The 72,089-nt window shown below is 33.2% G+C and overlaps 1 protein-coding gene across 3 annotated transcripts; it reads right to left on the minus strand.

Annotated features, from left to right (window-relative positions):
- Window positions 1-25,248: 25,248 nt before the first annotated feature.
- Window positions 25,249-48,503, minus strand: LOC110113295 (nuclear transcription factor Y subunit A-10). 3 transcript variants are annotated; one of them, XM_020845809.2, is made up of 6 exons: window positions 48,267-48,503; window positions 47,234-47,555; window positions 36,141-36,238; window positions 35,929-35,997; window positions 26,228-26,368; window positions 25,249-26,099 (listed from the first exon to the last, which is right to left on the minus strand). In XM_020845809.2, exons 2-6 carry the CDS (start codon window positions 47,520-47,522, stop codon window positions 25,695-25,697), a joined length of 1,002 nt encoding a protein of 333 aa, XP_020701468.1. In that variant the 5' UTR covers window positions 47,523-47,555; window positions 48,267-48,503; the 3' UTR covers window positions 25,249-25,694. The 3 variants fall into 3 exon arrangements, with proteins under 3 accessions (XP_020701468.1, XP_020701467.1, XP_020701469.1); XM_020845808.2 differs by having other exon boundaries at window positions 48,257-48,503; XM_020845810.2 differs by lacking the exon at window positions 48,267-48,503 and having other exon boundaries at window positions 36,141-36,245; window positions 47,234-47,414.
- Window positions 48,504-72,089: the final 23,586 nt, after the last annotated feature.

Raw genomic sequence — 72,089 nt, forward strand, 5'->3', positions numbered from 1 at the left:
TTATTGAATTGCTTGAGACAAGGTTGCTCTCTTTATCCATTTTTTTCATGTTGTTAGTCTATGTGGAATATGATTGTATCGATCAATTAGGTTGTAGTGTTGCCTCGGGCATCACTTCAATTTCTCGTGCTCGTTGGAGGGGTGCGAGGTGTCCTCCCCTTGCTTTAGTTCTAATGCCCACAAAAATTATTTTTTCGGACGCTATGTACTCAAGCGCCTCAGAGCTGCAAAGTATACTAGGAGAAAAAACTCTGACACATGTCATGAGCTGAATTGAATATAATAAGAATTTATAAATTTATTTAATGTTTGTTTAATTTATGTGAGATTTTAGAATTTATTTTTCAGATTGAATTTCTACCAAAAAGGGGTCTGTGGTTTTGAATTAGAAAAGTGCATCATAAATAGAAAATTTTTTGGGAGCATTGTGACACTCTGCTATATATGCTTCCTTCTCTATATGTTGGGAAGTGCTTGGGATTTTGTGATGCTAAGGCGCTAGGGAGTGGCATTGTGATGTTGGAAAATTGCGTTGCAATTCCATACTCTCTATTTTGATTGTGGCGCTACGGCTTTGGGTCAATAAATATCAAGATTAAAGTTCATATTCTTGAAATTAATTTCCTTATTTCCATCTATTGAGATCTCTATCTAGAGAGAGAGGAGAGGATTTTTATAGAAAAAAATTAGAGTTTGAAGGCCATAGAATTGATTTCATTCATCAAGCTAATTGAGAAAATTATTCATCTCGGGGTAGGTTACAAATACCCTGTGTTAGATTTCAATTTTGACATTTGTGTGGGTACTTTTGGAGTTTTATAAGAATTGGGTTGATACAAATGCAAATTTATGAATTATCATATAACTTTTAGTATGTTGAAAAATGGAGCATTTTGGTCACGTTCATAAAAAAAATATATGAATTTTTATTAAGGGGTTTGGTTCAAACACTATTTAATTATTTTTTATATTTCATCATGTGTTTAGTAATCATATCATGTTCATGTTCAAGAAATCTTGATGGTATTTCCTTTAACATGTTCATACTATTGACATGTGACTACTGTTGATATTAGTCGTACTGTTTAATCATGTTAATGATAGAACATTGTCCAAACACTATATTGATTTAATTGAAATCGTATAGCTTTTTATTTAGATAATATTTAGCTCATGCATAATTTATTTTGAAATATTGAATATGAGATTCCTTAATAGATTTTGTGTAGCCTAATGAGCAAGTGTTTACTCGTCCTATATTATTTACATGTCGTTTCAAGAAAGGGTAAGGCCCTGGTTGATTAGAAAGAGTTGAAAAAATTAAATTCAAGCTTGTATGTATACATCTGTTTATAGATGTATTTTCATTAATCTAGTTATTGATGTTTTTTGGGATATTATAAGAGAATATTTATTCTCGATTTTTTGTATATGATTCTTTTAATAATATGAATGAATGAATAAATGATGATTGATGCATTTATATTCATTATTGTTTAATGTATTTAGATGGCTCTAAATGTCATTATTACTGATGAGTTAAATTAGAAATAAGAATAGTTTTTATTGAAAGATTGTCAGGGATTTTAAGCCCGTATAAACTAGTCCCGAGGCTAACCAAGAGGGTGGATGAATTGAATATTTAAAACTTCTTTAACTAAAATAAATATCTTTTTATATCTTGCAGCGGTAATAAAATAAATCAATAATAAAAAAATTAATAAAAAATTTCACCCAAACAATTAATCGTAATAAAAATAAAGTGCAGAAATAATAAAGGAAAGAACTCACCAGATTTATAGTGGTTCGGTCCAATTTGACCTACGTCCACTCCTCGGAGGCACCCTCCGAGTATTGCACTAAATATTTAGAGACTCTCCTTTAGCCCCTACAACTAGGCGAAGAAGCCCTTACAAAATCACTTCCACCTTCCCCGGTGCGGCGGAGTAGCTGCTAACATATACATATGTGGCATTGTTAATGCGAGAAAATGAGACGCTAATCGATATTGATAACTAAGATATCAGTCAAAATGGAGATCGGAGTGTCTCGATTATAATGAAATGATTCAAAACTTTATCTGATTACAAAATGGATCACATCAATGCATTCAGGACATTTAATATATCAAATAGAAATTATTCGTATGCGACCCGATCGAGCGACAATGTGTTAGTGGATGCGACGCTAACAAAAAAAAAACTATCCAAATGGCCTCCACTTGTTAAAAAAGCTTTGTCGATGAGTTCAGAACATCAAATTTAACCAAAGAGGGATCCCTGACAATCAAATTGAATGAAAGCGGTCGAAATCGACGGACTATAGCATACTCGATGTTGCCCAAATGTCGTCCGTTTGCAAAATGAATTTCTCCATTATGTTGGGAACGTTAAAAATACTAGAAAATGACTATCATATTGTCCGGATCCTTATATGAACGAAAATGCAAAATTAGCGCGTTACGAGGTGATGACGACATATGAACTAGAACACAATAAATAAATTTTTTTTTGGCGAGCATTGATATAGTATTTTATATAAATTAATATATAAATATGGCAATTTAATATCATTTTTATGCGTGTCCAAATTCTTGAGATCTTTCAAATCATGTTATGGGCATTTCTTACTTTATAAAATAAAATTTAGTTTTATTCTTACATAAATCGCCTGATCATAGTAACATATTATTTCTTATGTAATAAAACAAAAAAATGCCACTTCTGATATCTATTATCTAAAGTAATGCATATCCATATTTAATTATATTTTCTTATTTCATTCCACTACCTGACCAACTCATGCTCTCACATATCTCTTCCTTTAACACATGTCTTGCTATATATCTACAACTCAATATGTTTCCTGCATAATTCATATTCTCATCACACATTGCAATCCACCTGTTGGATCAAATGACATGCAAAGAGCCACATCTTCCTTGATTTTATAAACTTCAAATCATATACTTCTAACTTAATTCTAATACTATACTCATTTCATCATATCTGCCTCTCCCGTCCTCTGTTCTCAAGTTCAAACCTCTCACGTCCCAAGTACTTCTCTTACTGCGGCCTTCACCTCAACCCATTTCCTTATGCTCTTGTCTCCTAGAACAGCATCCCGACCTCCACTCCCTTCCTCCTAAATAGCAGCCTAAAGCTCCTCAACTCCCTCAATAATACACTCTCCTCCCTCAACTCAACGCCTACATTGAATCCCATTCGCCTATGTCAAGAAAGCATAGCAGCCCAAAAAAAAAAAAAATTCCACCTCACTAAGAGCAGCAATCCAAACTCCCTCATGTGAATACCACTTACAGCTATTCCAAATTTCTCTAACCTCACTACCTCAGTTCCTTCGGTCTGTTGTTCTTGCATAGGTGCGACGCATGCGGCGAGGTAGGTAAGCCCTATACACGCTCTTGTAGCGTGGTGGGGATGTTATTTAAGTACCTGTACACGCCCTTGTGACGTGGCAGGGAAAGCCACTTGTGTTCTCATACCGATACTTTTGAAGGTCTCATACATGCTCTTGTAGCATGGTGAGATGAAAAGATGTATGGCCAGGTGTCCCCCGCACCTACCATACACGCTCGAGTAGCGTGGTGGGATGGCCTAGTTTTCTGTGGTTCCCCCTAAATGGGGGAGACGGGATGCTGCCAAAATTTTGATGACAAAAGCTTAAATAAAATAATTTTATAATTCTTGAGCTCAAATAAAATATTTTTGGTTGGACTTAAATTAAATAATTTATGAAGAATACTTGAGCCCAAATTGAATTATTAATATAAAAAAAATCAATCAATTGAATATCAAATTATTTTGTATGACAATATTTCTCTGCTATGTATATTGGCTCGGTGGTATGGGGGAAAGTCTATGGAAATATTTCTATAAAGATAAAGTGACAAACCAATTTGATCATAACATGTTGGTTTGTGTTTCCAGCAGCTTTAATATGATGGGAAGTATTGATAAAGCATTTAAAATGGCTTTTGACTTTGTTAGAAAGTACAACATAAATAATGCAAGTTTCATGTTAAAAAAAAAATTTATGAGAAAGGAGAAGTTATTAAAGAATGCATATTATATTCATATAGTGAACTTCTTCTAATGCTTGATATTGATGGAGCCACCAAGGTTGCTAACTTAGAAAAAGCTTGAATCTCAAGCATATGCAATAGCTAATAATAAAATAGATGGATATATCTTGAGAAGTAGTTTCTTGCTACTAGAAAGTATACATAAACTTTCTAATGAAAAATTTCCATCTTGTGTTTTATTTACTATTGGTCCAAGTATCTATGATATATAGTATGACTCCAAGTTGTTCACAAAGACATTTGTTGAGAAATTTTTTAGAAATATTCAATTGAAGGAGTGATGCTTCGACATCGAAATTGTCTATTTGTGCAAGTGTCTAGATATTGCAATGATCAAAGTATTAGTCAATTGGACCAAAATACCTCGATTGAAAGTGTTGTTGAATAATATAGTTCACATACTTGAGAGATTATATTGATTCATTTAAGCTATGGATTTGGCATGTAAAAAATTTAAACCTGATCTCTGCCAACTTATACTTTAGTGGCTTATCAAACAGAGGAAAAATGATTATCTAATGTGAAGTAGTAATCGCCTCAAAGTTACATGAAGAATAGTTTTGATATATTATTTGTTTAATCTCAAAGTTCTATTTTGAGAAGCATATATCTATTTGGATAAGTGTACAACTACTCCAATAAGTGGGAGCCAAATTTGAGAAATTAAAAAATGCCACCATATTCGCACCACTTTTACAAGCAGACAGAAGGCGTTTAAAATGCCCTCCTCCTATATTAAATTTGAATTTTCTACATGCAACATCGAATAAGGTATCGACACCTCTAAGATGTGTATAACAGCCTTGGGAAGCAAGCGACTGCCCCAAGAAGAGTGCTATCACCTTGAGAAGCAAGTCACCACATCAAGAAACATGCATATTAAATTTTAAAAGTCTAATATACATGCTATTTAACCCCTAATGATGGACGTGTTGAGTGTTTATATCAACCGAAGGGGACTCTACACCTTCAAATGCCTCTAAATGCTTATAAAATGCAACTATTTCCAAATGATTACAAAGTCACCCTGATGATGGCCGTGTTGAATGTTTATATCAACCGGAGGGGATCAAATATTCAAAATTCCCTCAAATTTCTACAAAATATAAATATTTTCAAATGTCAAAATCACCCCTATGATGGCCGTGTTGAAAGCTAACCCCAACCGGAGGGGATCTCAAACATTTAAAATATCCCCAAATTTTAAATTTATGGAACAAAATCTCGATAAATTTTGTAATATTCAAATGAAATTTATTATTTAAAACTTAAAGCAAAAATACATCCATCATCCGCAAACGTTTGTTAAGGATGATAAATTTCATAATAACTTTAGCTCACAAAGAGCAAAATATCTAATTGAATGTATCACTGCGATTCATTTTCAAATGATTTCTCGCTAGCAGGGATGTGGCATGTGCCCTCTGACAGGGTAGTTTTCCTGCAAAATAGCACCACTATATCACGGTTACAGTCAAAGCCCGTATGTTCTTCAATGGTTAAAAGCCCATTGAATAATGAATCATTGGGTGCACTTAATAAGGCATAAAGCTTTCTATTAGCTAAGGTTGGCTAAAATTTGTCTTCTTAAACAAGCATCCACCTCAAGTCTACATGGTAACCTTGGACGAAGCAACCCATGGCTGTCGACAAGGATCCTTCTGTCAGGTTGGGTCGACTACCTCCTCTGACTAAGTAGACTAGAGACCACGATGGCCTGGGCCGACGGAACCATGGGATTTTGATTGGGCTCATTATCATTCCCCCTACCATCCACTTTTAGTTTAAAAATAATAAATTTCTAATTCCAATTTCATATGCTTCTACTATATTCTAGGTATTTTGTACCTACTTAATGACTAGCCTTAATCGGAAGTGCTCTCTCATGCTCGTGATGGGTAATTAACCAAAGGTGCTTGCGCTTATGGGAAACTTAGAACCAAATTTTAAAGTCGTCATAAAATGAGAGAGAAATCTATAGGTAGTGTTTTATCCCAAAGTTCATATGCCTTCTAAAAATTTGACCCGAAACATCATTAAAACTCTCCTATGCAGGGGAGGCCGGGACTCGAATTTTTGAAGCCCATAGTAATTGCGTCTTTTAACACCAAATATATCTTCTTCTTTCCAAAACTTCCCTCATGACAAACCTTAAATCTGATGGTACTAAGGTGCAAGCTTGACAGAGCAACCGTGTGAAACCCCCTCCACACTCCCTTGAAACACCCTCCAAGGATCTTCTCCTTCTCTCAAACTCCACCCTATTCTCTCTCCCTTTCAAGTTCTCTCTTCAAATTTTCTCTAGAAGAATGAAACTTCAATGGCTGCCAAAGGCACTTACCAAGTGCCTTGAAAAATCTTAAATAGAGGGCTTTGAAAAACCTTAAAAATTAATTTTGGTGACAAAAATCATCTAGGATGATCGCATGATCTTCCCATACGATGTGCTTAAAAAGAATGCTTCAAAAACCCCTAAAAACTCAATTCTAGTGCCAAATATCATCCAGGATCATCGCAAGATCATCCTGTAAGATGTGGAGAATTTAACCTGATAGTCCCGAATGATATCAGGATAGTCTTGGATGATCAGTTCAAATTTGTATAGTGTGGAACCCCGAAAGAACACTACCGTCTACAAAGTGCAAAGAGGTATATGAGCTCGCCATCCCAAGGGATAGAAATGATCGCAGACCTCCATTCTCCTCGCAAACGAGCCAATGGAAGGGCAAATTAGATTATACATACAACTAACCATTTGAAGATAGTGGCTTTCGCCAGCATACCCTGATGGATAGTAATATATACGACTTGATCAAAATAATAGGTTTCCCCCACCCAATACATCAGCTAGAAAGGGGTTTATTTGATGGTGGAGTCCTATTTCCCATGGGCACAATCCCTCGTGGTTAATTACATCTCGAGCCTAGGGCTCGAGAAAACTCTCAATTAAGGATTTGATATTATTCTTCCTAAAAAAATGGGGATTGACACACAAAAGGGGAGATTAGAAAATCATACACAAAGGGAAAAAATGGCTCAACTCGGCTTAGTCAATATACACGGTTCATCTCAACATCTGGAGGGACTAAGACAGTAAAAAGAGAAAGAGAATCATGCGCTCAAAGCATCCAGAGAGAAATGATGGAAGTGGTGCCATCTATGTGACGTAGAAAAGTAAGATTTATAGTCCCTAAAGAGAAGAAACTTACCCACTATTTAGACATACTATAAGACACCCAATGTAGAACCTTTGAACTATAAATCTAAGATGGGTTTAGTGTTCTACCCAACACTAACACTCATGTCCTAGCTAATGCACCTGGGCTTATATTTTGCCTAAAAAGGAATGCCAGCTGACCACCTAAGCGCTTCAAATCCATGTAATCTAGTCTTTATGAAAGACGGGTAGGTAGTTTGAGTATTTTGGGAGTAGGGCCGACGACTAGAGAGTTTTCTAATTGGCCCTGGATTTATGTAGGGTGAATGCTCCTATAGCTAATACAATTAAAGTTTTAGTTTACTTAGTTTCTAATGCAATGCATACTAGTTGAAAAGGCTAAATTATATATACTTGAGATTTAAAAAAAAGCTTATAAAAAGTAATTTTTAAAAAAGACTGGGCCCCCAAGGCCCGACACTTCATTCTCATAGGCCATATTATCTAGACTCTACCCGCAAGTGGAGAGGTGTCTTATAGCAAGGAGGAAGAAAAATGCATTAATATGCATGCAACCCCGGACAATTCCGGCTATTCCTTAAGTCGTTAAATTTTTATGTTATTTAGACCTTAAATTTTTGGATTTTAATTATGAGTAGAAAAGATTTTTTTATCCTAAAGAGCCTAGCAAAAATAGGTCACGCACATGCTAGAAAGAAACTTTAAAAAAGCAGTCAATTTCTACTGCGCAATTAAAATAAATACATCAATATAAATCAACCCAAAAAAAATACAGTAAAGTAAAGTCCATGACAAGTGCCGTATAAGTATAACCTAGGGTTTGTAGAAAAGTACTGGTGGACAGGCCCCATCGACAATATCCTGGATTCTAATCCTAATAAATGATGCAAGTCTTAAAAGCCAGACATTTCATCTTCAAGTCTTCATCTTCGGGTGGATCATCCTTCTTTGGATCATCTCCCTTTGGATCGTCTCCTTCGGGCTCTGTCTAGTTCGTCCTCTAGAAGGGTACCCAAATGACTAAGAAATTCCTCGAGAGGGGGGCCTTTCTTATTATCTTTGGGTACCGAGTGTTTGAAATGCCAGATTTTTAAATACTTTCACATCTCAATTATATTAAATTATATTTAAAAAAGAAAAATCTAAACTCAAACTTCTGTATGGTTATCCTAATAAAAATCATCCCAAGCAGTTTAATAAATCACATTACAAGCAGTTAATAATAATGCAGAAAAGTAAACACGCTTGGCCACACTCTTTTAATTTTAAAGGGGACTAAACATGTCTCTGGAGTATCTGTAGAAAATAGCGTTAGTATGTAAGGCTTTTAATTATGACTACCACTTTATTTTTAGCACAGTATGAGTGTAACCACCTGTATAAGATTAGAATACTATAAAAGCAACCCTAGACCATAGGAAATTTAATGTATAAATCACATCATGAACAAAGTATAATAACAAAATAAATATCACAACTAACATAGCATAACATAACAAAGCAAACTAATCAATCACTCATGCCACACACAATCACATCACATAAAGCAGAAAAGAAAGCAGAAAAAGTAAACATCGGCCCTAATCCTAGAGCTAAAAGTGGTGCCCTAGCAAACATATGTGTGTGTAATAGGCTTGTATGGCTTTGGATAGGTCCTATATAGGATAATTAGTTCATGTTGCCTAATGTTAGAATTTGTTGATGGTCAGAAAAGGAAATTTGATTAAGGTTTAAGTATTAATGGATTAGGGTCCATTTTTAGTTAATTTAGTTTATTGATCCATTTTAATTCTTAGGGTAGTGATCTTTGAAGTTTAAGTTGCCTTAGTGAATTTTAGATGGTCCAGGGTCCTCCTACATGCTAGGCTAAGGGGGTCCAAAAGGTCACTATAGGAAATAAGCTAGGTTTGGGAGTTCTAGCATTTTAATTAAATATTAGGACTTATAAGGACTAGTTAGGCTTTGAGTTTGCTGGATTCAAAAATTTTTAGGCCAAGTTATAAATTTTAGAAGTTTTGGACAATTAAGGGAATTATCGAAATTATCTAATTATGGGTTATTTTATGGTTTTGATCCAAATCAGCTCTAAACTAACTGAAATAACCTTCAAAGGTTAGTAATGACCTAAAGAAGTGTTCCCAAGTGTTTGGGGAAAATTTGGAATTTAAATAATTTTTAATTATTTAATTAGGGCAAAAAGGTAATTTTTAGTTAAAGTTAAATTACGGCTTAAAATAAAGTCCAATTAAGACGCCCTAATTATCTAAGATTAAGGGCTGAATTTTGAAGGGTTTGAGATATTATGGATAATTTTTTGAGTTAAAATATATTTATTACAAGTTTTAGAAGTTATCGGGACCTAATTGACAGGTAAATTAGGGTTTGTTAATTAAGGGGTCTAAAAGATCCTAAAAATTCCTAAGAAATTCTAAGAGGTTTAGAATGTTACTAAGTATATGTGTTTGATGTTTCAAGTCATTCAAGGATCTGCCCTAGCTCTTATAATTTTTTTAAGTTTACTAAACAGGTCCTTAATTATTGCCCTTAGGGTGTCACTACGTTGAATGTATTTTAAAGTAAGTTTTGGACTAACCCTTTTGCAAACATGAAAGGAATGCATAAAAATAATAAACTCTCAAACCCTAAAATCTAGGAGGACCTATGCTAGGTGCTCGTGCGTCACACACATGAAAAATATGATAAAAGGAAAGGGTAAGCGCACTTAACAAAATGATTAGTAAATGAATGAGACTCAATCACCCACTAATACACCTCCCCATAAATGCTATTCATGTGTAAAATCCAAGTTTAAAATTTCTCAAAGTGAATCTCCCAGAATTAGAGAATTTATAATAAATGTAATTTTAAAATAATTTAAAATACATATATTAAATAAATTAGTTTTAGAAAATAATGTAATTTAAAATAATCCAATATTCATATGCATTGGAGATCCACTGGTCACCCGAACAAGGTTTCAAAATAATTTGAAAGTAATTTTTAGTTTGAAAATAATTAGTATATTAATTATCTAAATAATATTCAAATATCCAAATAATTAAGTAATACAGAAATATGCCAGAAAAGTAAAACTTGATATTTGAAAAATATTTTTAAATCAAAATACATATTTTTCTAAAAATTTTAAGGTATTATATACAAAAATATGATTTAAAATGAATCTAATATGAAATTTTGAAGTTTAATATGATAAAAGAGACTTTTAAAATAATTTAACATAATAATTATTTAAAAATAATCATTACATCAAAGTAAATTAATTATTTAAAGTTTTTGAATTTAAAATATTTAAAATAACTTTGCTTAAATAAAATCACTTAATTTAAATAGATAGTAATTTAAATAATTAGATATATATAATTTTTAGAAAAATAAGATAATTAAAAGTAAAACAATTAGTAATAAATAGGTATAAGGGAGATGTTTGAAGAGTTCTCACACTAAGAAATTCAGGTTGAGAGCGGCTAGGGAAAAGAATCAAAAGCTAGAGCCCATCTCTTGAAGCTCTAAAAGAGTATTAAAAGGATCAAGGCCATAGATCCACGGCTTGGATTCATCCTAAGGCTAATAAGGAGGGAATTGATGTGATTTAGCCGTCGATTTGATTGCTTTATTTAGGAACAATTTTAAGCTTATGAGAAGGAAAAAAATTTAAATTAAGCATATTAAATTAAAATCAAGCTTAGAATCAAATCTGATTCGGGTTAATTTGGGATTCAATTCGATTTGCTCAAATTAACTCAATTAAATTTCAATAAAATGAAGACTCGGATCATAACAAACTCGACGTAGCTAAGGTGGACTAATCGGGCTTAATCGAATATGGTCGAGTCTAATTTGACTCAATACGAGTTGATTCGAGCTTAAATTGGACTTAATGGGGCTTAATTAAATTGATCAAAGGCCCTCAAGGGTACTCGAATGAAAATTGAGGTCAACATACAGATCGTACAGGACGATATTATGGATCATCCTGGATGATTAGAAGAAAAATTATGGTATTTGATCTTGGATGATTTAGGAAAATCAAATATGTTGGCAAACATCGTCTGATATGATATACAAATCATCCATGATGATCTGATTGAAAATTTTAACCATAATTAATCCCCTAATCACATAATCAATTTAGTCATAATTTGTATTGATCATCGAAGATGATCTAGATCGTCCGGGATGATAAAATTTTAATCTTAAATCTTTGCCTAAATTATCATTGGCGGCTTTTTTTTAGGATCATAATGAATCATCCTGGGCGATCAAAATCATCCAGTATGATTAGTTCAATGAGCTAATCATCTTGGATGATATAAATCATCCTTGATGAAATAAATCGTCCAGTACGATTAGTTAAAAACTTGAACTTTTGATTTTGACTCAATCTCACTCCTCTTGAGTGTGTGTGTGGATGGACACCAAGCGAGCATACATTCTTGCAGGACTTGACTAAAGAAATAAAAAAATACATCAATGAGTATTACAAAAATTATTACAACATAATCTATTCTTCCCAATCTTGAGCCTTGAGTCTTTATTAGATGGTGCATGATATTCCTAAAAAGTTAGTACACTAAATAAAAAAATATTGCAAATATAAGTAGACAACAAGATGTGAGCCACAATATTTGTTATCATAAAAAACATAAACTCATAAGCTCGAGTTATAATATTTACAATTAGATCTTAGGGCTTAACAAGATGTGCCCTTTGGTAAGAGTTTTTTTATGTATATTCATAAGTAGTTCCTAATTTGATTTTTTTTCCCTTTTCCTACATATGATTTTTTGTTTTAAAAAACCAATTAATTTAAAATAAATAAAGAAATCTCTTGGAGAAAATAAGTCAACCAAAATTGGTTCTCCATGACATAATCTTGTTTTTACATCCAATTCACCATCTTAACCCCCTAAAAAATCTCAAAAACTCTGAAATTTAATTATTAAAATATCCTTCACTTTCAATTGTTTCCATCCATCTTCCTTTGAAAAATGTCAAAGAAAAATGAATTGATGTTTAGTCAGCCAAATCAAGTTCAATATGACATAGTCATGGATTTTCTCCCATTTTCCCTTACCTAAACCATTTAGAAAATTACGAAAAGAACCATATATATATATATATATATATATATACTTAGATGTTGACAATCAATTGATAAAAATTAAACTCGGTTCATACTAATTCAATTAGGTAGGATATGCCCTAACATTAAATGAGATGTTTTTACAAAAAATAATATTTGAACCTTTTGATGTCTTATTTTGCATCACTTTGTGGTTGATAATATTTGCTCATGCTTTTTCTTAGCTTCATGTAGATCTTGAGAATTATAGAATCTCATTTTTCATAGTGTTGCTCCTAATTCATTTACTAAATATCAACACAAACTTCTAATTGTTTGCTTGTGGATTATGATGATTACTTGTATAATATAAGATGAGAGAAACATCTCATGATATTCATAAATGCTATTTATTTTGTGTGAGGTTAGAAAATAACTTTTCCTTTTGTTAAGGTGATCGAATCTTGTATGTAGTATCATTTCCAAAGCTTACAATATTGCTTCTATTAATGTTTAATTTAGCTTATGCTATTCTAATTTTAATTGTGTGGCAGAGATGAGGATGCTCATGTGGATGAGTGGCTTTACCCTTAGAGATAGGATACGAAATGAGCATATACGTGAAAAGGTTGGAGTAGCTCCAGTAGAAGATAAGATTAGAGAAAGTCGCCTTAGATGGTTTGGTCACATAAAAAGGCGGCCTTCCGACGACCCAGTTAAGAGAGTAGAGGTATTAGATTTGACTTGTGTTAAGAAAGGTAGGGGTAGACCTAAAAAGACTTGGTTAGAAAATATTAGGAATGACCTTTCTTTATTAGATTTAAACGAGAATTTGGCTTTTAATAGGACACAATGGAGAAAAAGGATTCATGTAGCCGACCCCACGTAGTGGGATAAAGGCTTGATGTTGTTGTACTTCATATAGGTATTTTATTTTGTGCATTTAATAATTTTAAACATAATTTTAGGTTTATCCAATTTATTTTAAGATAAACCATATAATTGAGAGTATAGATTATAGAAGTCTATTTCATTTGACTCAATTATCTTGCAACTTAAAATATTTAGACTCGACTAATAACCTTCATTATATGCAACTTTAAGTTGGGTAGATTAGATCTTAGATTTTTGTATATTTGCTCCTTAATATAATTTGGATATTAACTTAGGATTTTTCTTTATAGGACGTGTAAGTTGAACTTCATTTGACTTCATTAGTTGAATCTCAAATAAATTGGAATCTCGTACCATTCATCTTGAGGCAATTAGTTGTAATCTTAAAGGATAAACGCACTCTTATTTGTTAGGTGCATTATTCTTATTATATGTTAGGTTGTCAGTCCTGCTTCAATACTTATTTGTTGCAATGCATGTGTAGATCTTGTTTATCATCAATAATGAAATTATCACTGAGCCATTTATCATAGTGAGGATATAGGTAGGTTGAAATTTTATTAGAGGATCATACATATGCATGACATACATCTTTGTGTGATATATTAAGATTCATTTGTTTGATGTAACTAATTTGGCTATTTTCTAATACTATCAATGAGATATTCTTATTCCATGAGTCCGACATTCCTATAATTGCACTTTTATTTATACTAGGTCATGCATCAAAATATAAAAATACTAGTTCAAATATTTTTATTATGAAAGATATACTTTATTTCACTTAAGAAAGCTTTGTATATGCAACAAGGTAAAAGCAAATGTTCTCAATCTAGTGTATTGTTTAGTCTAGATCTTAGACTTTCTAAGACCCAATAGGATTAGGACCATCCATAATTATAGCTAGAATTAAATGAATAAGTATACACATCTTGGACCTCATTTATGTTTGCACCTTATTTTCAATCTAATGTTTGTATAGAATTAAAGCCTATGCATGTATATATAGAGCTCAATGTTTTTTTGTCTATTTTTATATAAAGATTATTTAATTGCATTTCCCTATACTTTATTCTTTCAGCTCTGAAGGTATTCAATTTCTATGATTATTTACTTTCATTATGGCAATTTATAGGTTGCCCACTTTTTTAATTTTTTACTAACATATGTGATATGCCATAAAATTATAAAAATACAGTAGATAAAATATTTCTATCAACTTTAATTTATTTATCTTTTAAATCTAGCTGATGATAAAATATCTATCAATTAAAATAATTAACTATATTAATTGAAATATGCTTGTTACCAAATAGCAAATAGTCTATGAAAGTAGACAAAATAAATCAAATAGCTTAAGGCCAACCATCAATAAGACTACTTATAATGCTGAGCAAGACTAACTCTTAGCTAGACATGTTATGAGCTGGCTACCCTTTTTTATTGGAATTTATGTCCAAGGCTAGCAATCGCCGCAGCTTATGTCACACTTTGCTATCGGACCTGGAAGAAAATTGCAAGAACTCATTGGTAGGGTGTGAGCTGAGCAAACTTGACAAAATAATTTTAAAGCAATGGAAATATAAGACCTTGATAATTTGTGTCCACTAATAAATCATCAGAGCATCTAAATCTTAAGCTATATTAACTGACCACCAAATATAATAAAATTCCACTATACAATTAAATAAATTAGATAACTCTAACCTTAAACACCTATCAAAGATGAGCCTGATGCAAGAACATAGAAGTTCTTCCAGAACTAGCACAATTAACAATTTGTAAATTAGGAAGTTAAAGGTGTGAGTTTGCAAGAACAAACTTAGTAGGTAAAACTTTACCAAGTAAAATATAAATGACAAGGCATGAAATAAATATCAGTAAAGAGAAGGGTATAAGTGGAAATAAGCATTGAACTAAAATAGCTTCAATTAAAGTATAAGATAAGAGATATTTGAATATATAATTCATTTGTTAAAGCTTCTTAAATAAAAAAATTCATAGGGATTTATTTGTGCCAAATAATAATCATTGCATTTGAATGCAAATGCATTGACTTACAAGCATGAGATATTTATACATCAACAAATGACTCATTAGTCATGCATTATTTTTCTCTGTATACACACACAACAACAATAATAACAACAACAACAAGCCTTTATCCCACAACATGGGGTCGGCTACATGAATCTTTTTTCTCCATTGTGCCCTATTAAAAGTTAAATTCTCATTTAAATCTAATAAAAATGTAATTTCTAATATTTTCTATCCAAGTCTTTTTAGGTCTACCTCTACCGTTTTTAACATAAGTAAAATCTATTACATCTACTTTCCTAACTTGGTCATCATAAGGCTACCGTTTTATGTGACCAAACCATCTAAAGCCTCTCTCTCTAATTTTATCTTCCACTGGAGCTACTCCAACCTTTTCATGTATATACTCATTTCATATCCTATCTCTAAGAGTAAAGCCACTCATCCACATGAGCATCCTCATCTCTGCAACCCTCAACTTAATATTATTCTTCTCTTTTAATAGCCAACATTCTGCACTATAAAGCATTGTAGGTCTAACCACCATCTTATAGAAATTTTCCTTAAGTTTGAGGTGGGCTTTTTCTATCACACAACAAGCCTGATGCATTCCTTCACTTTAACAATCCAACTTGAATTCTATTAATAATATCCCCATCTATTTCACCATCACTCTGAACAATAGACCCAAGATATCTAAAATGTGTACTCTTATTAATGACTTGATCACCCAAAGTCACAATCCCTCCATAAGAACTATTATTACTAAAATAACACTCCATATATTCAATTTTAGATCTACTCAAATGAAATCCTTTAGACTCTACGGTTGACCTCCATAATTCAAGTTTACCTTCAACTCCCTCTCTAATCTTATTAATAAGAAGCATATCATTAGCAAAACGCATACACCAGGGCATAGCCTCTTATAAATGTCTAGTGAGAACATCCATGACTAAATAAAAAAGATATAGGCTTAAGGCTAATCCTTGATGTAATCCAACATAAATAGGAAAATACTTTGTTAAACGACCTTGAGTCTGAACATAAGTAACAACTCGTGCATACATATCCTTAATGAATTGAATATAACTATTATTAACCCCTTTCTTTTCTAGAACACTCCAAAGCACTTCCCTTGGAACTTTATCATATGCTTTCTCTAAATCAATAAATATCATGTATATATCCTACTTATTCTTTCTATACTTCTACATTAAACCTTTTAATAAATATATAGCTTTCATAGTTTACCTACCCGACATGAATTCAAATTGATTTTGAGAAACATTAATATCACGTCGCAACCTATGCTCCATAACTCTCTCCCATAGTTTTAAAGTATGACACATTAATTTAATTCCTCTATAATTTGTACAATTTTGTGCATCACTTTTATTCTTAAAAATAGGAATTAACACACTCATTCTCCACTCATCTTGCATCATTTTAGTGTTCAAAATAACCCTAAAAAGCTTAGTAAGCCAAGAAATTCTTTTATCTCCTAAGCATTTTCACACCTCTATTGAAATATCATCATGTCCTATAGTTTTTTCACACTTTATTTTTTTTAAGCCTCTTTAACTTCAGTTTTACTAATACGTCTATAAAAATAAGCATCTTTGTTTTCATTTAGAATGCTAAGGTCACTAAAGTCAATAGCATTACCATAATATTCATTGAAAAGTTTATAAAAGTATCTCGCCCACCTTTGTGAAATATCCTCTTCCAATAAAAATGCTTTTTGATCTTCATCCTTAATACACTTCACTCGAACTAAATCCTTACTACTCTTATCTCTATGTTTGGCTATCTTATATATGTATCTTTTTCCCTCCTTAGTATATAATATATTATATAAATCATTAAAAGCTAAAATTTTTGCATTATATATTGCTTTTTTAAACTCCTTATGAGCCTATTTGTATCTTTCCCAATCATTAAAATTTTTACATATAAACTAATTTTTATAACAAAACTTCTTATTTTTTATCTTTTCTTGCATATTTTGATTCCACCGCCAATTATTTTTACTATTAGGAGCTATTCTCTTTTGATACTCCAAGAACATCTTTTATAATATTTTTAATATCACTAGCAACCTTTTCCCACATAACATTAGCTTCTTCATGTATAGACAAAATCTTAAGATCTAGTACCTTACTCTCAAAAATATTTTTATTAATATTCTTTAAATGCCACCATCCAATCTTAGAACAATGTTTTACTTTATTTTTTATTTTCTTCCCCTTCATCTTAAAGTCTAAAAATAATAAGTAACGTTAAGTACATAAACTTTCACTTGGAATAACTTTATAATTTTTGCAATCTAAATGATCTAATTTTCTTTTAAAAAATAATTAATGTGAGTTTTATTATATCCATTCTTATAAGTGATGAGATGTTCATCTCTTTTCTTAAATAAGGTATCAGCAATTATAAAATCATAAGCTAAAGAAAAGTCTAATATGATCTTACCACATTCATTAGTCACTTCAAACCCATAGCCGTCATGAATGCTTTAAAAAGCATCTACATCTCTACCAATATATCCATTTAAATCTCCTCCAATAAAAAATTTTTCTTCAAGATGTATCTTTTGTATTAATTCTTTTAAATCATTCTAAAATTTTAATTTTGACAAATATTTAAACTTACTTGAGGAGAATAAGCATTTATAATATTAATAATCTTATCATTAATAATAATCTTTAAAGCTATAATTATATTTCTAATTATATTAATTTTTACAACATTATCCTATATCATTTTTAGTACGACTCTTACAAAAATATCACAGTTTAAATCCTAAACTATCAATCTCCTTAGCCTTCTCTCCAATCCATTTAGTTTCCTGAATGCATATAATATTTATTTTCCAATGAATCATAATATATATTAATTCCATTAATTTACCTCTAAGGGTAAATATATCCAAGTTTCTATCATAATTTTAGTTTTATAAACTAGCTTCTTTGCCCACATCCATCATTGATGTGGAACCCTTGCTTTTTTAACATTGCACCCAGGCGCTAGTGCAACAACACTTACACACTTGTAGCTATATTCAAGCCATACAACGCGTCGCTTCCAACGAACGCCCTGACATCATGAGAAGTTTTACGCTGACTGTCGACTACTTAACACAACCCTTCACTTTCTCATCCAGGACTTGGGACTTGACAACGACATTGTTAAACATTTATAATTGGTTTATTACAATACCTTGCTGGAAAATGTTAGCACCAATCCAAAGGAAAATAAATGTTCTAAAGAGTCTTCACTCTGAGGATCCATAGGTCTAACTAGCCAATATCCAAAGGATTAAATACCAACATTGCATGCATCACACATACCAACATATCTTTTATGCATATCATATTGTAGTAATAATAATTGATAAAGGTTATAACACCATTAAGTTCAACTCTATATACTACATAATTTATGATTTGTATAGGCAATTGTTATTCACAATGATTGGAATAAAGTACATGAATTATTTAGAAACTATACAATAATAAACATGTCAATGCTAACTATCAGATCATGTCAAAATGATAACTAGAAATAATGTGAATGAATTAGCACATTTATTATGTATTATTAACATAAAATAAGTAACAAGAGATAGATGCTTAATAAGGAAGGATATGTTTATCTCTTACTCAGTAAAGAGTCATCTACCAATTAGATTTTTTTTTTTTTGAAAAATAGGGGCAATCATGCCCACTTTCATTCCAAAATGAAAGATTACAAGAAAGATACAATAGTTTTGTAAGAAAAAACATACAAAACTAAAAAGAAGAAAAGAATAACATCTAAAAAAGCCTAAACTATTTAAACAAAACTCATTAAAGAAAGAGAGAAAAACTAGAAGAACAAAATGATACAACTAATAAAGCTAGCTCCAAGCTAGATACCAAAAAGAATCAGCAAAAGAAAAGAAATAAACTCCATCCCAGAAAGACAAAACAATAAAGATAACTCTCCCATATCTTATATCAGATTAAAGAAATTGCAAGAAGAACCAACCAAGACATCAAGCCTTCAAACATATCAACAATAGTAATCCAACCTTCCTAGCACCAAACAAATATGAATATATCAAAATTAAGCCAAAGAACAACCCATACTAGCATATTCAACCCGACCTTCCCATCATCGAACAAATATGAACAAAACAAAATCAAGCCAAAGTACAATCAACACTAGCATATTAATTCCAAATAACCAATAACATGAGCCAACAACCAATCACAGATGATCATCCAATCAACAAGAGATGCTATCAAGCAGTAGAAGGTCTACCATCGACCCAACAACTGCAAAAAATACCAGACCAAACAACCTACAAATAGAGCCAACAAATAGGACCAGTGGTGAAAAAAAGACCACAAAAAACTAACTCTCAAAGAACCCAAGCAAAACCAAAGAGCGTCTCAAAACCACGCCCAGAAACCAAGCCAAACCAAAAGGAAAACCACCACAAAACCTCAAAAACACAAAAAAGAGCAAACAAAAATAATAATTGAAGATGTAAAACCCCCCAAAACATCGCCCATAACCAGGACTCAGAAAAGGGGAAAACCTTCAACTGAACCCAAAAACACAAAAACCTTTGGTTGCTAGGCCTGGCCATCCAGTAAAAAACCTTGTTGCCAATCCAACCATCCAAAAGAGGAAAAACTAAATGTGCCCAAACATCATAGTCCAACCAACAAAAAAAAATAAAAAAAAATAGAAAAGAATACTACCAACCAAAGCAAAAACAAAGAGAAAGAAACCCCTAGAAATAAAAAAATAAGGAAAAATTATCGCAAAACTGACTAAGAACCTTAAATAATTAAATGCTGGACCTTGGGAAAAACAACCCATACAATAAATTTTAGCTTGAACAACAAACTTGATAACCTTACAAATAGAATCTAGACAACATATTTTATTGTCAAACTTTCTAAAATTTCTTTCCTTCCAAATGTAATAAAGGGAGCAACATGCATGTAGAGAGATAAAACAGGTAATTAGTATCAACAAAACAATTCGAGTTCCAAATGAATTCAAGTATTTGCATTAAATTTGGTATAAGCATAAAGAAACTTAACCCATGCACAAAATAAGATATAATTTTGAAAGAAAAATCACATTCAAAGAACAAATGACTATAACTTTCAATCGTTGTAGAACAAAGGATACAGTTTAAAGGCACAATAATATTCCTTTAGCTAAAAGATCAACTGTTTTCAACCCTTTCAACATAGCCATCCAAGCAAAACAAGATAATCTCAAAGAATACTTTTTTATGCCAAATATAAGAAAACCATTATACTTTAGAAAAAATCTTATAAAAATCATTATGAAAAATCTTGAAAGCATGATATTTCACATTATCCCATGATATATAAGATATGACCTGATTCTGAATAGAAATGCTCGAAATAACTAAAGCAATATCCTTTGGAATATGCATAGGAATCTCCTAATTATCATTCGTAATCCAATCCCCGTAAGTTTTAGAATTAAGCAAACAATTCAAATTTGTAAAGAGGACTTCATGAAGAGCTTTCCCCTTAAACCAAGGATCCCAATACATAGATAAAGGACAATTAGAGGAAACGTTAAAAGAAATATTACATTTAATATCCCTAGTAACACTACAAAGATTATTCCAAAATTTTGAATCCTTTTGAGAGCAAGGCTTCCAACAAAAAATATATTTAAATTTAACCCAAACAACTAAATGACCAATATCATTAATAATACATCATATAAGGGAACAACCATAAGCAAAGCTTATTGCATTCAGATCCGGAATCCCCAACCCACCAATCTCTTAGGCATGAAAACATCCTTTCAAGCTATCATATGAATTTTTCTGATAGCAACTTCATCATAAAATAAAAAAATTAGATCAAGCTTTCTTGATAAATTTGAAACAAATTTTAGACAATGAAAGACCTCAAATCCAATACGAAACAATATTAGAAATAATTAAGCTAATATATTGAATTCTTCCAACAAATAATGAAATCCTAGCTTTCCAACCAACAAGAAGAGCAATAATTTTGAAGCAACTACCGAAAATTTGAATTAAACAGCCTTTTACAAAAAAATAGGCAAACCTAAACATTTCAACGAATTATGAGAAATAGGAATTCCCAAAAATCTGACCAATATCATTGGCAATATCACAACCTTTAGAAAAAATGATAAAGCTTTTATCTTGATTTCCCTTTAATCCTAAAAACTTCTAGAAATAATAAAAAATATTAGAGATTATAATCAATCATGATGAGGCTCCTCCCACTCCAATACACGATACTCCACATCTCTAGATTCACAAGAGTCTACATCAATTATATTTTTTCAACTATATCATATATTAAAATATTAAATAAAATGAAAATCACTTAAACATCTTTTGAAATAAATGATTCTATCATCCTCCCCCCTAAATTATTTTTCATAACAAATCTCAAATATTAATGCTAAATCTAGGAGATTAAGTTTTAAATATAAAAATAATACATGCCTAAATAAAATTTATCTCATTCTAAAGTGGAACAGAATAATTCAAATCTTAAACTCATATTTAGAATCGTTAAAGGCAACCATTATAATTTTACTGTTAACATATATAAAAGTTTATAAATCATAATCACAATGAAAATATATTAATTATTAATTATTAATGAGGCAAAATAAGGTTAGGATTTCCACTTTATCTAAATCAAGAAGAGAAAGAAGAAGAACTCCATGAAAAGTATCACGACTTCCTCTTCAACAATTAATTAAATCTTCCTCTTCTTGCAAACTATAAAGCAACCACCTCTTTCTAATTTTTAATCCTAAAAGAAAGAAAGTAATGGTGTTGCAAAAGAAATGAAAATAGGAGAAGAAAGGGTTGACGTCAATCATCACTTAATCAATTTCTTGCTCACACACTGGGTCACGACTAGACCTGTCAATATTGGACCCGACCCGAAAACCGGATCCGAACCCGACCCGTAATTTTCGGGTTTGGGTTGACCCGAACCCGAAGCGGGTCGGGTTCGGGTTATGAAAACCGACCCGTTTATAAAAACGGGTCGGGTTCGGGTTGACCCGACGGGTTGCCGGGTCAACCCGAAAACCCGTTTAACTTAAAATTTTTTATTCCCGCCTCTTTGCCCGCTGTTCCCGCCTCTTTGCATTTTTTTATTCCCGCCTCTAATCCAAATCACGTCCCAGGCGAGGAGCGCTGGAGCGGTCCGAGCGGAGCGGAGCCGCGGAGGACCGAGGACGCGTCCGCAGGCGAGGTCCGCGAGGAGCGGACTAGCTGACGAGGCCTTGCCGGGACGGGAGGAGGCTTCCCCCGGGTCGGGTCGGGTTGACCCGAACCCGAAGCGGGTCGGTTTCGGGTCTGGAAAATCGACCCGTTTACAAAAACGGGTCGGGTTGACCCGAACCCGAATAGTTCCGGGTCAATTCCGGGTTGACCCGAACCCGACCCGTAACCCGAAATTGACAGGTCTAGTCACGACTTCTCTCCGCTCTCTTTCTCATGCAACTCTCCCTCTCTCATTCTATCCTCCCTTGCTTTTAAAAGCCTTGATTAAGGATTACGAAAAAGCGCAAGACAACAATGCTGAGAACCAGCTAGAAATAGTTGGTAAATTTCTGGAAATATGTATTTTTTCTAATATGATTCTTTGTTGTCTACTGTTACGATATTTTTTGCATCTTCTTACTTAAGCTCAATTATGCTTTATTGTTGCAATATATTATAAATAGATGTATATATGTGCTTGAGTAATAGTTGGTCGTTATTACTATTATAGTATTGTGATAATAATGTGTGTGTGTGAAACAAATAAGTAAATACTGGTTGACCTATACAGGATGGTAGGCTGATCGGCTTTCCTTTAAATACTGTGATTTGATATTATCCTCTACTAATTCACGTGATACACTGATTGTGAGTTATAAGGAGAACAATACTGTACCGACGGGCAAAGAGTGACAACTTTATTTACGGAGCCAATGGTTTACTAACATTGATACTAACACTGAAAAATATCGTGATAGCCAGGACTTCTTACTTGTTTAGTGTGACTACTGAAATGTATATTTTTTAGGCATTATTTTTTTATTGTATGAATTTATTGTTGCTGCACAAATTTATTGTTATTGCATTATTCTACTGCTTCTGCCACTTAATTGTTACTATTATTGATATTATTGATTCATTGTACTGATGGTAAGCATGCGATATACTGAGTTATATAAGATTTTATTCATTGATTTGATTTTGATAGTCTTTATCGATATTTTTATTTGATATTTATATAATTTTTGTATTGACTAATAATACTAATACAATGATTGATTTATAAATTCTACTATTGTTGCATGTGAATTTTATTATTTCTATACTGATTCAATGATCATATGAATATAACTGTTATTATTATATTGTTGACATGCATATTGCTTCTTTGACATGCTTTGAATTTAGTTATAAGATTTGGTGACATGTTGGGCTTTTTAAGCTCATTATATACGATTAAATGATTTCAAGTAAGGGCATGGGCGAATGAGTGTGTGGTTAGTCAAGATTCTTCAGATTCTATTCATTTTAGTTATTATTTTATACTAAGGACTAAATAGTTATGATATAATTATGTAGATCTTGAGTAGTATATATAATTTTTTTAAAACGAATATAGATGTGTACAATAATGTTTTAAATTATAAAATCTATTTTATTGTTTATTACTGATAAATAATATTAGATAACTTTGGTTGTTGTTTATTTAAATGATAAAAGGATAATTCTTCCAATTTAGATTATGGGACATCACAGCTTGCCCCTATGAGACATCTGTACCCCAGAATAAAATAAATAACATTCAACCAAATATTGAATGAGGGAATCTCTACTAAATTGTGAATTTTATCATTGAATCCATAAGGAAAATGATATTTTTATCTTTCAGGGTAATATATCATTTTTCTTATGCCGTACTCAATCATAAAATATGCAATCCGTTGATGTAACAAAATTCTCCAACATACATATAAAACTAGTACGTGAGTAAATAAAATTTATCTCATTCTAAAGTGGAACATAAGAATTCAAATCTTAAAGTCATATTTAAAATCGTTAAAGGACATTCATATAATTTTAATGTTAACATATATAAGAGTTTATAAATTCTAATCACCATGAAAATATTTAAATTATTAATTATTAACGAGGGAAAATAAGGTCAGTATTTCCACTTTATCTAAATGAAGAAGAGGAGGAAGAACTTCATTAAACATCCCCATGATTCCCTCTTCAACAATTAATCAAATCTTCCTCTTCCTTGCAAACTATCAAGCAACTGCCTCTTTCTAATTTCTAACCGTAAAAGAAAGAAATTAATGGTGTTGCTAAAAGAAATGAAAATAGGAGAAGAAATGGTCAATACTTGCTTACCTATATGACTCCATTGACTTCTTTTTCATCGACATCATCAAAGCCATGAAAGCAAACCCACCGAATGATGAACCACCCAACACAACCACTTCTCTCTCTTGTTGTAATGTCGCGCATGCCATGGGAGGCCGACATCGATCATCGCCTTCTCAATTTCTTGCTCACACACTGGATCACAACTTCTCTCCGCTCTCTTTCTAGGCATGCAAGAAAGCTATTTTTTTAGGAAAAATTTGGACTTAGCCCGTATATTGAAGAAAGAAAACTGGAGATTACAAGTAAAATGAAATCAAAAGCAGCCCCATAAAAAATTAGCAAGATCAGCTGAGCACAAAAACCTGCTCAAAAACAGGACGAGCAGCAAAAACCACAAAATAAGGAGTCAAAATACACAAAAAGTCAGAGCTCCAACGGCCAAAAAAAAAAGAATTAGCTTTGTTGGCTGTAGAAAGCTAATTCTCACCAGGTATATTATAGAATCAGCGAAGAAGCAACAACCTAAGTAGAAAGTACTTTAATTCCAAGCTTCAAAGTTCTCAAAGAGCTTAGCTAACAGTGAAATACTGAAGGCCAGGCTTAAAGTTCCACAGAAACAGTCATAAATACTATTAACAAACAAGCACAAAGTTAGAAGCATCACAACTACTATGACCATCACACAGAACACAAAAAGCCCACATACTTCGACTTCTTATTATCTCACACAGACTACCACTACAGAAAGCAAAAGAGCTAAAGGCTACTACTGCTGTATTAAGTCTTGATACAGAGCAGTGAGGATTTCCATCAGTGTCACTGAAGAGAAATATGCCTCAATGCAGATTAAGCCAAGAATGATTTGCCTTTCAACTAACCAGATGGCAGCAAAGGCTGCAAAGCAGTATCACGGCTATTGCAGCTAGCTCTTCCATCTGGTTGCAGCAAGCTCGGCACCTCAGACCTTGAGAAGGTCACAGCAACCATCAGCTGCTGTTCCCCATTTCGAAGGGATAACCGAGCTGTGGTCTCCAACAATCATGCTCGATAGAGGATGGTAAAGAGACGGACGGAGATGCTCAATGAGATGGAAGTGATCATTTTCACCTTGTGAATACATGCTGGTCACTTCTGATCTGGATATGCTTGAGCCGCAGCTAGCCGAGTTCGGGTTTCCGCTATCGGATTGAAGAATTTCAGAGCTTGGAGATGTAGCAAGACGAGTCGGTCGCATGCCATTGTTGGGGTTACCAGGCTTGTTCTCAGTTTGAACATTCGCATCTTTCTTTGTATTCAGGAAACGGCCACCGCAGCCTCTTGGACGCCGCATTGCGTGTTGATGGCGCGACTCATGGAGATACGGCTACAAGAAGAGGGAAAACTGAGAGATTAAAATAAAATATTTGGTGAAGGGACCAACATGGTTCTTAGTTGGTCTGTTTGCTCTTAATAAGAGTGAAATATTTAAGTTATATGACTTCCAATCTTTACCTTCCTAATTTTGGTCAGTTTGCTCTTCATCTCTGCTTTTGCACGAGCTTTCCTGCGTCTAACAATGCCGTTGTATTGTTTAGCATTAACATATACGGGTACATCAGCAGTCATATTCAGTGGTAGAAGCATCCGCCCATGCTACATTTAAAAGAAAGAATCATTAGTAACTACTTGACTGAAGCAGGGCCTCATACATGGATACAGTATACAGGACATATGGATATGGGGATATAAAAAAGCAATGGAAAAGTAGAGCACTTGAACGGACGAATATGTTTGAAGATTACATTCAAATATGTTGTGAAGATTACAATTTAACTACTTTTTAGTGGATGTATTGATAAACGGACAGTACATACAGTACGTTAATACAGAGTTTTGAAAAAATAGAACATTGATAAGAAGGAATACTGTGGAGATTATATTTAGAAACATACATATACCCGGAATTTCTGAAAAAAAATCAATACATAAATATTTTTATAATAGTAATGTTTGTATAGACTACCAATCCACCTTGTTGTTGTGCCCATAAAACAAGCAAATTAAAGCTCTCAAACTTCGATTTTTGATATGCAGATTTCAGTGTACACATAGTTTACAATAACAATAGAGAAGAAAGAATTGTGATAATGCTAAAAGAGCACCCGATCATCCTGCACAGTCAGTTTTTTTTTTTTTTTTTTTTTTTTTTTTTTTTAAATTCCAAATTAAACAAACTCATCCTTTCAGATTTTCAAAATGGATAAACTGTTTGATGTCTAATTCTTTTAAAGCACTTGATAGCATTAGGTTTGGTCCTACATCCACAACAACAACAACGTCTTTATCCTACATCTATAGAAACAACAACAACAACATGATTCCTTTTTCTTCATTGCGTCTTGATAAAAGTCAAGTTCTTATTTAAATCTGATAAAAAAAGTTCATTTCTAATACTTTCTATCCTACATCTTATAGTTGAAAATTTTGTTAAGAGTAGAAATATTATTATTATTTTTTTAGAAATATTAATTGTTGATCCTCATTCATAGACTTAAAACTTCTTGGTGGGCATGGGTTTGATCACCACAAGATCAAGCCCAATTTTAGTTCCCCCTTAAATTCATTCCCTATCGAGGGGTATTAGAGAGGATGGTTTGTTTGGGAATAATTGGGATAGAGTGGTCATGCAATTTATGGTTCTCATGAGACTTATATATGGAGTGATTATGTGAGGAGATATTGGTAAGACATCTAAGAATTGAATTCTGACATGAGATAATTGAAAATTATGTTGAAGTAAAAAATACATAAATTAGTTTATCCTCATCCATGGGCTTAAATTTTGGATTTGCAGTTATATCTAGCTCAACCAAATACCCCTTTAATTCACTACCTAACAAAATTTGCATCCAACTCTTCTACAAATTTTTAAATTGAATACACCAAATAAAGTCAGATACAACAATATCCAAGTATCATTAGTCTAATATACCTAACCAATGATATATACACTCGAAAGCAACTTTTCTAGTTTCAAGCATCATAAGTTTGCAAAATTGTTCAACCCAAGAGCATATCAGAGTCCTACAAAATGGAAGGCAGATGGGCCAAATAAAACTTTGTGGGCTCCAAAAATTCACACCTCAGCCTCTTTGCGGACGCTTTTCTTTTCTTTGGGTCGTCGAGGAGAATTTTAACAAGTTCCGAGGCAAATTTTCAGAAGGTAGATTGAGTTTTGAATAGGACATTACCTAGAGATTTCGCCCTCATTTCGCGAGAACTTTATGATCTTAGTTCAGGTTTCCTATAGGCGCAAACCACTATAGTTAATTACCCCTACTGATGGCGAGAGAACTTTCGATTAAGGCTATTAGTTAAACATATATGTAGTATCTGACGTATAGTAGCAGCATGATTATGTATTTGGAATTTAATATTTAAAATTAGAAATTTATCACCTTGCACTTAAAACGGATGGTAAGGGGAGTGATGATAGATCAAAATCAAGATCCCATCATTTTGTCGTCCCGGATCATCATGGTCCCTAATCTATCTAGTTAGAGGAGGTAATCGACACAACTTGACAGAATGATCCTTGTCGGCACACATTGGTTGCTTCATCCAAAGATACCATGTAAACTTAGAATGAATATTTATCTAAGAGGACAAATTTGAATCCACCTTTGCTAACAGAGGACTTTATGCCCCATCAATTATATCCTATTGATTCATTACTCAAGGATTTGATGCCATTGGGGAACATACGTGCTCTGACCATGACCGTAATTTAATGGTGTCATTTGGTGGCAAAACCACCCGATTAGAGAGTCCCGGTCATAACCGTTTACTTGTGGTGTCATTTAAAGGAGAACCACCGGTTAGAGGACACGTGACACGTCCTTATTGGCAGAAGACGGTTTGAAAATGAATCATAATGATATTCTTGACCAGATATTTGTTCTTTGTGAGCTAAAGAGATTTTCATATTTATCCACCTCGGCAAACTATTGCGGAAGATGAATGAGTATTTTTGCTTTAAGTGTTTTGGTGTTTTATTTCAATTTTAAATATTTGTATTATTGAATGTATTTCATGTAAATTTGGGGCATTTTTTGAATGTTTGGGGCTCCCTCTGGTTGAGATTTCAACATGCTATCATTGGGATACTTATGAGAAATTTCACTTTATTAGGTTGGACATTGTTGACTATGTCTACTTACCAATAGAGGAATCAAGTTTGTCGTTGACTTTATACTTTTATTAATGAATTTTCCTTGTTATAAACCTTGAAGGCCTAATATGAACTTGTAAAATAAGCATCTTAGTAGATGTTGTGATTGTATATTTGTTGAATAGTTCGAGCCGTGCTAACTCTTATCTATTCACATAGAAGGATCGAGCTCAAATTTAAGTTCATTTCTTGACCTGCATAGCATCCTCAGACGTCACATATGTACAACATGCTCGCTAGGGCCCATGCGGGTATATACTTTTGCATGTATTTTGCATAATGTGTTTGTGCGACAGTTGCATGTATGCATGTATGTTAGCATATGCATTTGCATATTGCATTATGTGTTTTATATTTTACAAGGTGTATATACATGATATGATTGCATGTTAATGTCAAATCATGGCGTAATGCATTTTATATATTAAATGACATACTTACATGATATGTTTTGCATGTTGTAATGCATGTGGGTTGTCATTTTAAAAGTGTTGACGCCAATTAGCTGCACGAATGATTGTTATTTGAGTGCGCGCAGTATTCTATTTAGAAGCATGTAAACGCCTTCTGCCTACTTGTACGAGTGTTGCGGATCCGGTGGGGTGCCATTACGGGTTGAGTTTCGCTTGTTGCCTATTGTAGGTGAGAAATTAACAAACTTCCAACAGTTGTTCGTAGATAATTGCATTCCTCACAGGCTTCTGTGATTGCTTGTAAATAGCTTGTTGTTTATATGGCAAGTCTACTACCACAACTCGTAGGTACTTACGTTTGTCGCAAATCGACTGCCTTTTGCTTGCAAGGGATTTGTGTATTTGCCTTCCATTAGATGGTTGTTGATTGCAATGGTATTATAACATTCACTACCTGTTGTTGGCTACCATTCTTAGGAATACCACCGTGCATACGACAAATCTTCCGTCGTTGTCAATAGGTGTTAGCATTCATCATATGCTATATGTATATGCCTGCAGGGGGGGTATTATCATTTGAAAGTGAATCTAGTATGTTCATTTGCATGTGAATATTGGCTATTGGATGAGCCTTACTCATCACTGATTTCTTCATGCATTTTGGCCTCCATTGCTTGCAGGGTTTAATACGTTTAACTGTATGTTGATATTGGCTACGGGGTGTCACATTTGTTGAGCGCTTTCTACATTCTATTCATGCACACCATTACATTCAATGTAATCGTCTTGCCTCCCATTATTGCATGCAAGCGAGGTTGTGTTCATTACAAATCTCCCTCCCCACACAAATGAATTATTGTATTTATGCAAGTATTATGTTTGTGTTCATAATCATATGCGAGCAATTGTATTTCGCTGCATGCTCATTGTTCTTTACATGCCACGAGTCATTTATTTGTTCGTTGGCATTCTTTTGGATGATCATGATTATTAGTTCGCATTTGTATTTTATTTATGATTGTGCATCTTTTTTTAAATAATGTCCAGTTCCCTGATGTTCAGTTCAAGTCTGGTCCCCTGCTGTAGTTAAAATTTAGTCCCCTGTTATTCATTTAAGTTTTATGCGTCATCAATCTGAATTTCAGAAGACTCCCAACGTCTCCCCAGTTTAGGAGAAATTTTGGGAGTCTTAGTGTCACAACCCAAGCCAATATGACCTGATATCATACAGCTCATACCGTGTCAATTTGTGACAAGATTGACCCCAAGATCTGATTGGAGAAATACTAAAATAAAACTTCCAATTTATATACTAAACAGAGTCGCTATTGAATGTACTATAAAGTGAAAGAATACTGAATTTCAATATGATTTTCTATATATCATCTAAAAATATATAATCAGAAGGCTATCTACAACAACACTTGGCAATAGAGAGAATAACAAAATAAAAGTCAAGCTTACAAAAATTAAACTAACCAAAATATACGTACAAAACAGATTGGAGCCTGTTATCCAAACTACTCAGATCGCTCCTTACCCTTTCCCAGGCCTGAAAATATAAGAAAAAGCAGGGATGAGCTAACACGGCTCAGTAGGCTATGGCAGCCTAAAACAAAAATCAATAACTAAAATCAAAAGAACTTGAATCATATACTGCCATTGCATACAATTAAACAAAAAATGAAATTAATTAAATTATAAATAAACACTTCATAATGATTATCAAAATAGCTCTTAAGCCCAAACTTTCATACATCTTTGTTACTAAAATCCCACCTCGGTACCCACTGGCACCAGCATAACAGAATCCAACCTTGGTGGCTCACTAGCGTCGGCATCACAACACTTTGGTAACAAAATCCCATCTCGGTCGCCCACTGGCGTGCCAACATCACAATACTTCGATTACAGAATCTCACCTCGATCGTCTACTGACGTTGACATCACAAAACCTAGGTAACATAATCAAACCTTGGTTTCCCACTGGCGTCGACATCACATCACATTTCTTTCATTTCTAATGCATTTCATTAATTAAAGCATAATTAGACTGAATTTAAAAATTACCAAAATGTCCTAACTGTAAACACCAGAAATACTACTGACCAAAAATTCATAATTTCAAAATATAAAAAAATTATCATACATTGTGTAAAACATCATTATAAAGCTTTCATTGAACTAAAACACTATTTTTATATGTCAAAATAAATTTATGAGTAGGCAAAAATCATTGCTTTTTCAAAATTACCCGGCAAAAAATTTCAGAATATACTCAAAATATTCATAATCTCACTCTCTATAACATATAAAAAATTATGTGATAAAAGTTTTATCAAAACAAAGTTATCCTCATTTTTTGTTACAAAAATAGAAATTTGATTGAAAAAATATAAAAATATCAAATTATTGAAATTGAAATAGACAAAACGTAATATACCTCAAGATGAGCAAATATTCCAACTAGGCCGACGGACAAAAATCGTTTATAGCTGCCAAAACCTAGCTTCCTTCCTTCTCTTTCCTTTCTTTCTTCTCAATTTTCCCAAACCCTTCTATGTTAAGGAAAATGAGAGAAAAACTTAGGTATTAAGGCATTTAAGAAAATATATAATGGTTTCAGATTTTTATATAAAATAATAACATAATAATATTATTATAATAAAATTTTCAATATAATTCTTATAAATCCTTTTAGGGCTTCAAAAAATGTATACAAAATATTCAAAAAATAACATTTATTTAAAAATGTTTGGTGAAATCAGTTTACAAAAAGGACACATAACAATCCTGAAACCCCCATTGTACCGACAGGTACTAATTTTTTAAAGAATTTCACCAGCGCACAAAATTTATAAAAAAATTAGTGACACTAAAATACCATAATATATATGTTATGACGAAGACGATTTGTGATTTGAACTTATAATTGCTCCTAAATAAATTCTTGATTTTTATATGTAAAATGGTAATTTTCAAGTTTTTGAGTTATAACACTTAACTTGCCCACCACGTAAGAGAATGACGTGCATGGTCGGTGTCGGGTGACATCGCAGTCGGAGTCTTCAATCCCACCATGCCAGAGAAAGGCGTGCATGGGTCTTCAGAAGTAGCTGTTTGAAAATGCAAATTTTCCTCACAAGCACTGAGACAAGTACACAATACTTAAATTTTATCCCGATACAATAAGAAAAACGTGCAAAAGGCTTACCCGCATCGCCACAAGCGACACACCGGGTTCCCTCCCACCATGCTAGAGAAAAGCGTGCATATGCAGTCCGCCGTTGCGCCACGAGTGTCGAAAATAGGATTTTGGGAGTTTTTTTATTTAGAAATCATTATACCTCAGCAAAGGGGGTCAACAGCGGTGGTGTGATGTCGATGGTAAAAATGCGCACAAAGATCAAGGCACATAATTTTCCTTTTATCTTTTTTAGTATTTTTCTTCTTCCCTTTTGTTGATCCTCTCTCCCTCACTCCTCACATAAGAATTTTTTCCTTTCATATATATATATATATATATAGAGAGAGAGAGAGAGAGAGAGAGAGAGAAGAGAGAGATGAATGCTTTAGAGATAGAGAGAGATGGTTGTTGGAAGGGGTTGAGTGGATTTGTGAGTGGGTTGATTTTTAGTGCTGGTTGGTTCGTTTGCAGTGAACTGCTTGAGTTTTTGGGCTGCTGTGGTATAAGGAAGGGAAGGCAAGTGGTGAAGTTTTGTTAGAATGGGTGGATCGAGAGTAGGTCAAGTTGTAAGGGAGTTTGGTTGCAGGATTTGGCTATGAGGGATTGGATTCATCTAAGAGAAGGTGAGGGCAACAAGTCGACTGTTAGAAGTGTTGTCGAGCGGGTATCAGAGCTCAGGTTGGAGTCGTGAGGTTCTCGACTATGTCAGTTAAATCAAGTGGAGTGGGATAGGTTTGGGATCATGGCTTGCAAGCAGCTTGCAATCGGGAGTTTTAGGAGTGGATCATAGATGGAGCTCGGGGAAGGCCTTCGATCAAGTGAAGAGATCAGGTGGTCTGTAGATGGGTGATTGGGTGTCGAATCGAGAAGAGTAAATCAATCGCAGGAATTGGGGCGACTAGTTCAATCGAGATGGCGCTATGTGGTTTAGATGATAGCAAGTGGAAGAGCTTCAATCGTGAGGGCGACAGATGGAAATTGCGGTTCGGCTCGTTCAGGAGCTTGCGGTTGGGAGATCGGACGCAGGATGTGCTCGCTAACGAAATTAGTGGCTTTAGTAGAGTAAAGAGGTTGCAAGCGTCGAGCGTAGGTGAGGTGAAGTCAAGATCAGAGTTTGAAGGAGAGATCAACACATGAAGCCGTAGGAGATGGAGTTGTGAGTAGCTGCAGGTTGGGTTAAGTGTGAATAGGAGGAAGTAGAAGGTCGAAGACGTTGAGTGGTCGGGCACAACTTTAGTACACGGATGAAGGTCGGGGCTTTGTGTGCGGGAACCTTTAAACATGACTAGATTGGGCTGGGTCAACGGTTGGATTCAGAAGAGGTGGGTTCGAATGGCTGGGAGTAGGTGAGGCCGAACGGGAGAACTGCCTGTGTGCGGGAGGAAGATCGAACAGGGAGTTCTCCAGCGGGGTTGGAGTGTGAGGGAGAAAACGAGCTGCAGGTTGACAAAAACAGGCGGTTGTAGCAGGCGTGGGGAAGATAGGGGATGGGGTAGCCGGCTGTGAAGGATTTGAGCAGAATCCAAGTGGGATTTCGTGTGGAGGTCAACAAACTTTCAGAGATAAGATAGGCATCTACTTCCTTTCATTCATTCACGAAGGTACCAACGTTCCCCCTATTAACTACAATAAACACCCCACAAGTGATCAAGATAAGGGCTTCTGTTTTTCAATTTCAGATCTCCCTTTCTGAAACTCCGCCAGATGATTTTCATAGTTTTTCTTACTTCCAGATTTATCTTTTGTGACTAAGCCATTAGACAGACTTCTTGTGGAACACACTGTCGTGACAAATTCTAACCTTTAAGTGCAATGAGCAGTCCAGAGCTACAGACAAATTCATTAGTTCACTAAATTCGTACTAGGCAGTTTCCAGCATGACAATGTTCAATTCAATTTCAGAAAGGGAAAAAGAAGATAAACATTTTATGGCTAAGCCTTTTCCTTCATCATCCATTATTTACAAAGTAAATTAATGGCCATTAATGATTCAAGGGTCCATTTAACTGTCTTTCATGCACTGTTCTTATAGCTAAGACAGTAGACTTTAAGTCCAATACTCAAGAGTTCCATCCTTCAATTCAGATTCAACAAGAATGCCCTCCATAGGGGCTTGCAGAGTATATCTAAAAAACTGCTAAATTAAATTAACATGTTACATGCTACACGAGTTTGGAAAGCTTTAACCCACAACATCGAAACAAGAAGGTCAAGTCGAATTGTAACCAAAGAAAGGGAGGGTTGTCCTTGCAATTCTATTACTATCACCATGATTAGCAACCATAAAATTACCCAGCAACCATAAAGAACTGTTCCAACATAGTAACATCTTCAGCAATAAACAAAGCTTCAACTTCCTGCACTAAATAACTCGTACTCAACAATAAATTGTATGTCCTAGTTATTTTGCTCAGATGAGAAAAGAAACTTTTTAGATCAGGGAACTTCAACCCACAACATGAAAATTAAAAAGTGAAGTCGAATCTTAACAAAAGGAATGAAGGGCTGTCCTTGCAATTATACTATTATTACCTTTCTCAGGAAACAAAAACTATCCAGAAAGGCAGAAACCATACGAACTCTTCCAACATAGAAACACCTTCTCTAGCTGTCAAAAAGGCCTTCCTCCCCAAAATAATTCCTACTCAACGAGAAATAGTACTTCCTAGTTACTTGGGAGCAGGGGCATAGAAAATCAACGAAGACACCATCATTCCTCAATAAAGGTCGTTTTACCCTCTTGAACTACAGCAACAAAAGGGTATAAAATAAATCATGCATTAACACAAGTTTGAGCGTACACTCAAAGAATAACTCTGGGGATTTAAAGAACTGTGTCTGAATTTAAGAGCAGAACTTGTATACTGTAACTGAGAATGTTCAATCAAAGAACTCAATCTATCAGTCAAAATTGGAGTGGCTTACACTTAATGTCCCTCTAGCCAGGTAATGACCTGACCAAATCGAACTTACAGGTCTAATATCTAGTTTATGTAGTCATAATTATTAAGATGCGGACACTGTGGCCAAAATTAGATCCAGGTTAGCCAACTTGTGGGGCGGGAGCGTTTTACCGATTTGGAGGCCAGCTCCTCTAATTTCATGGAAGCAGAAGCCTCACATTATGGACTATTGATTCAAGATTGCATCACACATTAAATAGTTTTATGTCAATACTATAAAATATAACATGAAGTAGTTCAAGATGTCAAGATGAAGTCAACATCTCATGAGCCGTTGAAATTCTTCCATACAACTAAATATGCTTAAATAAACACGTCTGATAGAAACTGCCATGTGAACATAATCAGGCAGCATTGCATCACAAATGAAATGTACTTGATGAAAGAGAAGATAGTAGGGCAGGGCAAGAGATCCTAACCATTGCTTGAGCTCCATAAGTTGCAAACAGGCCATAGCATTGATCAATGTACGGATAATTTGAGCAAACCTACTCAATAACAGTTGCAACAATCAATCAAATGGTAAAAGTAATTGTGTGCACAGGATTGCAGTGGTGGTTGTGGTGTGCTTAGTTGAGAATTTCGGAAAGGCTGGTGAGGTTGGGTAATAGCAAATAAGGGATGAGCTTACCACTGATTGACCAAGTCCTAGCTCAAAACGGCCCTGAAAGTCAGGTGGGGATTGTAGAGAGATGGTAGTGGAATGTGGCTGATTTTTCTGCCCCTTTCCTGAATCCTTGTCAGAACCAAAAACTTATTAGCATTTGAAAGTAGGTCATCACTAAAAGAAGATCATTAAAACCTCCAATATCGAAAGCAATAACGTCCAAATGAAAAGTTGCACTTGACTTTTCAAATAGGAAAAAAAAAACAAGAATTACATTTCTTAAAGTCATAATGTCCACTCATTACGAACTGAACATGAGCGAGAAAGTAATAAAAGCGATTTGCATTCAGAATCACGTTTTAACATTTTCGTTTCAAAGAATATATATAAAATGTAGCAAGAAGAGGAAATCTGTAGAAGGCAGCATCAAAATGTTAAATAATTGCCTAAGAATCCATGAGGACTGTGACTAGCCAAGGAGACATTCTTATAATGAAATTTCTCACACTTCAAAATATCCTCCATTACTTAAATTATTCAAAATCTAGTTATTTATCCAAAAAATAACTATAGAGTCAAAATGAAGTATCATATAATACCCTTCACATCATGCATTTCAGGAACGGGACACAAGAAGGATGATTAAACTTGCTAAATAAAAAGATAGTCTCTACCACCTTGAATAATGTAATGACTAAGGAAGTTTCAAAATCCCAATATTATTATTTTTCGTTCTAGAAACCTTTATATCCTTAAAAAAAAGGCTTCAGCACCTACATCTTGTCCATCCTTCATTTATTATTCTAAATATTATATTTTCTTTTATTATAAAAAATATCAATAGTTAAAAATTTTATTGTGATATCTGTGAGTTAGCAAAATATATATGCACCACTTTTCCAATAAGTAAAATAAAAATATAAAGTCTTTTTTTCTCTAATTATAATGACATTTGGAGACTATTGAAATCTCAGAAGGCTAAAATCTAAGAGTTTTAAAGTACAAAAGCACAAAAAATCTTAGAAGCCTAAAATCCTAAAGGTTATTTTAGTTCCCTGAAATCTCAGAAGACTAAAAGCCCCAAAAGATACAAGTTACTTTAAAAAATTTTAGAAGGCATAAGCCTCAAAAATTATAACTTTCTTTGATTCTCCAAAAAATCTTACAAACAAAAAAATGCATAAGGTATATTTTTTTATTTTTCAAAAACCTTAATTCCTCAAAAGACACATACTTCTTTTTTGTACTTCAAAACTCTTAAAAGACTAAAACTCTCATAAGTTCTTTTTTTTGGTTCAACAAAAATCTAAAAAAGCCAAAATGCCTTAAAATGTACACATTTTTTTTCATATAAAAAATATAAGATTACTATTATTGTAGATTTTTCAACTTATTCAAAAATCTTAGAAAGCTTTATAATTTATTCTGTTGTGACTGATTATTTCTCAAAGTGGGCTAAAGTCATATCACTGAAAGAAGTCAAAATTAGCCATGTACTGCAATTTCTGAAGGACCATATAGTATACAAATTTGGTGTTCCACGTCGAATTATATCCAATAATGATCATGCTTTTAAAAGTACCAAGCTTAATTAATTTGTTAAAAAATATAGCATTGATTGAAGGTATAATACGCTATACTACCCTCGAGCTAATGGATTGACTGAAGCATTCAAAAAGATATTAGTTCAGTTATTAAAGAAAACTTTAGAGGAGGACAAATGTCAATGGCATGAAAAGTTGGTTGACGCATTGTGGGTCTATCGGATCACATACAGAATTTCAACACAGGCCACTCTGTTTGCTCTAGTGTATGAGGCGGAAGCTGTTTGTCCTTTGGAGGCACAGCTCCCATCTCTCAGAATTGCAATAAATAAAGAAATTACAAGTGAATAAAATGCCCAACTAAGGTCAGATGAGCTTGATGTTTTAGATGAGAAGCATTTGCATGCTTAACAGAACCTCAAGTTGTACCGAGCCTGCATAGCTCAAGCTCATGACAAATTGGTCCATCCTAGAACTTTCAAAGTTGCCAACTTGGTCCTAGTTCTTCGCAGACCGATTCTAGCTCACCATAAAATAGGTGGCAAGTTCGAGCCTACTTGGAAGGCCCCTTTGTGGTCGAAAAGGCCTATCAAGGTGGGTCCTATCAGTTAATTGATTGTAATTGTGAATGTCCTATGTTGCTTATCAATGGACATTTCCTAAAGAAATACTACAATTGATTGTATCCAAATTTCAATTTCAATGAATGAATGTTTCTTCCAAATAGAAATGTTCTTCCCATCCAATTGTGGATTGGGTCAAGATTACCAAAACCTAGGTTCCAAATTTTAAACATTTCATCTTTCCCAAAGAGGAAAATAAAATTAATCTTTCTCCAAATGAATGTTCATGTTCATCTTTCTCCAAAAGGAAGATAATCTTTTCTTTCTCAAAATGAAAGGAAAACAATCATATCTTTCTTCAAAGGAAAGAAAAATTCAAATATTAGTACCAAATACTAAGTGTAGACATCCCAAAATAGGAGTCTTCTAATCAAGCTATGAGTTTAGGTAGAATTCAAACCTTTTAATGTCTCTCCAAGCTCATCTCTCTAGATCTTGTTCTATCCAAATTGAACATCAATAGATCTATCCAAATCTAGACTTTAGTAGTTTTCAAAAAACCCGTTAGTCTTGCCAATTTTAAGGTTTATCTAGTCAAAATAGTTAACATTTGCACCAAATATCCCTAAGGCTCAGGTAGTAGCCAGATACCCTTTGCCTTAACCTCTTTTGAGTTTTATCTTACCCAAATAAGGTGGACTCTATCTCTAATTGGTTGCCAAAATATTTAGAACCTCCCAATAGGTGCTAAATGCCTTTTTGACCTTTAAGAAATATCAAATGTTCCTAACCCTTTCAAGTGATAGCCAAAATATCCTTGGAAACTTTGTAGGTGGTAACCAACATACCCCTAAACTTTTAGGAGATAGCAAAATATCCCTAAAACTTTTTTTTTAAGATATCAAATATCTCTAAATCCTTCTCAAATGATAGCCAAAATTATCCTTAAACTTATAGGTGGTAGCCAAAATACCCCTAGCCTTTTAGTTAATAGAAAAATATCTCTAAACTCTTGTAGAAGTTATCAAATTTCTTCTATCAAAACCCAAATTCTTTCTTGGAATACCAAACATTTCTAGAATTCTCTTTTAGAAGTTGTCAAACTACTTCTAATCAATCCAAATCTTTATTGAGATACTAAATATCTCCATAATTCTCCTTAGAAGTTGTCAAAATACTTCTATTCATATCAAATTCTCTCTAAAGAAATCAAAAATCTTTAGGTTTCTCTTTAAAAGCCACCAAAATGCTTCTAAATTTCTCTTTCAAGAGTAATCTAAGACTTTTTCCTTAAGGCGATATAAAGAAATCTCCTTATCTTTGTAGAGCTTGTCTGAATCCAGGTTTAAGCATCTATAAATCTCTCTCTTTCCCTTCTAAATCATTCCCTATTTGGTTTGGAAGATCTCTTTTGGCTATTATTGATCAACGCCAATATATGTGGCGTACTTCTATTCGTCCGCTACATATATGGTCTTTTTGTTGACGTATATTTTCAAGTCCAGCCCGACTGGGCTCGATCACGCTCGATTGACACAATCGACCATCGTTAAGTATAAGTTTATCTAAATTGAACCCTAACTAAATCCTTTAATTTTATAAAATTAAAATCAAATTGATAGAATCAACCCAAAATCGATTCGAATCGAATCCATTTGAGCCTCGTAGAACGAAATTCGACGCAATTTGGTGCCGATTCGAGCCCAATTTTAAAAAATTGACTCGATTGGATCCAAACGGACCCGAATCGACCCAAATCAATTCGGAAATAGTTTCTTGAATCTAGAAAGCAATGTTTTAAAAATCGGACTGGACCGGTCGGTTCAACTGGTTGAACCGTGAACGGGTCCACCGGCCAGTCGAAAATTTTGTAAAAACTACTTTAGACATGAACCAGTTTGTTGTTTTTGTTAAATTTGATAAATTTTAAAACTCCTTCAAAATGTTAAATTGGTTATATTCAATGGATATAATTAAAAACTCCTCCAAAATGTTAAATTGGTTGTTTTTGTTCGAGGTTGTTATTTAATATATTTTTCATAAGTTTTCCTAATCACTTGACATATCCTCTTTAACATGTTAATGATATAATACCTAAATTTCAAATAGGTAAGAAGAAAATTTGTTCTTAAAATTTTTGTTGACTCGATTTTTGAATCAAGTTGACACAATTTAATTAAATCCAATTCCAATTCCAATTCAACTTATGACCTGAGACAACCCATTGAATCAATTTGACTAATCAACTCAAATTCGACACAATTTTTTATCTGAGGCAAGTCAATTTGAGTTAATAGAATCAAACAATTCTATTTAATAGAAAATATTTGTTTGATTCAGCCTTAAATTTGATAATCAAGTTGAATCTAATCAAATTGAGTCAAATCGAGTCAACTTGAATTGAATCTAGTTGAAATGAGTTAAATTAAACATAATTGAGTTAACATAAACTTAATCAAGTCTAATTGAAGTAATCGAGTCACATTGCGTCAAATCAAACCAAATTGAGCTTAAATTAGCCTAGTTGATTAGCCTAGTTGGTTCAGCCCACCGCCACATTAAACATTTAAATATCTTGCTTTGGCTTTTATTAAATGTCTAAAGCTTGGATTATGAATCTAGCCGTTGTAAACGAAGGCACTAGGCTGGTGATCACTGAACATTAGCTTCAGTAAGCTAAAACTCTTGAAACTTAAGAAATTTAGGTATATCGACCTTCGTGGTTATGTGTCAATCCCCTGCAACTCTAGGTCCGATTAGATAACCCTTGTTGCATTGTTTAACCCACAACCATGCTGCCCACCTTCATATATGAAAATCCAATGATTTCTCATGAATAGTTCTTACTTAAGAACCTAAGCAAGCGTAAGATGGAATGTTGGATGTTGATTTTGGTTTTGATATTCTGTATGCATGAAATTTGTGTTCATATTGAATCCATTCATTCATTAATATCAAATCCTGGGTTCAAATAGCCCATCATACTAGCTAGCTAATATCCAATAGAATCATATCAAAAACATACAAACATACAAGAATACAATGTCTATGTTTTATAAATAAGCTTCAATATGTATTATATAAGTCACCATAATAATTATAACTTGTATAGCCAATATGATTTACAATATAAATATCATGTGTTGCATTTAGTATAACTGATATGTATGAATTAAATTCTCTACAACAGAAAACTCATTAATGGACAAGGGCAAATGCAATAATAAATCAACGTGATGTTGCATCTACTATATGATACCAACATAATGAATAATAACAAAATCTATAGCATATGCAAAATTACAAATGAAGTTGAAAGCAAGACTGATAACCTATAATATTCATAATCCTAGCATGAGTAACAATGATAACTCCCCAAATAAAGAAGACTATGTTTATCCCTTAATAAATAATAATTATTTACAGTGGTCAGCACAAATCCAAATTCGATTACATATCGCATGCTTTTACCAGTCCTCCAAGAAGCGAAACCAAACAATTATAAATACGTAGTTTGAGACATTAACATTGTTATCCACATCAAGCTACTTAGACAACTCTAAGTAACATGATCTAACTTGCAGTCCAAGTAGTCACATTAACTGGACTAAAAATAGAAGATCCCTGTTAAAGGGAATTATTGTTTTTGTTATGTTTTCCTTAAAAATCTCTGTTTTAGTTATTGTACAACGCTTTCCAAGAAAAAAGTGCTGAAATTTTGAAAAAGCACCTAGCGCAACCGTGCTGCATAATCAAGCGCCGCAGCTCTCAACACCTCTCCGACGCTGCAGCGCCATCAAAGACACTGCAACGCTCAAGTCTTTGGAATTTTTGCAATTAATTCAATGTCGCGGTGTCGCCTAAGGGTATGAGTCAAGCTGGCTCAAGCTCGGCTTGTGAGCTCGACTCGATAATGAGCTCACAAGCCGAGCTTATCGAACTGTGAGCTCGAGTTAAAACTCAAGCTCCTCTACTAAATGAGCTCAATTTCGAGCTTGATGAGTCTTAGCTCATGATTTCGTGAGCTGCCTCGTAACAATATGACTGATATAATTTTTTTATTAGCTAATTCTTTTTTCTCTTAACAAAAGTTGTTATTACAGCTAGGATTTGAAAATAATAATAATCTTCTAGACAAAAAGCTGCCTAGTTGTAATGGTTCCCAATATTACCTTACGCATAACCACCTAGCATTAATGAAACTGCAGCAGTTTGCTTTTGAGAAAATAAATTGCAACAGTTTTAAAAGAAGAATAAGCAAAAAGACTTGTGATTCCCTAAAAACAAAATAAAAAAACCAATAACTTTCTTCTCTTCTCAGGCTATAGCCAAGCAACCTTCTTCTTCTCTGATACACTATGTTGCACCGATACGGATACGGCGACACGGATACAACACGATACGGATATGTGACACGTCAATTCTTAAAAATACGGGATAAGGGTACGGCGCAGACACAGCATTATAATTTATAAATCATACATAAAAATTAAGAAAGCAATCAAAACATAATATTTAAAATTACAAAAAAAAAGCAACATCATTTGTAGCCTTGTAGCTTATAAAATTAAAATAAAAGTAAGCATTAAATGTCTAGTACAACAACAAAAGCATAAACATAAATTGTCTAGCACATGAAGTTTCAACTATTTAATAAAAGAAATGATATAATTAGCTCTTGAGTAGTTTGTCTTTGAACTTCTATATCATCTTCAATAAATATCATAGCTTCTAATTCAGGCTCATCAAGTGAAAGATTAGCAATTTCTAATATTCTCATATCATCAAGAGACTCAAATCCATCTCGAAAATGAGAGAACCTCGCTTACAACCGCGGAAGTAAATATGACGCGTCTTTTTTCAGATTTTTTTTTTCAACGGAGACGTGTTCTTTTGAAATTAAATAGTATTTTAATTGGATACGGATTTGTCGTATCCGACACGTATCGGTGCCTTAACGGAGGCGTATCCATGTATCAGTGTATCGGATACGGCATGCCTTCATAAATAGGTGTATCGGTGCAAAATAGTTGACACACATGATCTTCCTCTTTGTCAATGAAGCCGGGATCTCACAAGCTGCTCGCGAGCCCATTTTTACCACCACAAGCCGAGCTTGAGCTCGACTTGAGTACGAGCTCATGAATTGGTTGCTGAGTAGCTCGAGTTAGGCATGACTCGAGCTTGACTCGACTTATTAACACCCCTAACGTCGCCTCATCAAGCGCCGCACTTTCAACACAATATCAGAGGCCACAGAGATAAGGAAGAACATTATGATGCTCTCTTCTTTGGAGTTTTGCAAAATAATTCAGCACCGCAGCACCAACATACCATAGTGTCGCAACGCCAAATAGTCCCAACGCTACGACGCCATTGTTGGGACGATTACATGATGAAATGAAACATTAATTCAGACCCAAAGCCGCAGCACTAGTTCACTTCTTCAACGTCGCAATGCGAACTTTTGTGGCGCTAGAGTCAGTTAATATACTTAATATAAATAGTTTTTGGCCGAAGTTGTGAGGGAGGTCTAGTAGTTTATTGTGCAAAAAAGTGTGTAAAAGTCATTGGAGAGTGTAAGAGTGGGAGTACTTAAGGGAAGAGCATTCGAAGAGAGAAAAGTGTTTGTAATCCATTGTAAAGTCGCTTATGAGTGACATCTTAGTTCTTACTAACTCTCTCAATTGTATCTTATTTTTTCTTATTTTAATGAAAACTATTTGGTGTATTTTTAATGTCATTGCTAGCAAAATTCTTTATTCTAGAACTGTGATGAGTGATAAAGTATGATTTACCTAAGTAGACTTTAGTTCTTGCAATGTTTAATATTGTTTTCAATTCCCTCAAACTTAATTAATTATTGCACTGGTCATGCTCTAATTTAAAATCTAATGTGACTTGTTACCTCAATAGAGAAATAAGGGAACAAATAAGAGATTTGAAATTGAACGCTACCATGCCTAGACATAAGATGGCTATGGTTTTGAATTATAAGGAGATATAACAATTATAGTTGAGTGAAAACTTTGCTTCAAACTATTACAAGCTCAACAGAGATCTAAAAGTAAATTTGCTCTTATTCACAATATACAACTGGAGAGTCAAACTTAGGTAAAAATGTGTTTCATCACTACCATAGATTCATGACACTTTCATAAATTGAATTTGTATTTCACTAATTGCAGTTGGAATTTTAGAGAACTCAATTTTAAATTAGGATTGGTAGGATAAATATCATGATTTCCATCAACTGCACTAGGGTAATATTAGGATAGTTCAAGTTCAAGTTCAAGTTCTCGTAGGATCAACACTCAACTCACTCTTTATTACTTGATCGGCACATGCACTTGCATTTAATTCAGTCTTTGTTTATTTCTGAGCTTATCATATCTTATATTGCATGCAAAGAAGCTATATCAATCCATCGCAAACAAAATTCATATTTATAAGATGATTACAATATATTATCAAAATATGAGTTATAATCACCTAATCTAAATAAGAATTAATTAACTAAGCCTTTAAACAAGATCATGGAAGAAAGTAGATGCAAGGAAAATCAAGAGGCTTATAAAAATAGTAGGTTTTCTTAATGGCGGCCTTCGATCAAAGGAGAAAGTAGGAAAACTCTTAACAAACCCTCGATTCAAGAAAAAGAAGGCGACGAATGGCTGCAAGAGGAGTGAGTCGAGGGTCGAGGATCTTCTATAACGATAGCAGCAATAGACAAAGTCAAAGAGGAAGGAGAGGGGAGAAGTTTAGTAGCTAGGGCTTCAAAAGAAGGGAGAAGGTGCTCTGCGGCTGTGAAGAGGAAAATATGAATAGCATTAGAGCGACACCATATATTCGTTTCCTTAAATCAACCAGAGTCGAAGGCAGCAGAATCATATAAGGAGGCAAAAACTGTGTGATTCACATGATTGGAGAAAGGGGGTGGAGAGAGAGAGAGAGAAAGAGAGAGAGAGAGAGAAGTGCAAGGCGTCGCATGATAACTAAGATATAGGAAGTTCTATGAGTTTTCCTTCCATTTTGTACACCTCTTGTGGTTTTATCAGTATTAGATCAAATCATCTCTCCTATTCCTAGATGTAGTCAAGCTTAGTTGCAGTTGGACCATGTTAACTTTCATGTTTTTGTATTGTACTTTTCTTTTTTCTATTTTTAGCTTGACACATCATTTCAATACTAGTGATGCTTTAGCTTCAAATTTTTTGGCAACCTCAATAAATTACCCTTCTTCATGAGCAACTATCCTTCCATTTTTCTTCATTCATAAAGCCCTTCAAGTAACACTTAAACCTAATTTCCATCACCTCATCATTGAATGGAAAAGTGTGTTCCCTCGCTGACACAAAGTTGCTTTCATTTTGAATTGTTGTTTTGTACATGTTCATACTTCTATGAGGATGGAACTATAGTAGTAATAGTTACAATTTCAACAATCAGTGCTGAGGCCCACTATGAATAGAGGTGTAAATGAAGAAAAATAGACCGAATTTTGAGGTACTGTGTGAGAAAAAGTAGATAGAATTTGGTAGATTTTACATTATTTTGTTTTGCTTTACTTTAACCGCCACTATGAATGGAAAAAGGACTGGCAAAGCTATTATTTTATTTCATGATTTTGCACATAGATGTGCCCTTCCAGTATTCTTACTTTTCAGGACCACCTTCCCCTCCTATTTTAGGTTCTTATGCCTAAACAAAGAAAATGCTTACTTATTGTTCGTAGGTCCAATCATGGAAAACAGACCATGCAATAAGGAGCTTGTCTATTTGTCCTTCGCATGGCTCCTTCAACCAAGGCTTCTAGTCCTTCCTTTCAAAGGATTCTGTGAATCCTTCTTAGCATGCCCATGTAAAACATGTGATACTTAAAAATGACAATCAGAACTCTTTGCAAAAGGAAAATAATCGTTGACATTAAATTTTTTATTTGCATAAATCAATTGCATATCACCTCTGCCCATTAACATCTAAACTCCTAAAGTACATTAGAATTTTTTACAGGCAAAAGTACTCAGTTCTTTTAGTTCTTTTCTCGTTAAAATAACACTTCACATGTCCATATGTTCCCTACAAAGACAAAGAATACTACAACTTATATCTTAGTTCCTCATAATGGATAAGATTTGCTTGAGCTTGTTGTTGTTATGTGAAAATTGTTCCTTAATAATTTTGAAAGACCATAATTTTCAAGTTAAAATGTCAGAACAACATGGTCACACAACAAAGAAGGCACAGTTTTGAAAGAACAATCATTAGCAAATCTCTACCTATTGCAACTATATCGGTAGATTATGACACTAAGCTAGTAGAACACAGCATGAACGCACAGTGCAAGATAAACAAGGTAGGAATTTTTATCCTTCTTGACCGTCAAGTGATCACTTGTAGTGATTGCTAAACCAATTCCTTACCGGAGGTGGATGATTATTCACTCCATAAGAGGGCTTATTCAACCCAATCATAACATGTAATACTTAAAATTGAATGCGCTCTATATCCTGGAAAAAGGATGCACCATACAATTGGGAGACAAGTAATGACACTGATGATGACAAAGAATTTATGTTTTCTCTTTCAATTTGAAGGTGGTAGATTATCTTTAGACAAATCTATCAAGGACAAAGTCATCCCCAATAAAGAACTGCATTTTTAAATGTTTCTCATAGATCTTAGACATAGATAGGTAAATTATCTCACCAAGTGCTGCAGAACTCATTTCCTTTCTAAAAACTTAGAGAAATCAGACAAAACTTTTGAAGGACAAAGCAAAATATGAAAATAATAATAATTTGAGACCAATAATCACATTTAGAACTACCAAAATTGACTTTGTCCATTTAAAACTTCAAAATTATATGATTCATTCCATGCCACTTACAGAGGCAACAAAAGCTATTGACCGCAAAGACACGTCATTGGATTTATTTAAGGAAAAAGGAGAAAAAAACAAGCACAAAAGGACCTTCGTAGCTATAGAAATAGTTAAAAGCATTGATACCCGGAATAATCTGGAACTTGGCAGAATCACCACATCCATTCCCTTTCTCTTCTATTTGCTGACCTGAACCCAATCTTTGATCAACAGCATGGTGCACTTGCCCGGAAGCACAAGTTAATGAGGTGTCTCCCTTCGTGTGTTCCCCAGACAAATTCTTGAATTGACTGAAGGGTTCCCCATAGAGTGGCTGAGATCCAATCCACCATGGAGCCAAAGATGTCTGGGCAGGCTGACCAAGAGAAGTCTGGCTGACACTGCTAGTGTTCTTAAAGCAAACCATATTCTGCATCTTACAAACCCTCCGAAGCACAAATGGAATGTTCTGGACATTTAGCACAAATATCGGACATCAGATCAGTAAAGAGAGATTAATCAAGCAAACGGGCCACATGAATCAAATGCTGTCCATATGGAAACCCATCAAATATCCATGATTTATGAACCATAAACTTAAATAAAAGGCCAATAAATGAACTTTACAGTTGAAACTCTCAGATATTTCCATTAGAACACTGGAAAACGAGTCAAATACTCAAATTAGAAGAACAATGAATAGCAAACAACCAAGAAAACACAAAAAAAGGAAGATTCTGCTGCAGATGAAGATCAAATGGCAGAGAAATGCGAGATTCAAGTAATTTGAAAATTATGCAACTATCTTCAATTCCGAAACCACAAAAAGGGAAATCTTTCAATGAACATTATCCTTCCAAGGGCACGCCTAAAAAAAACACCTCCCCCATTTCACAACTAATCTTCATCACAACAAATAAAGCAACAACCCCCGAAAAGAAACCTAAATGAAAAATAAAAAGCAAGTAAATCATCCAAGTCAGCTCTCTACCTGAAAAATCAAAAAAAAAAAAAAAAAATCAAACAAAACAAGGAACCCCAAAGGAGCAAAATAAAAAAGTTCGAAGAATCTGATCAACATAAAGTAGACAGAAAAGAAACCATCTCAAAGGCTTGGATTTTGGGTTCACCAAAGACAGAAAGAGTACAAAGATGCTAAAGATAACTCACATTCCAGTACCTGAAGCTGCAGCCCAGTACCAAGTGAGACAACCGAAGAAGAAGGACAGCAAAACCAATAGGATTATAAGTAGGCAAAGAGAAAAAGGGGAGAGGAGGAGAGAAAACACAAGGAATACGTGCCGGAATGTGTAATGAGGAGAGACAGGAGGCCTCCGCCAATCGCAGAGCCTTTCAAGCCCAAATCCACTGCTATTTTATTTTCTCTCTCTTCCTTTCCTCTGGAATTTTTAAAGAGCTCAAGTTGCGGGTTGTGGGGTTTTTTAAACTCCCTGGAATTAAATAATTAATGGGGGGTACAGAAAGAGAAGGCAAAAAAAATTAAAAATCATAGTTGAGCACCATCCTATAATTGGAGCTTAATATCTCTTTTTTTCTTTTTCTCTTTCTTTTTCAAAATTATTTATAATTAAAATTTTAATCTTTTATATCTCATAATACCTATCTTATTTATATTTTAATTTGGATAAATATTTTTTAAAAATTTTTTAACAAAATATTCCTATTAAGATATGGGTTTCGTTCGATATAATTTTTTGTCACTATTTTTTAGTTTAAGAATTTTTTACATTAAAAAATTGTTTTAAAAAATAGTAAGAAACATGTTTCAAACGGAATCTTAATCAATTATATTCATAAATTACTAATTAAAAAACTAATAGCCTCTGAAAGTGGAACGAGCCTGATTCAAACACATATTCAAACCAACTTCGTCCATACACTACCTCCACTCCGATAAGAACCTCAAAAACTATGACTCTTGGGCCGTCTTTACTAGAACTGATTATTCTTTACGGAGTCCTGATCCAGAGTTGTTTCTGGACTGTGAGTGTACACAGTATATATACATTTATTTCTTTTATTTTTTAAAATAAAATATTGAGTAAAGATGATGGGTTCTGTATAAAAATAATGTACTACTCAAAATTATGAAAATCGGACTAGACAACTATATGATGTAATAATTGAGAAATCTTCATTCATTAATGTTGAAAATATTCCAAATAAAAATTCAATAATTTCTTAATATGATATATGTTTAAAGATGACTGTTAAGATCAGAATAGACTAATAACTCAAAATTATTTTGTAGTGATAATGATGTTAAGTAGTACTTTAGATTTTATTCCAATTCAATAGCATTCAATTATTTTATTGCACTAATAAAAAAAATTAGTCCTTAAAATGTAGGGAAAGTTTAATTAAGAGACATGTCAAATTATGCATGCCAAAGTAGTGAAAGGCTCAACCAAATCATTGAAGTAATGAGAATAAAGATAAGATTTCTCTCATCTTTTGCAACCAATCCAGTTTTTGAAAATGTCAAATGGGGTGAAACAGCCAACATATCCAGCAAGAAATCATCCCAGGCATCACAGTAACAGTCTTTAACATCAGTGTGAAGATGTTTAACTTGCTCAACAGAAAACCAAAGATTTTAGAAGAATCTAAAATTTTAGGGTTAAAAAAAACTTGCCTCACACTGTCAATAGAATAGAGAAGAAGTGAGGATGATGCCAAAGAAGAATACTATGTGTTGGGGAGGTGAGCTCATCATCATCGAGTTTGCGAATCACCAATGGCAGCAACACCTAGTGCTAGCAGAAAAGATGAACAGGATGGCACACACGAACTCGCAAGCGAGTGAAATGAATTATGACATGGGAGGGGATCGAACATCATTAAGTTATTTTCTCGAGTTTACTCATTAATCGTTGGATCTAAAATTGATGGCTCAAACCCACCATTTTTTGAACCGTGCGGCTCTTAAGAACTGATGTTGGTTCTACGATTCGTCGGTCCGACCAACCGGACAAGAGGTTTTTGCCTGATTTGATTCGAAACATGTTCTAAGGGTTAATCAAACCAGCCGCCCAACCGATTGAACCAACTGGTCTGGTTCGATTTTTAAAACCATGCTACTACCTTTAGACAAAAGATTTTTTTTTTTCATTTTTTTTAATTATCCAACCACCAAAAAATGAAAAAATGAAGTCCATAATTTATTATATGACCAATCAATAACATTAAATATTTTAAATTTATTTACTTTACTTTATATTATGATGATATTGTTGATAGTATATAATATGCCAAAATTTTAAGAACTTGCAAAGAAATAATCCCTAAGGTTGATCTTGTTGATAGGGTTGGAAACGAACTAAGCCAAGTCGAGCAGGTGCTTGTTTGTGTTTTAGCTATTTTATTTATAGATTGTTTGAGCTTGATTTGAGCTCAATTCTAGCTTTTTTGTTTGTGCACAAACTTAGTTTGTTTAAAATTGTACATGCTTAAGTTTGGATTGTGTTCAGCTCATGTTAGGTTCATGTGGAGCTTATCAAACCTTAACAAACAACTCGTATAAAATAATAAACAAGCCTCATCAAACTATTAGCACGCTTCTACTTTCAAGATGTTCATTAGTTTAACAAATGAGCCTTATCAAGCTCGTTAACGAACGCATTTAGCGAGCTTAGCCCATAATCGAGCGAGTCTATCAAGTTAGAGCTTAAAATTAAGTAGCTTGTCAAGCTAAAAAAATGATACTTATAACAAATGAGCTTCTGAATGGACACTCAAAATAAGAATCTATCAAATGTGGACAAATGCCTCTATCTAATAGATGATATAATGTTTAATTATTTTTAAAATTTATTAATTAAGGATTATTATGTTATTAAATTGTAATAAATATAAAACATTGATATTAGATTATTAATTATTTTCATAATGAGACTTAATTGAGCTCCATATCAAACATTAATCGAGTTTCTTAATGAACATGTTCACAAGCTCTGTTTCAAATATGAATCGATCTTCTTAACAAGTTTTATATCGAGCTTGTTCACGATCTTTAAATGATATATTTTTTGAACATAAATGAGTCGTACAAATAGCTAATCAAGTTTGTTTGATTACTTAATCAAACGATATTGAACAAGCTATAATTGAGCCAAGTCATGAATAACTTATTGAACTTCCAGTTCGTTTGGAGCTCCAATTATGGAGAATGAGAAGGGCTGTATATATTTTTCTTGGTTTAACACTAAAGATTTTCAGATTATGTTTCTAATATACTTGGCAAATCTACACTGATGAGAAGCCTCAAGAATTTGCCCTTTTTATTCCTTTATCTTTAGATCTAAACCTATTTTTAATACTCTATGCAAGCAAATATTTAATATTAATATTTTTGGTCATTTACTAGCTCATAATAATAAAATTTTAAGCTTTTTTTTTATAATGTAAGCATGTAAGCATCTTTTGGTCATTTGTTAGGTCTTAGATTGATATCTTTTTAATGTGCTACATTGACACTATCAGAAGAACGATCTACATAATTTTTTTTATCACTTTTCCCAAAACAAAGATCGAGTTTTTACCATCACAAGAGAAGTTTTTTCATAACTTCTCCCAAAACAAAGTTTTCTTTATCATAAACATAGGTAGATACATAATTTACTGATTAATTATAAGAAGTAGAGAGTAGGAATAAATTTATTATAAGAAGAAAGTATGGAAAGATGTAGATTTTTAGATGAGCATAGCCCATTAATTTTTCTTATATGATATATTTTATTTACAATGGTCATTTTGATCTGCTAGTTGGAAGCTTTAGTTATCAATCAAGAGGCCGATCTTAAGTTTGTAGACTGTGCATGTGATGTATGTATGAGTCAGCTTTAATTGGCTCAAAAGTCTCAACAAAATATTTTATTTTACATTATTTTATGTTGGTTTAAAATTCATAAATGTTAATATCAAACAAAATACCCACATAATATATAAAAAATCACATTCAACTAAAGTTCCCTTGAAGGGAAAAAGATTCATGAGATAGTAAAATTCAATAATTAAATAATGATCTATTCTAGATCATTCTTTTTTCTTATCTTTTAAATATTGATTTGAAATAAAATATATTTTACACTTAAAAATATAACATTATTTATTTGTATTGAATATTAAATAAAATGATTTATGTTGTCATGATGGTGACCACCGGTGGAGCAATGATGCAACCAACAATGGCTAGACGAGATGATTGGTTGTGTGGATGGAGGTTGCAATTAGAGTGACCCCAATACTAACTATTTGATGATGGCCAATTGAAGTTGGAGGTGGCAGCCAACATCACTTGCAAAAGCTAATGGTGGTTGATGATGGCAACGAAAGACTCTGGAGGTCAATGGTGACCAACTATAGTGATAGTTATTAATACACTCAAACACCTTAAAAATATTATGAGTGCTTATTGGTGAATTAAATAGTGAAGAGAAGATTGACTCTAAACAAGTTAGTATCAAGAATAAAAAAGTTGAAGTGAAGGAAAGGCCTAAGTCAAAATTATTCCTAGCAATCTTCCTCTATATATTCCACATTGCAATACCCATAGTGCTTTAAGAAGAAGAATTTAGACAACTAATTTTGAAATATCTTAGATGTATTCAAAAAGTTTAACCATTATAGCTAAATGATCCATATAGTTTAACCATTCATTGCACTATTGACAGTATGCAACTTAATATAACATTATGTGGTTTTAGAGCAATTATAAATCTAATGCTATTATCAGTCTATAAGAAGTTTTGATGAAAGTAAAAAAAAAAATCCTTTCAATAGGGTTCATTGTGTTGGATATTGGAGAAAAAGATCTAAACTATCTTATCATTCTAGGTTGATTGTATTTAGCACCAAAAGAGTACATATAGATATTCATAAGGGTGAGTTGCACCTCTAGGTTCATGAGAATAAGGCGATTTTTGAAGTATATGATGACTTGAAACTTAAACCATTAAAGAAGAATTGTCATTGTATCATAAAAAAGAAGTTCAGAGCCTTGAATATCACACTGAGTTTATAGATGTAAGTCAAGAAAAAATTAAGGGAGGTGATGTTTATGCAAAAGTAGTTTCCAAGAGCTACCAGTAAATCAATATAAAGAAAGATTCAATTCATCAGTCATACATAGTTGAGGAAATTTTTATTAACATTATAACACATGATAAGTGAGTTTAAAACATCAACCTTTATGATGTCCCAGTTAGAATAACATATATGTTAGATTTGATACCATGTTAAGAAAGTTATAGGCATCAATAAAAAGACTTGGTTATAAAGTATTAAAAATGAACTTTTCTTTAGATGTAAATGAGAATCTTACTTTTAACAGTACACAATGTAGAAAAAGAATTCATGTAGCTAACCCCACATAGTGGGATAAAGAATTGATGTTGTTTTTGTTGATAGTTGATGTAGATGGTTAGTTTGTGTTGATGATTATCCTGTAGCCAATATTTGGGTTTGATTATCCTGTTAGGTTTAAATAATTCATTGATATCTAATTTGAATGTGACAAAAATAAGAATATTAAGATAGATGCGTGAATAAAGCTTAAGAATCATACATCAAGAAAAGCTTAAGAATATCATACATCTAGAAACACACATTAGAAGTCTCTCAACAGAGGTCGGGGTGTGAATTTTTTAAGACCACAAGTTCCAAGCTAATACAACATCTTTAATTTTCATCCTCGTATGAAGTTGTAGTCACAAGCTATTATATAGCAACTTTTTTGGGCTAATGCCCTTTGCTCTGGAGATCAATTTCATTGAAAATTATACTATGAGTAAATCCACTCATCCACCTAAAGTGTAACACGTTTGCACATGTGTTCCAATAAATATTTGCATAACTATGTAGGGAGATGTTTGCTTCAACGTCCAAATGACTATCCAAGAAGAGAGATATTGGATGTATAACAGATTGATGTCGGGTCGAAAAGGATTGACAGTTGAATTTATACAGGGAGTTGAAACTTTCATTCAAGTTGCATCTCAACTGCCTTCCTTTCAGTTTGATAAAATATTTAGATGTCCATGTTCGAAGCATAAAAATCTAGCATTCCTCAAGCCCGGTGATGTGAAGCTTGATTTATATCGTAGGGGATTTCTTCTAAACTACTGGATTTGGACATCACATGGCGAGTACGAACCACACAGAGATGTTCATGCCGGTTCATCTACAGCTTATGAAACATTTGATGAAGATCAAATGAGTAGACCATATGAAGACCTCATTTTTGATGTAGCAGGTCATAATTTAAGGTCTAATGTGGAAGAAGCCACCAAATGCTGAAATACAAAAATTCTTGGAGTTATTACATTCAGCTCAAAAGCCAATTTGGGATGGTTGCAGTACACATTCATAATTATCCATTGCAGTGATGATGCTAAGTATTAAAACTGAGTATAATATTCCTCGTGATTTTTTTAATGACTTTATTGGTCTTATGAAAGAAATTAATCCAGCGGGCAATTTAATTTCCTCAGACTTGTACCGAACAAAGAAATTAGTATCCAAGCTAGGTCTCACTGCTACAAAAATTGATTATTGTATCAATGGATGTATGTTATACTACAAGGATAATGTAGCAGAAGTTATTTGTCGCACCTACAATGCTCCTCGGTTTAAGCCAAACTCGGGAAAATAACGTCGTCCAAAGAAAGACATGTCATATTCCCGTTTATTTTATTTAACAATCATTTCAAGACTTCAGCGACTCTATGCATCAATGAGTTCAGCAGGTCATATGAGATAGCATAATTATGGAGAAAATAGCAAAAAGTTGTGTTCTTTCTCATCCATCAGATGCTGAAGCGTGAAAATATTTTGATCAAGTGCATGCTTCATTTGCTGCTAAACCCCGCAACATAAGATTGGGATTATGTGCTGATGGTTTTACATCCTATAGTCAAACAGCTACACCATACTCTTGTTGGCCAGTTATATTAACACCATACAACCTTCCACCAGAGATGTGTATGACTACTCCTTACATGTTCTTAACTCTTATAATACCTGGACCACATAATCCGAAAGCAAAATTTGATATTTTTTTGTAACCATTAATTAATGACCTCAAGTTATTATGGGAAGAAGAAGTGCTCACATATGACATATCAACAAAACAAAATTTCTGGACGGCTGATTGACACCGCCGGAAACCTCGATACCGGACTGTTGATTGACGCCGCCGGTAATTTCCTTACACCGCTAGTAATATACCGGCGGTTACCGACGACCACCGGGGGTTATCCGGTGAAAGCCAGGCGGTGTAAACAGCCGGTAGTACTGTCGGCCATGACCGTCGGGTAACCGCCGACAATTTTACCGGCGGCAATTTTACCGGCGGTAAACCGACGCTAGCCGGCGGTTGATCGAACGCACGACGGCCGCTGTAACCGCCGGCATGCCGTCGGTGAAGTGACCGCCGGTTAGCCGTCGGTAAAATAACCGACGGCTCAATGGCCTGAACACCACCAGTATAAAATCCGGTAATCACCGACGGTGCTAGCCACCGGAAAGCCGTCAACTAATAAGCCGCCAGAAATAAGCCGCCGTTAATTGTTTCCTACGCCCTTTTTACCTGGAGGATCGCCGTAAAGCCGCCGGTATTTTTGAAAATCGCCGGATTAACCTTCTAAGCCGCCGAAAAAAATCGTCGGTTTTTGACAATTTTCCTGTAGTGATCCAAATCATCAACTAAAAGCGATGATATGGAGAGACATAGTTTAGCATCTTAGTTTTGTACGAAGATCCAATACATAAACCGTTAAAAGATGGCGATATAACATTCATAAGAGACACCATAACTTTTTACATAGAAACCCCTAAAAAGGGAAAAACCCACGGAGCCTTGCTCGATTTAAATGAATCCACTCATGATTATTGTTGATTACAAATGAGGCCCTTCCTTGGGGAAAGGCATTGGCTCGATGTAGCAAATATACATCATATAGAGTGCATTACATTGTGGGAGTTGGAAGAATCATTATTGACATGTTCATTTGGTCAGTAGGACCATTGTCGGTGAGCGATGTTGGTCAGAAAGATTGTAGTTGGGCGACGGTGGTCGAAAGGACTGTAGTTGGGTGACGACATTCGGGAAGACCGTATGCTAGAGATGGTGGTCGAAGAGACCATAGTCATCGAATAAAGGAGGTCAGAAAGATTGTAGTCGGTGATGGTGGTCAGAAGGACGGTAGTCAAGCAACAGTGTTATGAAGGGTTGTAGTCGGCAAAAGAGGGTGGTCTGAAGTATCATAATAGGCAGACGACGGATGTCAGAAAGACCATAGTCGGGTGATAGAGGTCGGAAGGACCGTGGTCAGACGATAGAGGTAGAATTTGGGATCATATCGGATTGAATTTGGTGTCGTTGAGTTCGTCTTTTCGAGAAGTTCAATTCGACTATATGTTTGCTAAAATCGGAATTTGGATGGCCCCAGATCTAATTCCAAAAGTTTCCAATTTAAAAATTTTCTTGAGGTTTGTGCTCGATCAAGATAAATTTTTTGTGATATATCAAATATTTTTATGTGTTTATAATCATTTTATTGTAAAAGTGCATTACAATATAATATACTTAATCTGCATCATAATATGCTTGCTTTAGGTAAATTACTTTGCATATATATATATATTTTAAATGTGCACACACAAGAATGATTAAGCTAACTATAAGCTTTTTACAATTTGGATATGAGTCAAAATCTATTTGGACAACCATGAAACACTAGAATAATGTGTAGCAACTCTTTAATTGATAAAATGGAGTGTGATATGGGCATATCAAACATCCAAAAAGGAAAAAAAAATTAAAGAAAGAAAGATAAACATCATTCACAAAAAAGAAGAAAGAAAAGAATTATGATCTACAAAATAAAATATTAACAAAAAGATGAGAGCTATCATATGCTTAGTAGAATATGAATAGATGTCCAATTATATAACCATCCTTCATAATACCCACTTTATTTGCCTAAAATTTAAAATACAGTTTTTTTTTTTTTTTTTTACCACATAAAGCTTTTTAGTATAAAATTTATTTGAACTAAAAAATTTGTATAAGAAATCTGCTTTAGAAATCAACAAGAAAGCTGTCCCAAACGAAGCTTGGGACAGCTTTCTTATTGCCTCTTAAAACAGCTTCTTAGTACACAAATGGGAAATTGCTTTAAGAAGCAGAAAGAAACGTCCCAAACGAAGCCTTAGTCTCATGCCTTTTTTGTTGTCCTCAAATTTCATAGTATATATGCCATCCTAAATTCTATTTAAGAAGTATCTTGTAGGAGTTAATCTAGCCCAAGCCTAGGTTTGACCATCTCTTGCTTTGGTACGTCCCAAACGAAGCCTTAGTCTCATGCCTTTTTTGTTGTCCTCAAATTTCATAGTATATATGCCATCCTAAATTCTATTTAAGAAGTATCTTGTAGGAGTTAATCTAGCCCAAGCCTAGGTTTGACCATCTCTTGCTTTGGTTGTCTCCACTATTGAATTCCTAGACTATTACTATATTATGTACTTAAGAAATTTCATCCTAGTAAAGCTTTAGTTTAATATGGCCTACCATATTGGCCTAGTTTTTATCTAAACTTCAGTAGGTAACCTAAGATTATATCATATATTTAATAGAATTTCAAATAAATTATTCAAATCTATGACCCTTTGAAGCTCATTGAATCTACCCTATTGCTTTGATGACTTCAACTCTTGCCTTAATGGACCAAATCCCTATGCATGTCTCCCAAAATTTTATAGCATAAACCTCAAAGTATTGAGTGACATTATGACTAGCTTACTATCTTGTAGTGAACCACATAAGTCTTAAATTGCCCTAACTTTATCTTAGAACCAAACTTGCCATAAGATGGGACAATCTTATTATAATTGGTCTGAATGACCAATTAACTATTTCTTGTCATAGTTTATCTTAGCCCAAGAGAAATTTTAATTAGTGGTGGCTTTCTACTCTTATTAGATTCATGTAGGATTATATGAAATCTTCTCAAATAGGATAAACTTAACCCTAAGCCAATTCGATTAAGCTTAAATCTTAAGTTCATTAAGTTCTCAATTAACCCAAAATGTAATTTGATTGCCTTATGATTTGGCTCTTTGATTTTAGCTTGCTTATGGATCATTTCATTTAGCTAATGCTTAGTGAATCAACTAATTAGACCTAAAATTATCAGTTTAAACCTAAGTTGAGCCTATGAAAACCTAACTTAGCCATATGGCTTATTGAGGGATTAATTGACCTCATGTGCAGGTCAATTGATTTAAAGTCTAGATATATTTATTTTCATTAACCCTTAGGAATAAATTTGGATAGTTTAGAATTAGCTCATGACCCATTGAGTCCAAGTTAAATGTGATTAAACCCATTTGGAAAACCTAAGTACTAAGCTATCAAATCTACACCTTCCAACATAAATTAACATAAATTTACACCCTCAACAACTTTAACCATTGATGGGACTTACGCTCTATGCTTGATAATGTAGGTCAAATTATAAATGGCCAACTTTAAAGTGGCTGATTATGATCTTAATATAACCATCTTGAAGTTCCTATGAATCATTTGAGGGTTCTTAGCTCAAATCCGCTAGAGCCTTAGTCAAGGTAACCCTAAGGCCTTTAAGATTTTATTCTAACTAGCTTGTCAAATTGACTAACCTAGGTTATACCAAATAATTAACTCCAATCCAACTAAGAGTAATCTAATAATTAACTCAAGCCATTTCCAACAACCAATATATTTTCTTAGATCCCTATTGCTTTTCCAAATCAATCCTTGGCCAATCGAACGTCTATTGGTAAGAGGTAGAGATGGTTGGATATAAGTTATCCTCACTTTCTTTTCTCACAACCTTATAGTGTTGCCATACCTCAATATCTATTAAGGGCATTGTATAACCATCCAAGCCATTGATCCCTAACAACCTGAGGGTTTGAAGGTCATTCGATAGATGGTCATTATTATTTGAAGCTTCAACGACCAGACCATTCATAAGGAAGAAAGACTTAAGAAATCTCCAAGCTTTCTTGTATAGGATTTTCCCCAAAGCTTGAATTTTTTTTTTTTCAAATATTTTCTCCCTTTCTTGTGGCCTCTAAGCCCATGAGTAACCAAAGTTGGTGAACCCATGTTATAATCTTGGTCTCTAGAGAAAAATCCAAGGAGTTAAGGGAGGCCACAAAACAAAAAGCTTCATCTCTACTAAATAAAGCTTCTTGCTTGAACTATCCACCAAACAAAGCTCTGATGAGGTAAACCAATTCAAACTCTAGAAATCATCATAGATTTTGATACTTTATGGAATGGATGCCCAAGACAAGCTTAGTAAACCTTAGATCCATGGCTTCTACCTCTATATCCATGGAAATGACATGATTTCTAGTGGATAATAATAGATCACTAGAGGGGGAAGATGATTTCACAATCATCGAACTATTGAATCTAATCTAATATATTATATTCAGTGTGTTATAAATATCATCCTATTTATTAAACCCTAGATCCTAAATTAATATAAAAATAATAAAAAGCAAATTTAATCATTATTTGTTAGGGTTATAATTATTTTATGGTTTGGGATCATTATTAAATAATCTTAGTTAATTCCAAAATTATAAGATCTCTATAGAGTGTTTCATATATCCTCAAAGGTCTACAATTTAAATTCCATGACTTACAAAATCCAAATGAAAATTAATATAACTACTTGTGCCTGTATGTGCTATCCCTTCAATTTTAACTTCCAAAGTTGGTATGTCTACGAAGACCTAAAGTTATCTTAACATTAATATGTGACATGTGTGAATGTATATATACATCCTGAATTAAATATGTAAATCATCTAAAAGATAAACTTAAATACCTACATATCATATCTATTTTTAGATATAATTAGGTTAGGTTGTGTTATGGTAGAGCCCCATTATTTATTATATTTTTGGGTGTATTGTAGAACCCAATCACATCTAATCTTTCCTATTATTTGGTCTATATTTAAATATTATTTATTTATATGGGTGACTCAATAGAACTTCATGGTTTTATTTAGATCTGCTCATACATTTGTATGGATTGTCATGGACTTGCATTTGATGGTATGCTCTTAAAAAAATTTAGATTTTCTACCCTTAAAGTATTACCAACATAAAATTGTCGTTGCCAGGTCCCAAGTCCTAGATGAGAAAAGTGGAGGGTTACATTAGGTAGTCGATAGCCAGCATAAAACTTGTCGAATAAAAATGACAAGAATCCTTTAAAAAATTATGTTAATGCTAGGGCGTCCCCTAGAAGCCACGTGCTATATTGCCTAAATACAGTGACAAGTGTGCAAGGGCCACTGCACCGGTGCTCAGGTTCAGTGTTAAGTAGGCAAGGGTTCCCACATCAAGGACGGATGTTGGCAAAGAAGCTACTCCATGAAACTAAAAAAAAATATGAAACTAAAATTAAGATAGGAACTTGGAATATAGGTTCTCTTACAGAAAAATTAATGGAAATAGTATATATTATGATTCATAGGAAGTTGAATATTTTGTGCATTCGGGAAACTAAATGGGTTGGAGAGAAGGCTAAGGAAATTGATAGTTTAGGTTTTAAACTTTGTTATTCGGGTAGGAGTATTATTAGAAATGATGTGGGTGTTATTATATATAAGAGTTTGAAGGATAATGTTATAAAAATTAATATGATTGGAGATATAATTATAGCTTTAAAGATTATTGTTGATGCTAAGATTGTTAATATTATAAGTGCTTTTGCTCCTCAAGTAGGTTTAGATATGAGTTTTAAATTAAAAATTTGGAATGACTTAGAAGAATTAATACAAAAAGTATCTCTTGAAGAAAGGGTTTTTATTGAAGGAGATTTAAATGGACATGTTGGTAGAGAGGTGGATGATTTTAAAAGCATTCATGGTGGCCATGGATTTGGAACAACAAATGAATGTGGCAAGATCATATTAAATTTTTGTTTAGCTTATAATTTTTTAATTACTAAGACCTTATTTAAGAAAAAGAATGAGCATCTCATCACTTATAAAAATGTATATAGTACAACTCAGATTGACTATTTTCTTATAAGAAAATTAGATCATTTAGATTGTAAAGTTATTCCGAGTGAAAATTTATGTGCTCAACATCAATTATTATTTTTGGACTTTAAGATAAATGGGCAGAAAATAAAAAAATAAAGTAAAACATTATTATATGATTAAATGAGAGTATTTAAAAAATATTTTTAAGAGTAAGATTTTAGATCTTAAGATTTTGTCTATGTATGAGGATGTTAATGTTATGTGGGAAAAAGTGACTAGTGATATTAAAAATATAACAAAAGATGTGCTTGAAGTATCAAAGGGAAAAGCTCCAAATAGTAAAAATAGTTGGTGGTGGAATCCAAATGTGAAAGAAAAGATTAAAAATAAGAAAATTTGTTATAAAAATTAGTTTAATTTTAAAAACTATGATAATCGGATAAGATAAAAAGAGGCTCATAAGGAATCTAAGAAAGCAATAGCGATGCAAAGACATTAGCTTTTAGTGATTTATATAATAGATTAAATACTAATGAGGGAGAAAGATATATGCATAAGTTAGTCAAACAAAGAGATATAAGTAGTAAGGATTTAGTTCAAGTGAAGTGTATTAAGGATGAAGATCAAAAAATACTTTTCTTAAAAGATGATCTTCAACAAAGGTGGATGAGATATTTTGCTAAACTTTTTAATGAAGATTGTGAAAATAAGATTGACTATAGTGACCTTAGCACCCTAAATGATAATAAAGATTTATGTTTTTATCGGCGTATTAGTAAAACTGAAGTTAGAGAGGCTTTAAAGAAAATGAAGGGTGGAAAAGCTGTTGGACCTGATGATTTTCCAATAGAGGTGTGGAAATGCTTAGGAGATGAAGGGATTTCTTGGCTTACTAAACTTTTTAATACTATTTTGAAGACTAAAAAGATGTCAGATGAGTGGAGAATGAGTGTGTTAATTCCTATTTTTAAGAATAAAGGTGACGCACAAGATTGTACGAATTATAGAGGTATTAAGTTAGTGTGTCATACTTTAAAATTATGGGAGCGAGTTATGGAGCATAGGTTACGGCGTGATACTAATGTTTCTCAAAATCAATCTGGATTCATGCCTGGTAGGTCGACTATGGAAGCCATACATTTAAGAGGTTTGATAGAGAAATATAGAGAAAATAAGGAGGATCTACATATGATATCTATTGATTTAGAAAAAGCATATGATAAAGTTCCAAGAAAAGTGCTATGGAGAGTTCTTGAAAAGAAAGGAGTCAATAATGCTTATATTCAAATCATTAAAGATATGTATGCAGGAGCTATTACTTGTGTTCAAACACAAGGTGGTTTGACCAAGTATTTCCCTATTTCGGTTGGGTTACATCAAGGATCAGCCTTAAGCCCATATCTATTTGCTTTAGTCATGGATGTTCTCACTAGACATTTGCAAGAGGATGTACCTTGGTGTATGCTTTTTGCTGATGATATTCTTCTTGTTGATAAGACTAGAGAGGGAGTTGAAGGTAAACTTGAATTATGGAGGCCAACCTTAGAGTCTAAAGGTTTTCGCTTGAGTAGATCTAAAACGGAATATATGGAGTGTAATTTTAGCAGTAATAGTCCTAGTGAGGGGATTGTGACTTTGGGCGATCAAGTCATTAATAAGAGTACACGTTTTAGATATCTTGGATCTATTGTTCAGAGTGATGGGGAAATAGATGGGGATATTATCAACAGAATTCAAGTTGGATGGTTGAAGTGGAGGAATGCATCGGGCTTGTTATGTGATAGAAATGTACCCCTCAAACTTAAGGGAAAATTCTATAAGATGGTAGTGAGGCCTGCAATGCTTTATGGTGCCGAATGTTGGCCATTAAAAGAGAAGCATAATACTAAGTTAAGTGTGACAGAGATGAGGATGCTCAGGTGGATGAGTGGCTTTACCCTTAGAGATAGGATACGAAATGAGCATATACGTGAAAAGGTTGGAGTAGCTCCAATAGAAGATAAGATTAGAGAAAGTCGCCTTAGATGGTTTGGTCACATAAAAAGGCGGCCTTCCGACGACCCAGTTAAGAGAGTAGAGGTATTAGATTTGACTTATATTAAGAAAGGTAGGGGTAGACCTAAAAAGACCTGGTTAGAAAATATTAGGAATGACCTTTCTTTATTAGATTTAAACGAGAATTTGACTTTTAATAGGACACAATGGAGAAAAAGGATTCATGTAGCCGACCCCACATAGTGGGATAAAGACTTGATGCTGTTGTTGTTGTTGTTGTTGCTGCTTATGATGCAAAAATAACTATTATTATAGAGTTTAATGATTTAAATGTTTATTCAATTAACAATCTTTTTGGATCACTAATTACTTACGAGCAATGAGTGACTCAAAGGCATATTGATGAAGGTGAGAAGCAAAAGGAGAATAACATAGCATTGAAAGTGTTGAATCTAGATTTTTTTTTTTTAAAGTTAAACCCACGGAAGGGCCTACGCGTCGATTAAAGTCAAAATTACAAGTCCTTAAGGAGATTTTCAGCCCGCTAATGCTCAAAGAGCTACAAACACTCAAAAAGAAATAAAAACCTAAGGGCCGAAGATCCCCATCTACGCCAAAAACATTAAGACCTAGAAACATTCTAAAGCGGCACAAAAAAGGTGCCCAAAAATGAGAAAGCTCAAAATAGATCCAATCAGCCCAAGCTTTCAAGCCAAAAACTCCCTCAAGGTGGAAGCAAACCTGCAAAAAAATCACAAAGAACACTAAAGGAAAAATAACAGTAGAAACAAAAAACTTACCAGTTATCATCAACTCCAACCCAGTCTTCATCAACAGACCAATCCACTGAATAGTAAACCCACTAGGAAAACGAAACACTCGCAACAAGCAAACTAAAATGCAGCCCCACCCAGCAGTGCAATTCCAACACCACCCCAGAAAGTTAAACAAAGCAGAAACAACCATAAGAGCATAAATGGGAGAAGAAATCAAAAGGATGTTACTAAACCAATCGAACAGACGAGACCTGGATAAAAAACTAAGCAAAGAAAAAATTATATCCAACCTGTTATAGTTAAACCAACCATTGCAACATTATATCATCATCATCACATCATCTTTATTATTATTATTATTATTATTATTATTATTATTACATGTGAATTTCAATAAATTATAAAGAGTATCGCTCTCTACACATCGACGTAATCAACCATCAACTACAGGCTACAAGTGGGATATCACCACAAATCAATTTAAAGGAATGCTCATCGGCCCACCCTCCTGGGTAGGGTATTATGTTTTAAGAGTCAACTCATATTAATTATAGTGTTAAGATCCAATCTTTCTTCCTTGCGTGCAAATGCCACATTTATCTTATATCAGTTGCATCAATCTCTCTTTTATGCATGAAATATAATATGAAATGCTTAAATCTATAAAATTTAATAAAATATATATATTAGTCTATAGCATTAGAAAATCATAACTTTCATTTTATCCAGTGAAATTCAATAATATTACAGTCAAAATATCCATAAAATTTAACCTTATCATATACGAAGAGTTACACTGCAAAAGTGTGATAAATTGAGATAAAATTAATTTTTATCAATTTAAGAGTGATTAAACTCATTAGACTCAAAATCATTGAAAACTAGAGTGGGATTCATGACACTTACAACGATCAGAAAACTTCTCCTAACTAAAGTAATGTTCAAAATGACTAAAACTCAGCTTTCTCTGTCTTCTCTCTCTCCTTTTACTCTACCTTTCCCTCTCTTCTTCCACAGTAAGCCATGCGAAATGGGGAGGGGGAAGTGGCTGGTGGTATTTGTGCTTAGGATTTTGGAATAAAATATATATGAAAATACTATTAGTGGCCTAGTGCAACAGCGATCCGACCCGACGTCGTAGCGCTGCATGTTGAATCCATAATTACTATAGAAATTAGCCTCAAATGACACAAAAGTGATTTCTGGTACTGTTGTGCTCACAAACTCAGCCACAATGTTTAAATGCTCAGCGCCTCAATGCTCCCGTTCAAACTGAAATTAAGCATTTTATTTTAAAATACATTTCATATTTTTAGGTTATTACATCAAGCAGTAATATTCTTATATTGTATGGAGGAGAATTGAAAGAAGAAATACAAGTTTGTTCAATATTCACTGAACATGGAGCAAGTAAATAAATATACAAAGAAATATTTTTCTTAATGATCATATTGATCTTAATGTAAAGTGACAAATGTTGGTAAGAAATACTTCATATGAAATTAAAGGTGATATGTTGCTTTGGTGAAGAATCATAAATTCCTCCAACTTAGATACTTATGGATGATGATCTTGATTTTTTGTTGTATAAGATTTTCTTATATAATCCATTAAACATTTTTTACCACTACTTATAAGAAGATTTTAATTACAGTTCCTTTTGCAAATGAGATTGTTACAAGTTTAATAAGTTTATCATATTTTACTGATGTAGGTGATAATATGAACATTGTATCAAATTCCACATGCAAAAATATGTTATGTTATGGAAATACTGGCTGTAGATGATTTTGATTCAATAGATGCTTCAAAACTTGAGCATTTATTGGGGATGTCAAACCCAGTTTTTGATTGATCTAAAACAAACAAATGATGTTGATTTGTCATGTCTCTATTGGGGCTAAGAATAATAATTCAAGATACGTTGAACAAATGTATAACTTCCAACCTATAAGGCTTAGTGTTTGAAAGTATCTCAAATTAACTGTTGTTGATTTACTAGCAACATGTTCGAGTTTATTCCCTAACGATACATGTTGTGCAGTTGTGGAGCTATTTTAGAGTAACGAGAAGTTTAAGTGGATTTTACTTATATAGCTTGAAAAACAAACTTTTGATTTAAGGTGAAGAAAATACGTAAAGAAGCATGAGACATCTATTAGCCTTCAAAGACATGCTCATGGAGTTTGCAAGCAAAAAAAATATGGTTAATACAAGTATATTCAAGATAACGAGTGTTATATTAAAATACATTTGTACATTATATGTAAGATATAATGACCACATTCAATTCATAACTCAAAAATTAATGACTCATGGCTATATTTTATGAGTAGGCTAAGATAGTCAATAGTCACATTGAAAATTTTGGTGTTAATCTATAATATACATAATAGTATTATCAATAAATTATCAACTATTTTTTTAAAGATACACCATGGAAATTGCACTTATCATGCGATAACGAATATCACCGTGAAGTTTAAAATCAATAGTTTTCATCAACAGTGTCACTTGACTTTCAAGATTTAAAAAAAGAATTTAACAAAAACTAGAAGAATTTAATAAAATAATTATTAAGATCAGAATGTTATCATCATATCATTAGAATGAAATTAGTTTTGAGATATAGGCTCATGCTATCTTCCTTGAGAATTGAATTGATACAACTTCATCCAAGAGTACACGCACTTTTCCAATGATTATTTTGTTATAATAAGCCACATGATGCAAAAAAGGTGTGATGCCCCAAGGATCTAACTTGGAAGAATTATTCATTTAATCAATTAAACATCAACAACCCAGAGCTATCTATGTTCATCCATCAGTAATAAACAGTACAACATAGTCTATAATTTAAAACATAAATGTACACATATATATTTATTCCCAAAAGTCATTTACAATACTCAGGATCTTCACAATTATCATGTATCCATTCTATCCTGAGTACAAAAAGAATCACTATATATATATAAAAAAAAATAGAACCTGAAGAACCCTGATCAATCTCACCCTCTTGCTCCATTGCCCTGACCTGAAATCATTAACCACATATAATGAGCTTTAAAAGCCCAGCAGGTCACCAACCTACAACTAAATTCAAAGCATGGTACATAAGCAATATGCATGTCAATCAGTCAAATCATAGCAATCACTTACACATGATCATTGAGTCAATGCAGAAATATAAATCAGAGTAGAAACAGTAATCAACGCATAACCAATATCAATACAAAAATAGTAGAATCCATAATCATCAGTAGTGGAATCATTAAATAGTAGAAAAACCCTTAAAGCTTAATGAACCAATGCATACGTAAAAAATCTTTAAAGGAATCATCATATCTATAACATCAGTCAATTCAATAGAGAAATCATCATATCTAAAACCTCAGTCAAATCATTAAAGAAATCATCATATTGGTAATATCAAACAAATCAATAAAGAAATCGTCTCTATCAATAATATCAGTCGGTATAAAATCGTATAAAGCATCAAATTAATACATCATTAGTAACTATTGAAATCAGATCATTGAAATAAAATCATATCGGAATGTACACTTGCTATCTAGTTATTCGATATTACGATCACATGCAATCTATTTATAAATCTATATCATGTGCTCAGTGTATCACATGAATAATATCATTACGATGACTTAGTGGTATCAGTGCCTATATCAGTGTCTGTTTCAGTATCAGTAATAATACAGTGATAGAAACAGTAATGAAATAACAGTGAAATCGTACAGTAAAAGCAAATCTGTACCGTAATGATAAATCCGTACAATATCAATAAATACGTATAGTATCAATAAGAACAATGCTTAAAACATACATTTCAGTATAGTAGTCATACTTAACAAGTAGAAGCACTGGCTATTACAGTATTTTTTAGTCGTGTATCAGTATCAATATCTTATATACGTTGCCTCAGTAAACTGATTCGTCACTCTTTGCCCGTCGGCACAGTAATCATCTCCTTATAACTCTCAATTAATAATCACATGATCAGTAGAGGATAACACCAAATCATATTTAAAATAAAGCTCGTCGTCCCACCATCCTGTACATGTCAATCAGTTTCCAACCAACGGTTCAACCATTCTTTACTTGTCTTACACACACAGCCGTATCACAGTAATATAACATTACTTTCAATCATGTAACCACATTCATTTTCATCTCATCAATGCATTATATGTTTACATCTCATCAATGCATTGTATCATACAGTCATAATTTAGATTAATTTAGAGAACCCTTAAAATATCGTACAGTAGATAGAAGTCGTTATAAAATACACAGTTTCAAAAAATTATCAAATTACTAGAGATCGTATAAAACAATATTTCAAAACTTTTATTGTATTGTAGCACTATTTTTAACATCCAGACAATTTTCTATTCGATAAAAATCTCACAGATTTTAAAATACCAGGTGCAAAATTTCTAGAAAATATTCAAAACGTGCAAAATCATAATCTCTATGACATACCAAAAGTTACGCGGTGAAAGTTTCGTCAATACAAATATAAGCAAGTTTTTTTGTAACGAAAACACAAATCTGAATAGAAAAATACCAAAACACGAAATCTTCGAAATCAGAAATATGATATGGATTCCTTACTGCGAGATGAGAAATTCTTCCAACTACATCGATGGACAAAAATCGCTCCGCGGCCTCCGAAATCAAGCTTTTCTTCCTCTTTCCTTCTCATTCTCTCTCTAGCTTTTTCTCTCTCCTCAAAATGATCAAACAATACTTTATCTAAAAAAAAGATATTTACATTCGTATGGACAATATTTATGTTCGTACCAGGACGATCGGCTCTATCCACATATCGTACAGATGATAATTGATTTTCGTCCCTGGACAATGGGCTCTGTGAAAAAAAATTGTTCAGTAGATGAACTGATGGTTCGTACATACGAACCTGCACCTTATTCAGTTCAAACAAACAGTTCGTACAGACTAACCTGCACCTTGTTCAGTTCATACAGACTAAGTGCACACAAAAATCTTGAAATTTAAGGGTTCTCATAAAAGGTACGTTGAAAGGCGCTACATTATAATATAAAAAATATATATATATTTTTAGTAAATAAAATTGAAGAATCATTGAAAAAACTCTTGTATAAGGCTAAAAGTATAACCATTGATCTCATTAGTCATTTTAAGTTGTATGTTCTTGACGGTGACCTTAATGGTGATGTTAATATGTAGGAGAGGACATACACAGAGAAAATTTTATGTTATGGGTGTCTCATGCATATATGCATGGGCAATAACTCAACATTGGCGTGCCAATAATTATACTTCATGTTCAAAGTTCTATAGACATGAAGTATGAATATCTAAATACATCAAAAATATAGATTCAATTGGAAAATAAAACACCAAAAGAATTTTAGATGAAATGAAGATAGTTGTCATATGACACCCATTGATGAATCCTAGGAAATTGAAAAAAAAAATTGAATAAAAATGATTAATATTTAATGAGGGTTTGATAAATGTTTGATCATAGATTGAATTTAATCACATATGATCTCAACTAAGGCTTCGTTTGGGACGGCTTTCTTACTGCTTCTTGAAGTAGTTTTTTAGTACAAAAATTTTAATTTTTATACTAGAAATCTACTTCAAGAAGCAATAAAAAAGTCATCCCAAACGAAGCCTAAGATTGAATTTTGTTTGCACCTTGTTTGATTATTATTTGAAACAATTTTGATCATGACCGCCTCAAAAAATATTTCCACAATCAAAATTGAGGGCATATTTCTCCAATTTTGAACATGCTAGCTAGGGCTTTAAAACGTCAAATTTCCCTTGTTTTGACATGCTGCCAAAAAATTGAACTCCATGAAAAAATGTTATCTATTGAGTCATTTTCATCCATGTGAGAGTTTATTATATGATCATTGGCTTCTGATATCAACATATTGTAATTAATTTATATTTGATAGTTTTTCTAAACACATCATGGGAAATAAAATTAATATCAACATTACAACATATATAATAACCATTTAATAAATTTTAATAAATTTTTGTTTGGGATAATTTTTTTTCACTATGTTTTCTGCCTTCAATAATTTTTTTCCTAAAAAACTGCCATAAAAACAATAAAAAAAACTTTTCAAAATGAAGCCCCATAATTTATATGACTTTTTTTGTTTGCTCTCTAAGTATCTAAGATCATAAATCAATGATCTTGTTAATAGTATTATTATTATTTAAAATTTCTTATAGATTAATAAAAGAACAATATATAGAATTATTTAACAGTGAGGGTTACTGTGATGCCTTTGAGTTCATTCACCAGCTTACATTTATCAGTTATGGGCTCTCTGATAGCAACCATTTAAATTGAAAAGACTAATTAATTGTTTGTTAATCACTAAATTAATGCTAATAACATCATTGACAATAAGGCAAAAAAGCTTACATTGAGAGCACTAATCAATCAATACAAATACCAATTCTTCTTATTTACCATAATTAACTTATTCATATAGCAAATGCTTTCTCATTAATTTAGAGAATTTTTTACTATAAGACCTTATTTATAAAATAATTTTTAGTTAAATAGAGGACTATAATAATTTTATTTTTTTATAACATAACAAAAGTATTGAATAAATATATTTTTTTGAACAGTAAATAATTTTTTGTTGCATTATTGGAGGGGCCCATCCCTTTAGTGGGCATCCTTGATATTTTCCTTCTTCCTTATATAAGATTATATTTTGTTACTTTGGTAGATCTGACATTCAAAATGAAATGAAGGGAAATAATATTATAAAACAAAGGACAAGTTGTCAAATTTTTTTTTAAATTTAACTAATTATGATTGGTCCCTAAAAAAATAAGAAAAATGTGTAGTTATTTATATCACAAATGTGTATTAGGAAAAGGAGCAAAGATTAAACTATGAAGTGGTCTACTTCAACTATGTGTCACTAAGATTAAATTATTGTAAAGTTAATTATATACAGCTTCTAAGTTTGTATGCATCCAAATATTGATATGACTTGGTTATATTTGAATTACAACTATTTGAGGGGATGGATTTTGTAGGAATAGTAAATAGAATATGATTAAGTTGAATTAAGCTTTGTAATCCCTTGTAATTATGATTACATGTATCATAAGAGGATGATGTAATTTATTGAGTTTGATTGTTATTCTTGATACGTCACCAAAAAGCCAAGGCTTTTAAAAATGGACCAGACCGGCCGGTTCAATCGGTTGAATCACGAACCGGGCGGCCGGTTGGTTACAGTTTACTATAAAATCGGTTTCACACAAAACCAATATCGAACAATTCGAACCGGCAGTTCAACCGTCGAACCGCTAAACCAGTCCCAATTTTGAATAGCCGGGCAGTTCGTTTGAAAAATGATTTGAGGCATTCAGACCAAATCAGATGGCCTAAAATTAACTAAGGTAAATTTTATACTTATACGAAACAAAAATAAAACAAAACAAAAACCCTAATGTTGTTTTCTTTCTACGCTTCTTCCTGTTCGCTCGACTCACCGTCTGGTTCTGTTTCACAAAACCACAAGGAGCCGAAGAAGAGTGTGCTCGACTCCTCTCCGACCCACTGCTGTGAGTTCATCACTTCTTCTCCTCGGCCTTCACTCTACTCTGTTCTCCTTACATTTATGATATGTTCTTTGATTCTTGCATTTACTGTTTTATTTTGAGAGGCATTTTATTATCATGTTGTTTTTGCAGATTGAAGAAGATTGTTATTTCATTCTTAGTCTGATTTCTTTTGAAAAAAAAAATACAACCATTTGCTAAATTTCAGAATTCAATTAGAGGGATGAGAATCTTTTTTTTTTCTCTTAAAAATCCAGAAATCGATTAGAGGGAGGAGAATCATACTTTCTCATTCCTTTTATTTTGCTTCTGATAGTCTTATCTAAGAGAAACTATTGTACCAATTTCTCTAATTATAAATGCAGCTTATGAGCCGATCCTTAAACAAAAAGCTATTTGATTAAATATTGGATGGACATGAAACTTCTCTTAAATTAATAGGAAGTAATTATATACGTGATAATTTTGATGAATGAATAAAAACATGGGGTAGATGTAAACCATAAGATCTCAAGAGAAATTTCAATTTCATTTGTC

Source organism: Dendrobium catenatum, unplaced genomic scaffold (assembly GCF_001605985.2).
Source record: "Dendrobium catenatum unplaced genomic scaffold, ASM160598v2 fragScaff_scaffold_920, whole genome shotgun sequence".
Classification (NCBI taxonomy): Eukaryota; Viridiplantae; Streptophyta; class Magnoliopsida; order Asparagales; family Orchidaceae; genus Dendrobium; species Dendrobium catenatum.

Coding starts and splice junctions, on each gene's coding strand:
- LOC110113295 (XM_020845809.2), bottom strand. CDS start 47,522: ATGCAGAATATGGTTTGCTTTAAGAACACTAGCAGTGTCAGCCAGACT. Junction 35,998..36,140: donor TAGGACTTGGTCAATCAGTG/GTAAGCTCATCC, acceptor GTTATTGAGTAG/GTTTGCTCAAATTATCCGTA. Junction 26,100..26,227: donor AACTGACCAAAATTAGGAAG/GTAAAGATTGGA, acceptor CTCTTCTTGTAG/CCGTATCTCCATGAGTCGCG.